General features: G+C 38.7%; 5 protein-coding genes and 1 pseudogene across 6 annotated transcripts; 4 read left to right on the top strand and 2 right to left on the bottom strand.

Moving 5' to 3' along the window:
• The first annotated feature begins 3,690 nt into the window (after nucleotides 1–3,690).
• On the top strand, nucleotides 3,691–8,768 carry LOC149839088 (large ribosomal subunit protein eL18y). Its single transcript, XM_090002257.1, has 5 exons — nucleotides 3,691–3,790; nucleotides 3,892–3,981; nucleotides 4,148–4,276; nucleotides 4,382–4,564; nucleotides 8,398–8,768. Exons 1-5 carry the CDS (start codon nucleotides 3,788–3,790, stop codon nucleotides 8,554–8,556), a joined length of 564 nt encoding a protein of 187 aa, XP_089858383.1. The 5' UTR covers nucleotides 3,691–3,787; the 3' UTR covers nucleotides 8,557–8,768.
• Nucleotides 8,769–11,999: 3,231 nt separating this feature from the next.
• On the top strand, nucleotides 12,000–17,571 carry LOC149839087 (oxaloacetate tautomerase FAHD1, mitochondrial-like). The gene is made up of 7 exons (XM_090003998.1): nucleotides 12,000–12,222; nucleotides 13,004–13,169; nucleotides 14,494–14,546; nucleotides 16,539–16,601; nucleotides 16,808–16,858; nucleotides 16,988–17,105; nucleotides 17,224–17,571. Exons 1-7 carry the CDS (start codon nucleotides 12,118–12,120, stop codon nucleotides 17,337–17,339), a joined length of 672 nt encoding a protein of 223 aa, XP_089860124.1. The 5' UTR covers nucleotides 12,000–12,117; the 3' UTR covers nucleotides 17,340–17,571.
• Nucleotides 17,572–18,261: 690 nt separating this feature from the next.
• On the bottom strand, nucleotides 18,262–20,799 carry LOC149839086 (subtilisin-like protease SBT1.5 pseudogene; annotated as a pseudogene).
• A 3,475-nt stretch (nucleotides 20,800–24,274) lies between these two features.
• On the top strand, nucleotides 24,275–30,052 carry LOC149839085 (peptidyl-tRNA hydrolase, mitochondrial-like). Its single transcript, XM_090003928.1, has 9 exons — nucleotides 24,275–24,287; nucleotides 24,650–24,731; nucleotides 26,084–26,291; nucleotides 26,372–26,456; nucleotides 26,564–26,631; nucleotides 28,299–28,349; nucleotides 28,846–28,919; nucleotides 29,668–29,726; nucleotides 29,838–30,052. Exons 1-9 carry the CDS (start codon nucleotides 24,275–24,277, stop codon nucleotides 30,050–30,052), a joined length of 855 nt encoding a protein of 284 aa, XP_089860054.1.
• A 6,118-nt stretch (nucleotides 30,053–36,170) lies between these two features.
• Nucleotides 36,171–40,698, top strand: LOC149839084 (enolase (DUF1399)). 2 transcript variants are annotated; one of them, XM_090002254.1, is made up of 8 exons: nucleotides 36,171–36,449; nucleotides 36,840–36,948; nucleotides 37,037–37,423; nucleotides 37,541–37,783; nucleotides 38,172–38,716; nucleotides 39,176–39,300; nucleotides 39,626–39,777; nucleotides 39,860–40,698. In XM_090002254.1, exons 1-8 carry the CDS (start codon nucleotides 36,268–36,270, stop codon nucleotides 39,923–39,925), a joined length of 1,809 nt encoding a protein of 602 aa, XP_089858380.1. In that variant the 5' UTR covers nucleotides 36,171–36,267; the 3' UTR covers nucleotides 39,926–40,698. The 2 variants fall into 2 exon arrangements, with proteins under 2 accessions (XP_089858380.1, XP_089858379.1); XM_090002253.1 differs by having other exon boundaries at nucleotides 39,855–40,698.
• A 9,415-nt stretch (nucleotides 40,699–50,113) lies between these two features.
• LOC149839083 (ethylene-responsive transcription factor ERF071-like) lies at nucleotides 50,114–51,273 on the bottom strand. The gene is made up of 2 exons (XM_090003997.1): nucleotides 50,922–51,273; nucleotides 50,114–50,832 (listed from the first exon to the last, which is right to left on the bottom strand). Exons 1-2 carry the CDS (start codon nucleotides 51,079–51,081, stop codon nucleotides 50,261–50,263), a joined length of 732 nt encoding a protein of 243 aa, XP_089860123.1. The 5' UTR covers nucleotides 51,082–51,273; the 3' UTR covers nucleotides 50,114–50,260.
• Between the last annotated feature and the right edge of the window lie 9,675 nt (nucleotides 51,274–60,948).

Genomic DNA, 60,948 nt, shown 5'->3' with positions numbered 1-60,948 from the left:
TAATTTGGCACTTTACTTTAAAATAGCCTAATTGGTTAAGGGATTGGGGTGGGACACCCCACTCTCTCTCTTAAGAACATTTATATATTCAAATGATACTTTTTTTAGTGGTTAAATTACTTATATTATCAATATATATATATATATATATATATATATATATATATATATATATATATATATATTATTGACTTGCCTAGGTGGCAAGGCTTAGTTTTGTTAGTTTTATGGGCTCTCCCTCTTCACACATTTTTTGTGAAAAGAGAGAGACCTAACCAAATTCTAGATTTAATGTGGGGATGCCATTTGGCACTCTCTCACACTTAGGAAATAAAATAAAAGTAAAGAAATAAGGAAAGAAAAAAAATTAAAATAAAAGAGAAATCCATAAAGAATTGAAAAGTGGCACAGACTAGGACTCTTCTCCTCCCACGCATTTTTAGAGAGGAGACTTTCGATTCTTTTAGAAACCTAACAAAAGAAGGAAACTAAGGAGAGAGGGCTATATAAACCCCCTCTCACACGCTCTAGGAGATCTGGTGTGTGACTCGAGAAACCATTAACTTTGCATATTACATCAAGGTGGTGGTGGTGAGACTGCCAAATAACCTATTTTTTTTTTGTTCATCGATCTATCGATTCTTTCAGATAAGATTTACGTAGTTTATGTTGTGTACATACACTACGCATGCATTATATTACTTTAGAGGTATATTTTCATTACCAGATCAGTTTATACACGTTTTTGTCGAGAGATGTTGCTTATTGGGAATTTCAAAAACATGAATCATGGGTTTTTCATAAAAACATATTTGAAAAAAGCATCTAAAATATTGAAGTTTTAAAGATTTCTTTGGGTTCAGGATAGTGTTTTGCAAAAACATTTTCTAAGAAACTTTTTTTAGCTGACTATTATGTTTTCCTAACCAGTTTAAAAAATAATAATGTATCTCTAAGAATATTAGTCTAAAAGATTCAAATAAAAATATATAAATAATCTACACATCTAGGGTTTAATTTTAAATCTTGTTTTGCTCGATTTGGATCAGTTTTGAGGGAGAAACATCCATCATAATAGAACTCAATTTTTATGCCCTGGTTGCAGGACTGTTTTGATCTGTTCTTTTGAAAAGTATAAAAGCCTAAGTAAAACTATTCAAAATAAATTATGAAAAATCTGAGTGAAACCCAACAGATAGTAGAAGACTTTGTAAAACGGGTTTTGTGAAAAACAACTTTTGTAAATCCCAAGAAAATCTCCAAATTGATTTTTTTTTTCAGTTTACACAATCTGGTTTATAATTCTTTCAGAACAAGGTTTAGTAGCAAAATTCTTATAATATATATATATATATATATGATTTTGAAAATCTGTTTGTTGGGTTGTGTTCCTGACATGTGACTTAGTAAAAATATGGTTACATTTGTGTTCTATACTTTATGGTGAATTTTGCAAAATTATGTCAATAGAGATATGAATTTTCCTAATTACTTATGTATATGTTCAAGCAATAGCGTGTATGAATTTAGTTGCTTTATTATTTTTCTTTCATGTATCAGAAATAAGATACTTGATTGGACCATGAACATAGACCCAAGTTTTGAAAAAGATCTGATTTCGAATTATGCAGGTCATGTTTGATAAATATTGCAAAAATTTAGATGTTTATGCGATTTAAGTGTTTTGGTTGATTCTAAAGAATTGTATTTCCATATGTATGAATTCGGCTCATCATGTGTAGCTTGTTAAATAACTGAAAATCATGTTTGATGGAAAGAAAATTAAATGACTTGTGTTGAAGAAATCAAAACGCTGATTTCTTATAAATCATTTTTGGGTGTTGTGTTCTTTTCTTAGAATTTGATTGTTATAAATCTACATGCTATTGTGGTTTATTTTTTGGATCATGTCCAATATGAACTGAATTAAATTATGTAGATTTACTTTGTATAAGATTAGTTACAACTGAAACATAATTAAAAACATATGAGTTTCGATTTGAGCTTATGAGAGCCTTTGTCGAAAAACCAACTTGTATGTTTTTTGTTATGGGTTAGTTATAATAAACCCATTGATTCAATTTGATATCATTAAAATTTTAATTAGGTCTGATATAATTTAATGTATTAAAAATCAATATATTAATCGAGGTCATACAAATTTATTTGGTTAGGGTTTATAGGAACTCTTATCGAGAAAGTCGGGTTTCATGACTCTAATTATATTTTGATGTTTCTTTAAATTTTTATAAATCTAGTTTTGAATTATATTAGATCTAATGCAAATATTTATGATTGAGATGATGGTGAGTTAAATCATAATTGATACATTACATTTTTTTTTTGTATATGGATGCCCTATTTCAGAGAAATAGGCTCATATGTGATTTGCAATTTATGTTAATGATTAAATCCACTTATGATACCATAACAAAATTCATTTTTATGTCAACCAGAGTATAATACCATGACAAAATTTCTGAAGATGGGTTCCAAATCTAGGCCTGTTGGTTAATATGATCCAACTCTATCCCAATCTTCAATTCTTACCCAACTAATGGCCAGGAAAAAAAAAAAAAAACTATCCCTAGTTGCTAACTAGTATTTTCATGACCACCAACCTCATAACCTGTATTTTTAATTCAATTGAAAGTTGGTCTTGGATTTTGATTGAGGGCTGGGCTGGTAGGAGTGTAGTGGTTTCCCCAACGCTCCCTTGCTGTCTTGGAGCAGTGCACTGTGGTTTTCCCAATACATTCTATTATTTGGAAGCATAAGCTTTGCTAATTTGATAAGATGAGGAAAAATTATAAATTATATGTACAGTACCTAAGGGATGCGATAAATTTAAAAATAAAATAAAGAATAACTCTTTTTCTTTAATTGATTCTTTGGTCACGTTGTCACATTTTAAAACATTGAGAGAACAATTGAATGATGAAAAAACTATAAGAGATTAGCCTTCTTTACTTTTATTAAGAAATGTAGAATATATTTCAACATCATTCACAAGAGGATGCTTTTGGCAATTCCACCCATGACGCCATATTTGCGACACTATATATATATATATATATATATGAAAGGCAAGCTGGGGTTAGGCAGACCCCTACCAAAACAACAGCCGCCCCATATGACAGAGGGATTCGATCCTGGGCCTTCAACTTGACACAAGACTCGCCTACCACATGAGATACCATGGAAACACCATACATTGTCAAAATCATGAAATTCCATGGAATGGAACTAAGACAAATTCCACTATATGTTTAAAGTTATGGAACCCAATTTACTAAATTCTATGAAAAGCTTGGATTGTCCAACCACAAAGAGAAATTTTTAATGGAAATTGGATTCCAATTCGATCTGAATTTCCTTAGTCCAACCAAACACACCTTTACGGGACCCAAAACTTTGATTGTTGGCTCAAGAGTTGCAAGCAAAAAACAGCCTAAACCGAAGTGATCTTTGCAGATTCGTGTATCTTCACGTTTTCATTGCATTCGGGGTTTGAAAACCACGGTAGATCCAGTCCTTTGCAGACCCGAATATAAACGGGTTCGGTTCCACTGGTTATCCAAACCAAACCCATACCGCAGAAATCCCTAGCAGTCTACTCGGCGAGACTGCGATTAATCGGCGATTTTTTATATCGCTCTCCTCAAACAAAAACCCTAACACTAGGTTAGGGTGTTTTTTAGGCGAGCCCGAATAGCCTCTCTTCTTCTTCTTCTTCTTCTTATCTCTCTCTCTCTCTCTCTCTGCCGAAGTTCGCCGCTCGGGCGCCATGGTATTCCCTCTCAAACCCTAACGCTAATTTCTGATGGGATCTTTAATCTCTCTCTCTCTCTCTCTCATTCAATCTCCGTTGTTTCTGTGGGGGTGTGTTAGGGTATCGACTTGGTCGCAGGCGGAAAGAGCAAGAAGACGAAGCGCACGGCCCCCAAATCCGACGATGTCTACCTCAAACTCCTCGTCAAGGTTCTCTCTATCTCTCATTTGTTGCCTTTGTTTTTTGTTTCATTTTCACCTGTGCTTTCTATTTTGCGCTTTAGATTGAGCTGTCCGATTCCTTGCTTCTTCGTCTTCTTCATTTCATTTGATATTGACGACTTTCTTTTGCATTCATCTCTCTCGTGCTCCACAGTTGTACAGGTTTCTGGTGCGAAGAACGGGGAGCAGCTTCAACGAAATCATCCTGAAGCGCCTCTTCATGAGCAAGACCAACAGGCCGCCGCTCTCTCTCAGGAGGCTGATCCGTTTCATGGATGGAAAGGTCTGCCAGATTCTCTCTCTCTCTCTCATCTTCTGTTTCTTTTTTTTGGCGATTGTTGGATTCCATTGTTTTTTTAAGGGTTTTTGGTTGATTTCTTCTCGGTAGGAGGATAAGATCGCTGTGGTCGTAGGAACCATCACGGACGACACTAGGGCCTACGAGGTGCCTGCGTTGAAGGTCACGGCCCTGAGGTTCACTGAGACTGCCAGGGCGAGGATCGAGAAAGCCGGGGGAGAATGCCTGACCTTCGATCAGCTTGCTCTCAGAGCTCCGCTCGGCCAGAGCACGGTAACATTAATGCCTTTTTAGACGCTGTCCTCTTTTTATGGTTATCTTTCTTTCTTGTTTCTGGTTGGGACGCATTATTGAGATTTTGCACCATTGCCTTTCCTTTCCTTACTATGGTCATCTTGGAAAGCGGTTTTCTGTTTAGTTTTTGAAGGCATACTGATTTGATTAGAATGTGCAATTTCACTATGTAAAGGTGAAATGAAGCATTGTATAATACTTTGTTTGATTTATCTTAAGTTCAAGACCCGTGTGTTCTAGTTAGTGGTCTCTGATATTTCTTTTGTCCTAAAGGAGACAAATTTTCTTATAGAATTGTAATCTACAAGTTATAATAAGCAATATGTCCAAGTTGTATTCGACACAAAAACTTTAGTTTCCATGAGTAAGATGAGTGGCAAGGTTTCCTGCTTAAGTGAAGACAAAAGGGAAATTTCTAGTTGGTGGAAAACATTGTGCTCATTTCTGATTTTTTTTCATCGTTATATCAAAGGCTTGGTAACATTGAAGGCTATTTCCAAAAAAATGGTTTTAACTGTCTCTGCCCATAGTAGTTGTGTATGGATCTATCTCATGTGATTCGAAATCACATGGACATTGTGATTTCGAGTCATATGAGAAGTGAGTAAAATGTCCCCTAATGTGATTTCAGATCTCACTGCCCCATTTTCTCATGTTTTATTGCACATGAAAAATGGGTTAAATGTGAATCACTTTCTAATTATTGTGAGCTATGTCACATAGGTGCAGGTACGGGTGCGGATGCAGCACTTTAAAAAAAACTTGTGTGCGGAGGTGCGGGGATGATATATATATATATAAATTTTTTAACAGTTTTAAGTTAACACTGTGTATTTGTGTGCATTTATGTATTTATATATATAATATAGATAAAAATGGACTTGATTAGGGTTAACTGAATCTACTTTTGGATAGAAATGGACCTCTGTTTGGTTGACTTCACCTAACATAAAGGAAGCTGTGTCCAAGTGTCGCATCCGCCTGGGTGCGACGCGGGTGTGGTGCCCTGTTAGAAGAGTCCGTGTGACATAGATTGTGAGAGAATGATTCTCATTTGGGGCCAAGAAAACGTGCACTTTACCTGCTGTTTATTTATCATGATAAAATTACAATAAATTGAATACCACCTATGCCTGTGATGTAGGTAGGGGTGCACTCAGATATTGCAATATTTTGCAAATTGCAAAAATGGGTAGTACCATGTTGTTACAATATTCTCTTTTTGAGATGTTTAGTTAATGTTTTTGCCTTGTATTTTTTTTAAAGTTTATTTTGGGATCGTGTGAAAGTTTCTCTGCTCACGTGAAAACAATAAGGAAAGAGAACAATCACGTATAATTGAGTTGAAGTTAACATGCACGTGATTATGCTAAACTATGCTTGTTCTTATTGTCTTTTTTTTTCAAATTTTTTGAATCCATTTGCTAGCGTGGGTCTGCTCTAGTTTGATTTGCTGGTGCCACCTGTCCGATACATTTTGTAAACTCAGGAAATTACTGATGTATATAATAATCTTCACGTTCCGGTTAAGAAATACCTAACAACATGAACATACTTATCAAATATGCTTTTTTTATCTTTTCTTGATTGCACCTTTATTGTCATGGCCTATTAGGTGTTGATTTCAGAATCTTTCCTCCTATAATATGGTGTCTTATGGTGTTGTAATAATTCACATATGTGGTCACATCCATAGTTACTGGAAGTGCCATATAAAGGTGGGAACCACGCCACTCCAGAAGCTTGATTCGAAGGTGTGGGATGTGCCTCGCTTCTGAACTGTGATGAAAGTCATGCTTCCCACTTGCTTCCTTCATACTCCCGCCTTGCTTCCTCCGTGCTTCTGTCATGCTTCCCCTTGCTTGCTATTGCTTCCTCAGCGCTTCTCGTGTGCTTCCTCTCACGTTTTTCTCTAAATTGGTGACCATGGTTCTTATATTTTAAGGTCTTGATTCATACACAAAAAGATCATAAATTTTAAGGATAAACCTTTTTGTTTTTAGCTTTTAAAAGAACATATTATTAAAAGAGAGTTAAAACTCAAAACTAGCAATGCGTAGTATGATTTAACATTCTTTTCCCTTTTTCCCTTGGCTTGTATTGGCATTCGGTCATTTTGTTGTTTCATTTTTTCATGTAAAACTCTATGACCTTCACGAGTGCTAATGGTTTACTTTGTTTGATGACTAAGTATTTTATGATTGACCTTGAACTCATCATGTGAAAAATGGAAAATAACATCATAGGCTCTTTTGTCATTTAAAGTCAAATACAAATGTCATATAATATCATTATTTAGTTTTACCTTTTAACTTTTAAGGTTGTAGCCATGTTAGTTTCATATCACCAGAACATGTAAAATATATTTTTAGTTAAATAATATTATATATGTATGATGTGTTTCTCATTTGATTTCAGTTCCTCTCTTGTTTCGTTTCTGATTCAATCCTTATTTCGTTTCCGATTCAGTTCCATATCGCTTCCAGTCTATTTTCATTTCATTTCCAGTTCAGTTCTCATTTTGTTTTTGGTTAGATCCTATTTAGCTTCTAAATTAATTCCTGCTTCTCGCTTCCCAGGAAATTTAAAGTGTCTCAGTTCTGCTTTCAATATCGTTTCCCGCTTCCACTTTCCTGTCTGGTAACCTTGGTCACATCTACAGTTTAGACATGCATTGGCTTAGGCATCTCACCTACACGAGAATTAGCAATAAAACATAATATTATAACAAAACGGGAATTAACAATGCGGTACTTTTTATGTATATATTTATGTATATTATATTCATATAATTTATTTACAAACTATTTTGTTAAAATTTGGTTTCTATGCATCACCTGTGCACTTAGGTGCTGTTGCCTAATATGTTTTTAGATTAGCCTTTGCAGTGAGTTTGATGACTAATGAGAAGTGAACGTTTAGTGAGACATGCACATTGGTTTAGGAGTTCGACTCAAGCGAACCATAAATCATTGTCTACAAATATAAAAAATTTTGCCCCCAGATTTCGTCAAGCCTGCAATGAGATGCCTTCAGAGAATCAGGTGGAGAGTGTTGGTGCTCTCAAGTGTATTTATCGTATTTGAAAGATGCCAGCGTGCCTCAAAGTTGAGAATTGGGTTTGAAGTAAAAAATTATGGTGTCATGTATCCTTAAATGACCTTGTCTACACACTTAGATCTCCAAACAGAATTTCAATAAAAACTACTCCCAAGCAATACATGGGTTCCTAGATTCTTGGATAGAAACTGTTGCAATAACTGTTGAACTTGATCTTTGATGTAGTTAATGATGTTTAATGATCCACTGGAGTGAAGACTCGATAATGTATCGTGTCACATTTTTTTGGTGTCCCATGGATGCTGGAAACTGTACGCTGTGGCACTCAATCTTGTACAAAGTTTTACAGTGGAATGTGTCAGACTTGACGAACAAATGAGATAGCCTGATGGTAAGGTCACACTATCATAACAAGGCTCTCAGGTTTGAAACACACCGATGCTATCCCCAGCTTTCCTGCTAAAAAAAAAATTACCTGCAGACTTGCTGTGTATTGAACACATAAATATTGATGTGGATTTACCAATTAGTTGTTGATTACCTTCTTAGCTTGGGTGACTGAATATACACATGGAAGTAACAGTTGGCCTAGTTTACCTGCTCACACTTTCTGAGATTTTGTGCATTTCAAGTTGCACTGTTATTGTGGATGATTGATCATTGAGTTTGCACATGTGTATCACCGTTGATTTATGAATTATTGGATGGTTCTATCAAACAATATGATAAAGCTGGAATCTATCCTTTTTCAGGTTCTGCTTAGAGGTCCTAAGAATGCCCGAGAGGCGCACAAGCACTTTGGAAAAGCTCCTGGTGTGCCTCACAGCCATACCAAACCTTATGTGCGGGCGAAGGGAAGGAAATTTGAGAAAGCTAGGGGGAGAAGGAACAGCAGGGGTTTCAAGGTGTGAGGGGGTTACTTCCTGTGTCATAGTGTTGTTGGTTTTGACTTAGGACATTGAATTGTCCAGAACTTTTCCTCGTGAAGTTTTGCTTTTGATTCTGCTTTTTTTGTGGGCCAAAACCCTATGAGAACAGGAAGAGCATATTTATCTGTTTTTTTTTAACTTGGAAGATTTTATACTTTGTCTTTAGATTAATGTTTAGTTTCATTGTACCGCCATATGTCTTGCAAAATCGTAATGGGTTCCCTCTCTCTCTGAGAATGCTTGTAGTTATTCCAGATTCGGCTTTCATAGGCTCAAGATGCTTATGGGCATGCGAAGGAAGCCAAATGATGTTGAAACTTGAATCTGTGACCTTTAAAATTTATGGTTGATGCTGGTCCTATACTCAGGGCTGTCAATGTGTTGGTTCTTGTTCCCAGCATTATATGTGGCTGTGTTATGAATTAGACCTGTGGCGGAGTGAGAGGCGGGGAGGTGAGGAGGTGCATAAGGTTATTTGGGTCGGGTCTGGGGGGATGTAGATCTGTTTCAACAGTTTCAGGTCCAGACTAGAAATTGTTGTTGCTTAAGCTTGGGACATTAATGACCACCTCCTTTTTTAGCATGAGAGAGAGAGAGAGAGAGAGAGAGAGAGAGAGAGAGAGGCTGTCTCCCGATTCTGTTGGGTTTTATTGGTGATTTATGAATAATTTGTTCACCAATTTGGTGAGTCGTTTGAAATCTACAGTCTCTCGCTTCTGTTGGGTTTTATTGGTGAGTTATTAATAATTGGTGCACCAATTAGGTGTGAACCATAGTAAAAATCTAATATCTTAGTAGAATCATGTTCAAGTCCTTTCATTCCTTCTCCCATACAAAACGCATTCTCATGGAAAGGTTTGAACTTGCAGTATTTTTAGAAATCTGTGCCATGTCTCGTGAAAGCCTTTCTCTTCCCTGGGAATGAAACAAACGGGCCCTTAGTTACAAGTGGGACGAATAATCACATCTGAGAAAGTTCAAGCTATGATTGTTGGTTAGAGTCGTTCTCTTGATGAACTTTCACAAGATTCAAGGCTGAAACAGTCACATATGACAATTACAATCACAACTGATACTTTCTCATGTTTCATTAACTTTGAGAAACTATTGTGATTGTGATTTATAATGACAGGATCTTGAGAAAATTTAAGAATCACAGGGTATTTCCAACGTTTTCATGTGGATCTGAGTATTCATGTTTATTTTGAAAATGCTTCTAACTGATAATCGATCCATTTCCTCCTCGTTTTCAGCCCTAAATTACATTTATCCTGAGACACTCGCATCACATGTTTGCATGTTACACCTATTGAGCAAGGTGCAGACATACATTATTTATGACTGAACAATGGTTATGCTTACCTAATGAGTTTTATCATTTTCAACTAGCTCGTGGACAAATCTTGCATAATATCAATAAAAAATGTGGTAGATGACTCCACTTTAGCTCTGGCCTCTTCTACCTTTGCCTTATCCCTGGACAGCATTTACGCTGGTAGAAAGGCTCATCATGCTCTCAATCCTGTAAAATGGAGGGCCTTAATACAACAGAGGACCACAACATTTTTTTTTGAAAGGCAAGCTGGGTTAGGCAGACCCCACCAGTTATTATTCAAGGTACCACTGGGTTTTGAACCTGTAACGTCCCACCACAAGGAGATGCGCACTGACAGCTCCTACCAACCACAATCAGTTCACTAGATGAATCAGTTTTTTAGAAAATAAAAAAATCTAATCAATCGAAACTGAATTGGTCAATCTTTCACCATCAATTGACACAATTCATTTGAAAATAAAAACTACTAAAATTATATTAAAAAATTTTAACCCCTTAAAAGAATATTGAAAACCCGAATTCAGTCGGCCCTGGGAGAATTGCTGTTGGGCCGAATCCCTCTGAGTCCGCCAATTCAAATCAATTTTAATAACACCCATAATGAATAACAAAACCAAAGATGATTACTACAATAGGAGATTAGGTCATATTGTATATAACTGATTGTTGGTTATATTCAATCCCCGCCGTGCATCTCACTTGCGATCTGGGTGCCTTGCTTGGGAAGTGTAAGAGTGGGGTCCACACACATCTCCATCAAGTCGTGCGGTGGGGATTGAACATAGCAGTAGCAGAAGGATGGTTGTAGCCAATGTGACCTGATGTGCTTTGGATGGAATGCTGTAAAAGTAATAAGATTTATGTCTCATGAGTTTTGTCCACCAAATGTAGTCCCTCTTGGTCAATATGTGTTGCCATATCAACGGGGCTCCTATTGTCTGGCAGGAGCAGTTAGTGCACGTCACCTTGTATTGGGAGGTTGCAAGTTCGAATCCCACTGGTATAACGGTATAACTGGTAAGGTCAGCCTAACCCCAGTTTTCTCTGTAAAAAAAAAATAGAAAAAATATGTGTTACCGTATCCTCCAGTGTAAACCACTTGTTTTTCAATATTTTCTTATTTTTTTGGTGGAACAAAGTTTGTGGATATGATCTACTTGGTTTATTTAGTCAAAATAAACATATTTTAGATCACCTAATTATATTGTGTGAACAGAAAACTTCAAGAGCATAAAAAATCGACCGTCCATGACGCACAGAAAATTTATAATTGAAGGAAAAAAATCATACTTTTACATTGAAAACACTCATTCAATGTCCGATGATGGAACCATACCAAACACATCCGTGGAGTCAGATTGATCAAATAAAGCTCGCAACCATATATTTCAAATAAAAAGTACTGTACAATCGAGTGCATGAAATACAAAGTAGAAGGTGAGTATCTTAATTTTCACGTTTAGTATCCGGGAGTTAAGTGGAAGGTTGCTTCGAACAGTGTATGAGAAGATCTTGATAGCATAATAGTGACAAATATTAGCAATGCTTTCAAGATATAAAATAATAAATTTTGGTTCCACTTTAAATAGCCAAAATATCACGATAACATCGTTTTAATGGAAATATATGATTTTATAAGATATTTAAGCTAAAGCTATTTTGCAAGAAAATTTTATTTTTATCTTTATTGTTTTTAACACATTTTGTTATATTTTTTTAATTTATTTACTTTTTACCGATATATCCAATGAAAAGCAAGAAAATAGAAAAATTCAACTGCCGTTATTTTACCGTTTTAAACTTTTGTCACTATGCTTGCTAGGTTAACCCTACGTCCTCTCAACAAACCCCGTTATTTAATCGTTTCTTTGTACACACTCTATGCACATAGCAATCAATACCGACCAGGAACACATGCAGAGACGCCCCAGATGATGCCAGCGTTGCCATGTGCATGCCCACGTGAACGGCCCTCTTTTTTTTTTTGTGAAGAAAGCCCACATGAACAGATCTCACAAAGGACAACCCACTTCACCTACTAAGTAGATCCCCAAAAATACAGTTTTTTTTTTCAGTTCTACTTCTACCTATAAGAAAGACATAAAGCAAGCACATGTTGTAGACATCCCCACTGTTTCTATTTTGCTAGACTAGACTATAGTTTCGATTGACAAAGTAGCTTGTTGGGTTGCTTGTGAGGGACTGTGATGGCTTCAGTGGGGAGCAAGATTTTGAGCCTAGGGACCAAGATCGTTGCTGTTGGCAGGAACTATGCTGCTCATGCCAAAGAGCTCGGCGCTGCCTTGTCAGAGGTATGTGATGTAATTCAATCCAACAACCTCCCAACTTCTCCCTTGTTCCTTTTTTCTCTCTCTGGTTATTGAGTTTGGTTTGAGAGGTGGGTGTGAGATGTGGTTACCCATTTGGGGGAATGCTCTGATCTGAATTTCTTTCCAACCATAGAGTTTGTAGTGTCTGATAGACAGAGGGGAACTTGTGTTTGAGTAGTTTTCCATGATTCATCATGTGGGCAATCGAAAAATAGGTTTAAAATGGTTGGGTAGATGAAAATTCACCGGTGGAAAAGTGCCGTTCAATTTACAGAGGTCTAACAAACTTGTTTCATCCCAACCCTTGAAGTCCCATTTGTTGGTACACACACACACACACAGAGAGAGAGAGAGAGAGAGAGAGAGAGAGAGAGAGAGAGAGAGAGAGAGAGAGAGAGAGAGAGAGAGAGAGAGATTTTAACCATAACCCAAGTTTTAGCCGTAGATAAACAAGAATGGAGAAAAAGGACTCGTAAAAACCGACCCCATGTAGTTGGAATAAGGCTTGATGATGAGAGAGAGAGAGAGAGAGAGAGAGAGAGAGAGAGAGAGAGAGAGAGAGAGAGTGGAAGCAGTTTCTTCTCACCTAAAGGTGTTAGTCTTCTTGGAAGCACTAGCTCCATGGATTTGAAATAGGAAAGTGTATGAAAACAGCTTTCAGTAATTATCGTGTTATAGTTATGATTACCAATTTTGCTAAGTTGAGATGCTAACTAGCGTGTTTCATTCCACATCTTTCTTTCATATGATTTTCATTCTTCAGGAACCAGTGTTGTTCTTGAAACCTACTTCATCGTATGTACGAAATGGAGGCACCATTGAAATCCCCCACTCTTTAGAGTCGTTAGTTTATGAAGCAGAGTTAGGAATTGTCATCGGAAAAAAGTCTCGTGACGTTTCCCAAGGATCAGCAATGGACTATGTAGCAGGTAATTGTGCTGTATTGACTCATTTTTACTACATAAAAAGGTCCATATTAAGGAACCATGTCAATTGTGTGTTAGTCTGTATGTTCTTCTCACCTATTTTAGTTTGTTGTGCATATAAGGCTATTAGTTACACATTTGTTGCATAAACACATAGACATGCACATAGGGTCACACATTGACTTGTTTCTTCATCATTATCAATACAAGCATATGCTTTAGTGTAGTTTTCACCATATTGGATTTGGAATTTTTAAGAGTGTTCTGATTTTTGTGTTTGGTTTAGCCCCACTGAGTGGCATTTAGTTGCTTGAATGCAAGGAGCATGAATAGGAGAGGCAGCATTTCATAGTGAGAGCATGATGTGTATCGATAGGAGAATCATGCTACTGATGTCCAACCCAAGTTTGCAGAAGCCTATTTTTTCATCATATATATATATATATATACAGCTGGAAGATCTGATATTTTGAACATGTTAAGGGACATGGGATTAGTTAGAAATATATTCTGAACAAAACAGGCAAGCCATATAACAGCATGTCATTATCCCTCTCAACAGTGTATGAGACAATTGTAAGTTCTTATGCTTGGAATTTGTAATCCCTGCTAGACTAAGCTCATTTAAAAATTTGAAACTGCATAAGCTCTTGTAACCAGGCCATAAGAAAATCTGATTCTGAGAAAGACCTAGGCCTAATTCCAATAGCACTTAGCTAACCCTCTAATTCACACTATTGTGTACGGAATGGGCAGATTCAATGGCCCAGAAAACTAGTGAAGGAAGCAGTGACCCTCTTTTCATGATGGCCATTTCAGTCCTTTTCCGGCAAAAGCATATGATTGCCACCTTTTTTTTTTGATAAAAAATGCCAACCACTTGAGGCCTGTGCCTTTTGTGTTTTTAATAATCTTTTCTCTTGCTTCTTTTGAAATTATAGTATTTATAATTTTTATTTTCGTTTGTGAATTTTGTATGTCTTTTTATCTTTGTTTCGTACCATATACTTAATGGATAATGGATGGTGGTGGATGCTTTTGAGTGGATGATTGATTCATGGTTTAAACATGATCACATCTGCAAAGCCCTGCTTGCCTATAAGTTTGTGGAAAAAGTTCTTTATTCCAATGTGATTTATGTTATATTGAATTATTGTTTGCAATTTTTTTTTCATGCTGAAATTGTAGGCTAGTCTACTTGATATGTAGTTGATCATATTTAATGCATTTGCTAGTTATGCCTGGTTAAGCTTTTCAAAATCTAACCAGTCACATAACTTTGCATGCTACAAGATCATGACTGCATGAAATCTTTTGAATGTTTCAGGTTATGCTCTTGGTTTAGACATGACGGCAAAGGAGATTCAAAATGCTGCCAAGGTATAATTGTTTCTGAAGAAAGAGCTTGAATGTGCCCTTTTTGTACATTTTTTAAGACCTGAATTATTTTATAGATTGATTATAACAGTTGGAAGTTTTGCTTCCCCTTTTTTGACCAGCTAAATGTGGTTTTCTTTTTTGTCTTTCTTGAGTGGCTGTCTTTGTATTGGGAGTATAAATGTTATCAAGTATAAGATTTGCTTTCTGATTGTTAATTTGCCTGTTGTCATATTGTTATAGTCCTTTATAATTACTTTAGCTGTTTCCTGGAATTGATTTCTAATGTTTTTTAACTCTTATAGGTGTGGTATTTTCTAAAAGGTCTTTGCATGGATAGTTTTCTGTTCTCACCAAGCCCCCAACATTTAAAAGTCAGCCTTGTACCGTGATCCTGCTGACCCTCTAAGATGTGGAGCATTAATAGGCTATCCATGGAAATAGTGAAAAGATCACTATGCAAGAGACTGCTGAATATGTGTATATATATACATGTCTCTTTGTTTCTGTGTTAATGAGTTTGCATCATTTGTAATCATTGAACCAAAATAGAAAGCACTTGTTAGGTCTTATTTTGTTGCACGAATTGAAGTAGGAAGTATCTGTATTTTATATATTCAGACTTTTTAACTCTCCTTAGTATCAATAGTGGTTTTTCTAACTTAAATCTTCAGTATAATTCTCTTTACTTTCATATTTCTCACCAACTCCTGCAGAATATTCTAGAATATCCTATTAACCATGGAACTTCTGTAACCCAAACAAATAAAAAAAAATTAATTCTAGGAATATGGCATAGAGATAAACTCAAGAACATGCAAAGCAGTCGAAGTTAAACTTTTAACAGTTTTTACTTATCATATGACATCTTGTTTGTGCTGTTGATCATGGTCTCCTTAGTATCAATAGTGTTTTTTCTAACTTGAATCTTCAGTATAATTCTCTTTACCTTCATATTTCTCTCCTGCTCCTTCATAATATTCTAGAATATCCTATTAACCATGGAACTTCTGTAACCCAAACAAATAAAAAAGAATTTAATTCTAGGAATATGGCATAGAGATAAACTCAAGAACATGCAAAGCAATCAAAGTTAAACTTTTAACAGTTTTTACTTATCATATGCCATCTTATTTGTGCTGTTGATCATGGTATCATCAGGGGCGGATCCAGGGGGGCGAAGAGGGGCTCAAGCCCCTCCTAAAGTTTTGAAAATTTTTATTATAAAAATTTATATTGCCCCCCTTTATATTTTATTTTATTATAAAATTCTTTTACTCCCCTTTAAGCAACCTAAAGTTTTGAAATTTTTCATTATTTTATTATAAAAAATTATATTGCCCTCCTTTATATTTTAGTTTTATATTTTATTTTATTATAAAAATTTTTGCCTCCCTCTAAGCAACCTAAAGTTTTGAAAATTTTCATTATTTTATTATAAAAATTTATATTGCCCCCTTTATATTTTATTATATTATAATTTCCCCCCCCTTTAAGCAAAATCCTGGATCCACCACTGGGTATCATATCTTCTTTGTGCTTTGATCAGGGATAGACGTCAACAGCCTAGGACCCTTTTTTATCAATAATTTCAATTTCCATTCTCATTTGATCACACTTTTAAGTATTATTTATATTGCCGATCTTATGCAACGTTTAGCAGTTTGCCTACATATTTGGATAGTCACTCTTATGCAATGTTTAGCAGTCTGCCTAGACTGACCGTTCTAGTTTTTTCGCTTCGTAGAGTGGAATATGTCACATGGATACGGCTGAGGATACAGGGATTCAACCATTTTTATGAAGTTTCCAATGTGACTTGTATGTAAGGGGATACCGAACGGGAGTCAAAATGTGGAATGCTTATGTTTGCGTTGTATATAAAACTGAGTTATTTCAGCCGAAGGGCTGCCAATAACAAAACTAAGTTTTTTCTTATGGGTAAGTTGGTTACAATCAACATTTTGGTATTCATTTTTCGTTTATCTTCAACAGGCTGCAGGTCTTCCATGGACAATTTCTAAGGGCCAGGACACTTTTACCCCAATTGGTGACTTTGTAAGAATCTAAACTTACTGCTTTCCCTCCACTCCTACGTTTATGTCTGCTGTGTTGGGGATGATTTCTTTTTAGTCCCTGCCGCAAAATGTTAATAAACAATAAAAAAGTATCCTCTAAACTACCTGTCATACTGGTAGTCCAAAGTAATTATGTTTTATTTCCTCTAATTTTAAATTTTTAATAGGTTCCCTTCTCTCCTTCAGGTACCCAAATCAGCGGTAGATGACCCTCACAATTTGGAGCTTTGGTTAAAGGTCTAAATTCCTACTTTAAAAATACTCAAGTTTGTTTCCTATCTTGTATCTGTGTACTTCTAGCAGTTCAGGATTTACACTTAACTTCTGCTTTTTGCTATATGGGCTGTTGTGTGGGTGCTTGTCCAGGTAGATGACATACTCAAACAGAAGGGTTCAACCAAAGATATGATCTTCAAGATCCCATATCTTGTAAGCCATATAAGTTCCTATATGACACTTTTTGAAGGAGATGTCATACTAACTGGTATGAGATATTTCTTTAACATGATGTTCATTCTTTCTTGCCTCCTTGTGTTGTTTCTCTGCATAACAAGAGCCTTCTGCACTGTGGACTGAAAATTAACACGTATCTGTAAATGCAGGCACTCCACAAGGTGCTGGTCCTGTGAAAGCAGGCCAGAGGATCACTGCTGGTATAACTGGCTTGACTGACATTCACTTTGATGTTCAGAAACGTGCCAAGCCAATCAGCAACTAGGTCCGTACTGTGGTACTCAGTTGAGAGAGAAACCAGAGAGGATACTGTGCCTGCTGCTGCAGCATGACTCTCTCTCTCTCTCTCTCTGCAAGACTTTTGCCTTCTTTTTCTCCATCTTTTGATAGGCCTGTATTGTGGCATTGAGTAATCTAGTGACTGAGGAGCTATTTGGTTCATGTAATTTGAATTATGGCCATGAATTTTCAAAGTCATGAAGTTTCTTGCTTTCATATCATGCTTACTTTGTTAGTGTGACCAATGTTGTCAGAATCGTATGTACCCTGAATCGATTTATCAGAAAATTGGCCGATTCTGATTCTGAACTGAATCGGTCAACTTTTAACCAGTTAAAATGACACGTGCCAAAAAACTAAAAATATTAAAAAATATTCTAAACCATTCTTAAACTTTGTTTAAAAATAAGCCGAATCAGCTCAGTTTCGTATTAATTTTTGGCTCACAAATCGGCTGATTCACAATGATTCAACACCGAGTGTGACAGAGCCCCAAGGGGTGGTTGGTGCAGTAGGGCGGGGCTTTGGCCAAAAATTAGTTTTTGGCAGGTGGTTAAGGTTTCATTCTGGTAGGCATCACCCCCCTTGCATAATGCCTAAGCATGGCGACTCCCTAGGTGCGAGGGGTGGGCTCTGGCTTTACACCGTAGGAGAAGCTACCGTAGGCTGACCAACACGGCCAGGTCTCTTACTGAGAGTGGTTTTCACCGGTTCTCAGGGAGAAAAAACAGTGTGTGCGACAGGCAAGACCAATGCCATTCATCTCAAAATGGGCTTTGTTACCAAGATCACCAATATTTTGATAATGAGTGATTTTAGTGCCATATTTTTAATGGCTCATATGATATTGAAGCAAAGGTGATATTTGTTAAAAATATGAGTACGAGAGATGTATAAATAATAAACAAATCTTTGTCTCCCTAACACCACTTTTTTTTTTTTACTCTGAGAAACTGTCCCAGGCGCAGAGACCTAGCAGCCCTGCCGTATTTATGGTCGCTGCCCATGTCCGCTTAAAACTCCAAAAGCCTACCTCTAGACCCCAGGGAGTCGCCGGCTTACGCAGGGGGTTGACGCCCATGGGTCTAACAACACTTTTGTGTCCACGTAACCAAGATGGGGCTGCTCACCGTGTGCCTGCCGTCCATCCAGGACAAGGAGCCCCACCCGTATTTGTAGATGCCCTCCGTGAAGGTCACACACTGGGCCTCCACCTTCACCCTATACCTCTTCCTCTCCTTCCACCCCTGCCCGCCGAACACCAACTCGGTGGGCTCCACCACCACGCTTGTGCTGTTGGGTGCGCTCACTTCGACCCTGTACCTCGAGCCACCCTCGCCCACGTTGGTCACGGTCCGCCAGAACTCGGCCACACCCAGCGACCCGTTCGCCTTCGGACCCTGATCGAACCCTACCGCGATGGACGGGTAGTTCAGGTCCACGGGCCGCCCTTTTCTCTTCCCGGAACACCCCCCGCCTTTTCCCGTGATTACCCTGATCTCCTTGTCCGTGTAGTTCGAGTCGCACAGGAACTGCACATAGTCCTCGGCATTTATGTCGTACACTAGACCCGGATCCACAGCCCGCTCCGGGTCCACGTGGCCTGATCCCATGTCGATGACTGTCGCCGGCTTCTGCGAGTTGCCGTTGAGGATCGGACTCCCGGTACGGTCCGTGGAGTACGCCGTGGTCATCATCGCGGACCGGATGGCGGCTGGCGACCACTCGGGGTGGGCCCCCTTGAGCAGCGCGGCAATCCCGGACACGTGAGGGCAGGACATCGACGTGCCCGAGTGGATGTTGAACTCAGTCCGGCGCTTGTCGTAGCGTAGACCTGTGGGCCCCACGCAATCGGGCCAGGCTGCGAGGATGCTGACGCCTGGCGCGATGAGGTCGGGCTTGAGGAGGTCGGGCAATCCCGGAACGGGCCCACGGGCGGAGAAGGACGCGACCATAGGCGCCGGCCGGGCGCCCAGGTGGGTCCCGCGGAAGACGAGCCTGGCGCTGGCGTTCGGGTGGGTCCGGACGTAGTACTCGATCTCCCCGTAGGCCCCCCACCCGACGGAGACCGCCGGAAGCAGGTGGGCGTCGGGGATCGGCTCCTCGCCGCCCTGGTAGAAGTTGTTGGCGATGATCGCCCCGGCGCCTCCGGCCCTCCGTACGACCTCCGACTTTGTGATCCGGTCGACGCTGCCCCGTTCGCAGATGACGATCTTTCCGGCGGCCGCCGCCGGGTCGAGCGAGTCCTCTATGCACAGCGGGGCCACGAATTGCTTCCCGGCGGCGGCCGTGTTCCTCGCCATGACGAGCGGGAGCGACCGGTTCCCGGCGATCCCGGGCCCGCGGTAGAGCGACTCTCCGGCGAAGACGCGGCCGTCGTCCAGCACGACGTCCGCCGGAAAGTTGCGGTCTATCGTCCCGGCACCGACCGTCGCGATCCACGGCGCGACGTTGTCGACGGTCATCTCGCCGGGGCCGTCGTTCCCGGCGGAGGCGGAGACGAAGACGCCGGCGGCCGCGGCCGCGAAGGCGCCGATAGCTATTGGATCGGTGTCGAATGGCGTGGAGTAGCCGCCCCCGACGGAGATCGAGATGACGTCGACGCCATCGACCACCGCCCGGTCGAAGGCCGCGAGGATGTCCGACTGATGGCACCGAGACCCGCTCCAGCAGATCTTGTAGACTGCGATCCGAGAGCTCGGCGCCATCCCGGAGGCGACGCCTCCGGCGAGACCGAGCAGCGACGCCCGCCGGACTCGCCTCCCGGCGGCCGTGGAAGCCGTGTGCGTGCCGTGGCCGTCGTCGTCTCGCGGAGAGAGCGCCTTCGATTCGTTCATCTTCTCAGGGTTTGCGGCCAGATAACCCGCCGGAAACATCCTCGCCCCGACCACTTTCCGGTTACACGTCGTCTTCGGGAAATCCTTTCCCTCCTCGCACACTCCCTTCCATTTAGCCGGAACAGGGCCGAGTTCTCGGTCGGAAAAGCTCCGTCGCTCAGGCCAGATCCCGGAGTCCATGACGCCGATCACGACGTCCGATCCGTAGCGCGAGAGGTTGAGAAGCCGGCCGGTTCTGGAAGCGAGGCCGAGGAACTCAGGGGAGCGGGTGGTGTGGAGTCGCAGAATCCTGTCTGGGATGACTGTGAGGACCGCCGGATTCTTCCTCAGCTCCTCCGCCTCGTCCGGCGTCATCCTCGCCGAGAACCCGTGGAAAACGGTGTCGTAGACGTGCAACATTCGGGCACCTCCGCCGTCCTCTTCCTTCGTGGGCTTCACGTTTCTGAGAGAGGACTCGTACCACCGGTGGTGAGTCGGAAAGGCGGAGGGCTTGAGGTCGCTCTGGACTCTCACGATGAACGTCCTCTCGTCTGGATCCCCGGCGGAGAGGACGAACCAGAGAGCCGAGAAAAGGAGCCACCAGAATCGACTCCGAGAGGTCCTCACCATCTTCGGTGGGGTTTCAGGGAGAAGAATGGGATCGGAGAGGGGGGAAAGAGCGGAGTGATAGGTGAAACTAGGCCGGTGGAGGGATTTATTCGCAGGTGGGGGAGCCAAATTGGGGAAGACGACGAGAGATAGAGAGCTCGCGGAAGGAAAAGGGAGCGGTGGGAAAGGCGGTGGCTAGCCGTTTTTTTCAAAATGGGTAAGCGGTGTTCGGCGGGAAATCGTGGACGTTCGACACACGTGCCAATCGCCACGGACACGCAATAACTCGCCTTTTGGACGCTTCCTAACCTCTTTCGTTAAGAAGTGATGAGCATGGCGCCAACGTAAGTCGCGTCGCGTCGCGTCGCGTCGGGTCGAGTCTGTGAAAGAGACCCGTCGAGCAGCGTTTCTAAGGTGGGAAACGAGATGAGTTGCACGTGGTTCGGTTTATGTCCGGCTTGTAAAGAGTTTGTTCCATCTCGTGCAATAGGCTTGACAAGCTTGATTCATTAATAATAATTAATATTTTTTTATATATTTTTATATTATAGATTGAAGATGGTTGAAGACTTTCTTTTGGCCTGCAAGCATTCAGTTTAGAGTTTATAAGTTTAAAACAATTATTAATTTTATAAATCAATTAAAGACAAAATTTTATTATTATTAACTTTTAAAAGCATATATATATATATGACAACTGAACATATTAGGCTCTATTTCTTGTTCTGCCTTTTAGGTTTTAAGCGTCTTATGATCTGAACCCTTAGATGTTTTTATGAGTAGAGAAAAACTGGTACCTTAATAGCCATTGATTTCAGATCACCAGAAAAACCTGTATACAAGCCAGATTTTGAAGATTCAAAAGTTGGTTCTCACTAACAAAACCTATAGATCACATCCTTGGTGTTAGACTTGAGAAAAAATACTTAAAACTATGATTTTTGAGAAGCCTAATGAGACCTAACGAAAAAGCCTAAGAAAGGCATTTCTCTCTCTCTTTATATATATATATATATATATATATGCTCGTGCTCAGCTGGTTTAGCTCGGGCTTTTCATGAGCTCAAGCTCGGCTGAGCTCAACACAAGAAACAAGCCAAGCTTAGTTCAGCTCATTTACCACCCTTAGGTGATTCAGTTTTACATGGAGTCTTGAGACAACCCACTCCACTTGACATGAGATATCGTCGCACAAGCTGACCTTAGTCAGAAGTGGACCAGCTAAGTTCGGGTCAAACCAGCTTGATTTGAGTTACCGGACTAGGACCTGGACTAGGTCAGGGTTAAGCCAAGACCCATGGTGATCAGGTTGGTGACGTGCCACCCAATACCCTCAGCTTGTCAAATGTATGCAGGTTCACAAAACATCTAAATCCAGATCTAAATATTGGGGAGCAAGTTCAGATCCATATCCAAACTAGATCAAAGATAGATAATAGAGTTGAATCCGAATTTGAATTTGAATTTCAAATGGCAATACTGGATCCCATAAAAAGGGGTTGCATGCAAAAGAGTGCAAAATGATCAGATTTGTTTTTGGATATGAATAGAGGAACATGTGAGTCCAATCCATTTGCACCCCCCCTAGTATGTCGTCTATCTCGTACTAAATTAACATGGGACTGTGCAATTGTTAGGTTTCATATAAGGGGGCGTTTGATTGCGAGGACAACACTGGACAAGTATACTGTTGAGTACTGTCAAGTAGTTGTGCAGTTGCAAGAGCAACAAATTAATTGATGCACTATAATATGATGTTGATCTCCTTGGGCTTCATCTCAACCACTTAACTTACTATTAGTGTTAATTTCCCATTGATTTAAATTCACTGAGGCAGAAGCTACTTTCATTATTGTAGAAGAAAGCAAGGGAATTGGTTCCATATCTTTATCACTAATTGTAAATATGGCAAGCAGCATCTACTTAAAATTTGATGACTATAGTTACACAATGCTTGAGGTTTAGATATCCTGATTATTTATAAGGTAACCAAAAGGGAGGTGTTTAGAATTAAGATGGTCGTCTTCTTAGTTTCAATTGATGACAAAATTGGCTTACCTGGATGTGTTTTTATCCCCATGCCCTAAAAATAGTTAAAGCATGGCTGGACACTAGGCTAGGTGCATGCAAAAGTAGCACTTGTGTTTGGATTGGGTTAAACTAGGTGCTTCATGGCTGGATGTATGGTGCCTGTTGTTATACTTGGCTCACGAAGAGAAACCGACACGGTTGAGGTTTTCTTTGTGGAGTTAAGCAACCTATATGTAACACTTGCCTAGGGAACCAGGTGGAGCACTATATATGGCTCTCTTATTAATATCTCGTAGTGATATGCATGCATGCATGCATTTTTTAAACACATACGACACGACTTAGTTTTGCACTTACCGAAGTCTGCACAAATAACAAACACTTGGTTAAACCCGAAGGGATTTTGGTGCGGACCAACTCTACTATAGTCATCAGCGTGTCACGTTGCACTTGCTGCTGTGGTGCTATGGTGACACGTACATTGTCAAGTGGAAAGCTCAGGCTGATGGTCATAGCATGCGGCGGTACCACTAGGCAATGTAAATGAACTGAAACAAAAACCAACTTGATGATGTTTTGGCTGCCTTTCATCACAAGGATGAATGGCCATCAGAGCTGTCTCTGACTTGAAGGAATAAAAAGAGAAGTTCAACCTTCTAGTAAGTGACTAGGGATGTAAAAGGTTCAGATTTGGATTGGATGTGGCCAATACCATATTGGCTAACCGGTTTCAAATTTGGATTCAGATTCTGATGATAAAAATATCATACCAGATCCACCTTTTTACATGTAAACTAATTTGGATATTTGTCATATTTGGTAGCAAAAGAAATCAAAACCATATCCACATCTGATTATATAATAAGGTATGGTTTCTGCTTACCAAATGCAACTAAACAAAATCTAACCTGACCCAACCAAATTTTGATAAAAACCCATCTTAAAAACAGGTCAATTTTTGGATAAGAGAAATGCAGGCCACTACCTGTTTGCATTTTGACCCATCTTTTATGCCCGACCCAAATGGCCCATGAAAAGAATGTCATTTTGCAAGGACAGTAGGGACATTTCCCACTTATTTTTCCATTAATAAGTAGAAATTGGTATCATGGTTCGAATTTCCTAAGAGGTTCCATGACAGTTGGACTGTGTAAAACTCTTTTCATTGCACAAGCATTACAGATTGGATATGGGGTGGTAAAATATATTGGAGAGTCGAATCTGGATCAGGTCGGAACAGACAAAATTTGAAAAACACAATTGAAAATTGTCACGTTTTTTTATCATGATATCAAACCCAATAAAAACAGCTTTACAATGTTTTACATTTCCCATAATTTATTATATTCTATTATTTTATTTTATATATTTGGTATTTTTGAGAATTTCCTGGGATTGTTTAAAATGTTCAAAGTATTGTGGAATTTCGCCTTGCAGATATTATTTGAGAACGAGATTTGTGACAATGGCAAAAGCAGGTTTAATTTGTACATGCAGAAAAATGCAAATGGAACGGTTGCTATCTGGATCCAATCATGTAAGTCCAAATCCAATCCATACATATTCCGCCCAATGTTGTCAATGTTGGCTTCAGACAGTGAATCCCCCAATTCAGAGTTGAACCGAATTGAGCTGAATTGGTCATTTTTTTTTAATTTTTAAAAATTCGTTACTAACCCTTTTCCATTCAACAAATTTTCTTTTTTCTTTTTTTTTTAAAGGCAAGTGGTATTTTTTTTTTACTCATAAATTATCGTGTTTTCCATGTTTTTCTTCAAGGTCTAGAGCGGCAGTCATTATTCAGGATTTTGGCTTTTCTTCTTTTATCTGGTTTCTGTAGGATTTATTGAGTATGGTGCTGATTTCACACTAGTGAAAGATGCACATAATCCATACAAGCCATGGTGGACAGCATTTTCTGTGTAAATTTGGTAACTCTTTGGGATCTGTTTGCTAGGTCACTATTTCAGATCTTCCATTTCCCCTCTTTTACAATAGGCCTTTTTTTTCTAACTTCAATTGTTTCCTCTCTAAAAAAAAAAAAAAACTTCAATTGTTGTCATTAATTTGTATTATTTGGAATTCAGTACTGTCTAATGACAGAATACTAAACAAAACTTAGGCCAGCTTACATCTATTGGCTTATGATTACGTGATGGGGTTTAGTCTCAAATTGTTGCTTTGGGTTATTCGACCCTTTATTTCTTTCTTTTTTCAATTATAATTTTAAATCTAGTTGTTTTATTCTAAAAATGTGAATGACGATTTTTTATTATACTTATCAACCACGTTTTTTTTGGGTTAGGCGGACCCCTACTAGAACAACAGCCGCCCATGTGGCAGAGGGATTCGATCCTGGGCCTTCAGCTTGACAGAGGACCGCGCTTACCTCCTGTGATGTGATACCACCTCTGTGGTGCCCATCCACCATGATTTGCAAGCCTATTAATCACGATTTGCCGAGGACGAGTTTCGCTACCATGAAGCCATTGTCACAATGTAGCGCGTCATGTGTCTACGGGGGACACGAATCAGAAACCTTCACACGAACATTATTTTGGTGTACTTTTCATGTTTTTATGATATTTGATACAAGTGTAATTTTATCTTTTACAATGGCATATATTTTTTGTTAATTTAAAAATAACATGTCCGTGTCATCGTGTCCTATCTTCTAAAAATTCACGTACTCCGCGTCTGTGTCACGCTTCGGGTCCTACTCGTATTCTTGTGACATGGGTCGAAGCACAAGCTGCTGCTCTCGTTTCCCGGCACATCATTCCTTCCCGCCCCCCACCCACCCCCTCTCTCTTTTCCTGCGAACCATGGTCGTCCTTGAGAAATACAATCGGCTTGTAGATTGAAGAACGATCTGGAGACGCCCTTCGAATTGCAAAACCTATCTCCATCCATACCCCAAAAATCCCTCTTCAACCCTAATTTCTTGGTTTTTATTTTTTATATTTAGGGACTATGCTTCCTCCACGAATTCGGAAATCCCCTTGAAGACTAGGAGCCTGAAGGATGGTTAATGCACTCATGAGGTTTAAATCTCACTTGTTCATAAGTAGAAACTCTAGATGCTAATGGTGAAGGACCTTTTAACCGAAACTATGGTGACCCAATTTTTTTTTTTTTGGGTTCTATGAGTGGTTTTTAGTTGATTCAGATTCACCAACTTCTTGTTTCTGCTTTTTCCTTGCTGTATCTCTTGGCCTTTGTTAGTTTACTTTTATCTTCATCAAGATTCTGGTGAGGATTAATGGGAATCTAGGGAATTGGTTTTGAGGATTATTGGTGATGATTCGTGTTCTTGGGCAGTAGCTGCAAGATTGTTGTTGGGTTGGAAATGTTGGGTCGAGCTTCGCGTCGTTGGTTTTTGCACTTCCTTCGCCGAGGATCCCTTCGTCGAGGGGCCGAGGCCGTGGCTTTTCGTCGGCTTGGGGAATTCGGGGCAGAAATACCAAGGAACCAGACACAATGTGGGTGATTTTTCTTCTTTCAAGATTGCCTAACATATGTATTGCATCTGTTGTTATTGATAGTTTTATTCTGAGTGTAGGTTGGTTTTCAGATGATTGATGCTTTTGCTCAATCGGAAGGAATTCCTATTGATACGGTTCACTGCAAGGCCTTGTTTGGAAAAGGTGCGTTGTTGTCTAATTTTTGCATTCTTCTTGTAGTAGCTTTGATGGATATTCTTGGGGATTATTGAATTATGATTATTTTTTTTTTTTTTGTATTTTCCATTCAGGTCTTATGGGGAACACACCGGTATTTCTGTCAAAGTCGCAGACATATATGAATTTGAGCGGTGAATCAGTTAGTAATCAACATTCTCCTTTGCCAATTTGTATTTTTTGTTGTTGTCTTCTTGTTTGTTTACTCTAGGCAGCGAGTCAGTTAGTAATCAATGCTCTCCTTTGCCAATTTGTATTTGTTGTTGGCGTTGTTGTCTTCTTATTTATTTCCTCTGGGGCTTTTGTATGCTTTCACTGAACTGTTGTGACCCTGCTGTTAGTTGCTTCTTGGTTTTCAAGTATGTATATTCTTTTGCCTTTATGTAGTTTGTTGAGGTTTTGGTGAATTAGGATCCAAAGAAAAGTGTTACGGGATAAGAGGTTACTAAGAAGTTGTCATCATGAACTTGATTCCTAAATAAAATACTAATTCTGGAGTTCATGACAAGGATGACCAGGATCCAGTAATTTCCTTACAAGTTGCAATTTGTGTTGTTTGGTCTGATTGAAGCCACATTTCAATTCATTCACTGGTATCCATGCAAAAGACAGGATTGCATATGGAGTTTTTGGAGCGAAAAACATGTGCCTGAATGTTTGTATTGTTAGTATAGTAACAGTCCCTTCATGATAAATTGTAGGAAATAAAGTTGCATCTTGACCTGTATATGGAGCAACATTCACAAGTGTTCAGTCATGGATGGTGGTCAAGGGCTTAAGATCTCTTTGATTCAAAATGGTTGTGGACTTGTGGGTAGTGGTGAACTCATGATGTCTACTGTCTGTGCAATCCTAGGAACCGATTCATTATTTTTATAGAAGGTCCTCTCATAAGAGCGTGTTTCCTCTCCATCACTTCTGACAGGAAAGGTACCTAATACCCTATGTCACATGGGTGCGGCACTTTCAAAAAACTTGGGTGCGGGGGTGCGGCAAAAATATAAAAAATTATATATATATATATATATATATATATATATATATATATATATATATATATATATATAAAGTCCAAAAGTTGGACATAAATGACCCTGGGTGCATTGACTGCACACCGGGTCAGGTTGACCGCATCGGGTGCGGCACCTAGTTGGAGAGTCCCTGTAGCAATCTTGCTTTTGCATCCTCTAGACACATCCTTGCCCATCTTCTGTTGTTAGACTTGGAAAGGCTCAGGAGAATATAGAGATCAGTGAAAGAATGCTAAGATAAAAACTTTTTAGTTTCGAATAGAATCCTAACACACATTTTCCAGAATTGCATCAGTAAAAACTGTAGGGTGACAAATGCTCCAAAAATGTTTTTTTAATCATTTTTTCCTCAAATCCAAGACACCTGTTCATTGTTGGTGTATTGGTGGACTATATATAGGTTGGGTGCTGTGGTATTTGTGTTGCATCTTAAGTGGGTTTAATGGGTTCTTTTGCTATCAAGGATTATGATCTAATGCTTGCACTTATTTGAGTCGAATAAATTTTTTTCCGGTGTGCATCAATACAAGCTTTTCAGATATATGATTTTCCTTCCATGTTGTGTCATCGTATAATCACCACCTCATGCATACACTTGGGGATTCCATGAATGGAAAATTCTCCACTTCAAGACAACTCCCTTTCATGAATTTTTCTGAATTGGACTCTTTAATCTAAAATGTGTTACAGTTACGTGATATTACTCACCATTTTTTTTGTTGATGGTTATTCTATGGAAGGAATCTGACCTATATCTGTTTTTCTGCATTCACTACAGAGTGGGCTACTTGCAGCATACTACAAGCTACCTCTTAGTCATGTCCTTCTAGTATGTTCCCTATTTCTATATAAGCTTGGTTTTACTGGGAGAAAAGTAGATATTGCTAGATTTGTTGTGAAACACAAGTTGGTCCCTATAAATTGGAAACAACTAGCTCTTGCACTTCATATTGAAATTGTGTGAGTTTTTTCCTTGTTTTTTCAGCCGGATTGTTTCTCAATTATTTTATGCAGTTGTTCCACTTACACCCCTTTATGGGTGGAGTAAACTGAGTACCAAAAAGTCTGTGGATGATGGTTTATTTTAATGCAGGAGCCACTGGTTTCCTGTGTATGAAAGCCTGCTTTCCAGATTCTTAGTAATGTGTTTTATGGCTATTTAAAGCTTTTAGGAAATTTGCTAAAAAACAAAAGTTGATTTTGATGATTACTTTTACAAGTTCTGCTGTGCCTTCTTGAGTTTGTGTGTTATTTTTTGTTCTTACAAAGAGTCCTGTTAAATCCAATGCGAAGAAGTTTATTCCTGATTTGTTTACTCTTTGCAGACTTTTGATGACATGGACTTGCCATGTGGAGTGCTTCGACTTCAGCCAAAAAGGGGACATGGAGGGCACAATGGGTATGAAATGCACAAGCTCTTGAACGTTACTACCTTTTGCCTCTTTACTTTCTTGAAAATTTCCTGTGCATTTGTCCATGAAAATCTGAATATTTATTTGCAAGTGAGTTATTGCTTCTTGGCTTATTCTGTCACAAATAGTATTCCCAAGTAGTTAATATGGTTTCATCAGAATGCATAGTTTGTGTCCACTGTCAATGCTGGATATTGTACTTATAGAAGCTGCATGCAAACCCAAAGCCAAACACCTCACACCCCATCCGCACACCAAAACACATGTATACATGCACACACATGCACATACACAAGCACACTATACATATGTAGCCTTACCTCCCTTACCTGCACTGTTTTTCTTAAAATCACCTGCAGTTTTCCAGCTATACTCATGGTTGCAATGCACATCTGAATACATATCCATGCCATGTAGCCTCTTAGTTCTGCAAGGAGGAAGCAATGAGATGTCTCAGTTGAATATGGCATGAGAAAGAGTAGAGCTTTTCCAATCAGTGAAACATCTAACACTCTATTCTTAGATTTCATGATTTATCTATTACCGTTGTTTGAACTAGTTCAAACGGCTGTTGGTGTTAAAAGAACTCGTGACAAGTTTTCAGAAGGTTATGGCAGTCGTTTTGAAATCCTTTAATCTCTGTTCTCTTACAATAAAGCTGAAACCTTGCTTCTTACCAAGTGCAAAACTTTGACCACCAATATGTGAGGCACTGATATCTTGCTAATGTGCTAGGTTAAAAAGTGTTATATATCATTGTCGAGGGAATTTAGAGTTTGCTCGCTTAAGAATTGGTAAGCCCTACATTTGTCCTTTCACTTAAGTTCTTTCCTCTTATATTCTATTTCCCATTTTCTCTCTCTCTCTCTCTCTCTCTCTCTCTCTCTCTCTCTCTGTGAGTTCAGGTGTTGGAAGACCATCAGGTCAGATGGATCCAAAAGCGTTTTTGCTACAGAAATTCAATGCAACAGCTAGGGAACGGGTAAGTTTGCTGTGGAAAGATGTCAAAAACATTCATCCACACTTAATGTTGCTAAGATGCCAACTATCTTCGAATGCAATGCACACGTATGGATTGCATGTGGGAGATCAGTACTTATTCCTTTCTAAGATTCATTAATCTTAGGAATAAAGAACTTACCTTTAGGGAGATTTTGAGGTGTTCCATGGGCATGCCAAAATGGTGAACTTGTTTAGGGATGTATGCGTAAGAGAACTATGATCTATACTAAGATGCTCATCATGGATGATAAACAATCATACTTCATAGATTGCATGGCCATGGATGATGGTATTGGTTTATGCAGTACAAAGTCTAACCACCTCACTGAGTGTTTAGTGATAGTTACATCAATGAATTCAAACTAGGTAGAACTAAGGGATTTCATGAAGAAAAGGATTTGCACTGGAACAAAGAGCCTAACCTGATGTATTCACTATGTTCATGCAAGGTTTGTTTTTGCTAAATATGGATGGCCCAACAGAGTGCCAGTGGGGCCGCTAAAACAAGATCCATCAGAGTAATTAATATCTTGCTTTAACTTTTCAGAAGAAGAAAAAAAGAAAAAGAAAGAATGCACTGACATGAAATGTGTCAAAAAGCAAGAAAAAATAGTACTAATTCTAAGGGGGAAGTAATCAATGTTGCCATTACCAATTATAATCTTTTTAACTAGCTTAGTGATGAACATTGCCTCGGTAATATCTAATAACAGTGCTAATCAGAGTTACTAAAAGCTTCTTAGATAGGTGAAACTCGATACTCCTCGCTTTTGAAACTTGATGAGAACCTTAATTCTCTCACGCTTCTCTTATGTTTTCTACACGATTCATTTATTCTTATATGTTTTCTTACTCAACTTTTCATGTTTTCATGTATTTTTTCTCACTCTTCTCACTCGCTTCCATGTGCTTTTTCTAAATTGGTAGTCATCAATTTTAGATTTTGTTAAAAAATTAATTCTTACACTAAAAAATCTGATGTGCCCTATTCGGATTTGGGTATGTATTAGAATGGATATTAATATATTAGGATATGATGTGCCCTAATTGCTCACATTTTTGCAGTTTTCCATGTGTGGGGTTTTTAGATGGGTCTGTGAACTGGTAAGGTATGACTCGATTTGGCCCAAATTTAATTGAATAAGATTTAAGTTCAGCAACAATGAAATGGATCCAATTAGCTGTGAGGGTCAGACTCATAGGATCTGAGTAATACATGGACCTGGACCAGGTGGGTGTGGTTTATGAAATTTGGTGTGAGACCCGAGTCTGACCTGTGTCTATTAAGATCCACAAATTTTCAATTAAAAAATATAGAAAACATTACTTTATTGGGTCTGGCTTATGTTATCCATATCCGAACTTGCGTTTGGTTCTGTCTATGCTAAGACATAAAAATTAAATACTTGGTCGGGTCTGGTTTATGAAATCCATACCCAAATCTATGTTTGGCTCTATCTATGCTAAATTCCAGTGGGATTGGAACCCAAACTCGGATAAAACAATTCCAGGGTTCCAATGGCAAGAGAATAAAAACCAGGCTTGCCACAACACCTTAGGTCAGATCTGGATTCGAACTCACGGGGTCTGCTGCAGGTCCAACCTGTTGACAGCCATGGTTCCAAATGTTACTTAGATCCAAATTTGGGTTTGGATGTAAGAATCTAAAACTGAAAGTGACCCGTTTAATTAATCGGATCTCAAATGCTTTGCGGTAGATATGTGTACCAAACCTGCAGAAAAGGACATCTCTAATAGAGAATATCGAGTGTATCAATTAGGGATGCACATCCAGCCGAGCTAGCTTGTGCCCGGGCTCGACCAGTTTAAGCTTGGCTCAAACTCATTAAAAAAAATAAATGAGTCAGTAGGCTTAAACAATGGTTGTGGCTCCGTACATGTAAACAAGTTAAAAGTTAAGCTTGAACAGCCCGACTCGCATAGTTATATAAAGAAATTGGACTTTATATAAGTATTATTTTGTTCATAATATAGTTATAAATAAAACTCATACTTTAATGAGTAGTTGTTGGTCTTACCTGCAAGTGGCGTGAGTTCAATCCTGTCTTTCAAAAATGTTTTGGACCTATTTTCAAGCCGATCTTGGGCAAAAGGTGTTGAAGCTCATCTCGGCTCGAACCGGGCTCATATGCCAAAATTTCTTTTCAAGCCGAGCTAACTCAAGCTCAGCTTGAACCCGGCTTGTGTGCATCCCTAGTATGAATCGATCAATCATGACTAGGGATGGCAGTGGACAAGGGCGGTGGTTGGGGACAAGATCTTCACCCCTCTCAAAATCCAGACTTCCATCTTCGTTTCATGTCCATTGCCATCCTTAGAAGGATTGGGGATGGGGATGGGGATGGGGATGGGGATGGGGTGGGGCGGGGCGGGACGGGGAAAAGTGTAAGTCCATCCCTGCCTCCAACCCTCATCCCTAATCATGACTCATAAATAGTGAAATGGATCCGCTTCAGCGAGTCTTTATTATGGAACAGAATCCGTTGAATAAACTAAGTCTGACTTTTGTCTGGGTTGGACAAGAATCAGATTTCCAGATCACTTTATGGATGACAATGCTATTAAAAATGGAGGCGGCATTTGATTCTTCCACCAAAAACAATCGCCATCTTACCTAACCAACCCAAAAGAAAAGAAAGTTTATACCAGAAAAGAGATAAAGAAGAGAAAGTTACAACCATAACATACCCAGATCCTGGCGTGTGCAGTGTGGCTGACGTGCTTGCTCAATCAGATCTGGAACCGGATAGATTATGCCCAGTTTAGGCTTTGATCCAACCCATCACACATCTGGGATCTAACTAATAACCCATGTTGAACAAAAAAGGAAGGAAACGAGTTGAACGAACTGAGTTTGTTTGTCCAGTAAGCTTGAAACGCCCTAGAGCCGGTAAACGAACCGAATGTTCAAGCTCAGCCCATTTAGGTTGAACCCCGTATCATCATGCTCGATATCAAACTCATGGTGAGGGGAATTTGGTCCGGGCTTGATGGAAATATTATATTTGTAAGGTTGATAATACTTGGAATCGACCACCCAATTTCATGCCACGTACTCCAACCAATTTTTCTACTCTCTCTCTAGTAGGTATAGCTGCGCAATCATTTAGAAGCGCAACAAAAAACCAGACGACGCTGGACGTTCATCAAGTGGCGAGATGGGCACTCAGCATGTTTTCTGCTGAAATACTTTTAGCGGCGATATTTGTCGCTGTTAAAATTTTAGCGGTGACAAAAGTCCCAGTGCGTCATCCCACCCGTACACGCGCACTTAAGGTTTGGGCAGCTACCACTTTATATATATATATATATATATATATATATATATATATATATATATATATATATATATATATATATATATATATATATATATATATATATATATATTCCTCACACTCGGGTAGCAAGGAATGTTCGGTTTTGATTTCTCAAAAAAAAAAATTTTACGTTCTTTTTTGCTAATTTGACCTTACAGGGATGTGATCTATATGGTTTATTTAGTAAGAATATAATTTTGAATCAGTATGACATGTGAGCAGGTTTTTATAAGGTTTCAAAAATCAACAACTCAAAAATTTCATAAATTTTAAGTCTCTTAAAATTAATATTTTATTGTGAAAAAAACACAATTGAAAAGTATGTACTCAACAAATAAAACATGTTGAACACATCTATGAGGTCTGATTTTCAAAATATGACTTACAATATTGAAAATCAGCACTATCTATACTGTATGGACGGTAAGAGGAACCAATTTTCCTATATATCTATTCCAATGCATTTACACTTTTTTACATGTAAAAAGTCTTGTTTCCTCTTTTTTTTCCTTTTAATTGGATCCAGTAATTCCAAATGAAATTCATTCTGAATTTGACTCGACTACACTTTATCTACTTCAGATTTGGATCTAATGTGATCCACCTGTATTCCAATCCTCCCTAATTGGTAATCACTTTAGCAAGGTCAAAGTAGCATGGTGCCTAGGGGTGGCAAAATCTGACCCGACCAGCCAACCTGTTTCTTAGTCGGGTTAGGGTTTGGCTTAAACAGGTTCATGTCATAAACGGGTCGACCCACCTAACCCGTTTATTAAATGGGTCATGTTCGTGTTAGGGGTATGTCAACCCGCCAACCCGTTTGACCCGTTTAATAAACGGGTTAGGCGGGTGGGTCAATCCGTTTACACGAACCCATCAACCCGCAATATATATATATATATATAACCCTAACTCCTAACTTTACACTTTAGTCACCCACCTAACTCCTTCCTACCCAGCCGCAACCGACCCCATTGCCACCCCTAGTTTTTACCCGATTTGCAGAAAAAAAGTATATGTATTTTTTTGTGTGTTTCTAATTGTGCTATTCGGTAGACAGGTTGTTCGGGTCCGTTATCATATCTATGTTATCGGGTTGACCCGTTTAATAAACGGGTCACCGTGTCGTGTAATCAACCCGACCTGACCCGTTTATTAAACGGGTTAACCGTGTCATGTCGGGTTACCCGTTTAATAAATAGGTCATGTTCGTGTTTGACACATCCGACCCGTTTAATAAACAGGTTGTGTTCATGTTGAGGTATTCTGACCAGCCAACCTGTTAACCCGACCTGCCAACCGGTTAACCCGACCCACCAACGCGCGCCGACCCTACAGGATTGCCACCCCTAATGGTGCATATCCAAAATATACAAAGATGATTTGGACACTGGATCTGTATTGAGGATAATAATTAAAAACAGGTTCCTTTGTCCTAGTAAACTATCACTGGCGTCAGGTATATGAAACTTCTCGAACAAGGACAGATTAGGCTCTGTAATCTGTTGTAAGCAGTGTACTGCTTATATCTAGAAATTGCACTCAAATCAAATATATATATATATATATATATATATATATATATATATATATATATATATATATATATATATATATATATATAGGTCAACTTACCAAAAACATGTTTAAGATATGCTAGAAGAATAAAGCTTTATCTTAACCTGCCAAGATGTTAAGCACAATATATGCTGATTTTCATCATTTAAAACTTCAAGAAAAGAAAAAGGAAATGTCATACATCCCCGCATTAAAATTTTGGTATTGAACAAGAAAAAGTTTACAAGTTCTTTGCCTATTTTTGCAAGGCCAACCATTGGTGTGGAGTTAGGACCCCTATCTCTCTCTCTATAATGCATAATATTCGGGTCCATTTTCTCCAAAAGGGGTGCACTATCCACTGGGTAAAGTACCCTGTGATCCCAAACCCACAGAAATCTTTGTCCAGCTAAAAAGTTACAAACTCAAGGGCGTTTCCCTTACGTTTGCAGACCTTATTCAAGTTGTTTTCCACCATGAGGGAATGTTCTTTCTTGTTATGCAATCCAACACAAACTAGGCCAAGAAGACGGGAAATTTTCCTGTTTCTTTATTATCATTTCTATGGTTGAGTAACCTCGGGTTTCAAATGTTGGATAGATACAAGCTTTTTAAATGTGGTGTAAGTAAAAATTTCAAGAAATAGGTAAGGAACTAATGAGCTAAAAATCATAGGTACAAATTGTATCTACTCAATCTAACCACATAGATGTGTTCAACATGGTTTATTTGTTAGAATGATGCTTTGGATCATGTTTTTTTATGTAAAAAGGTAGGGTTGTAAATGGGTCCGATCCAGAAAGAGTAATTTGCAAAATTTAGCTGTCCCGGTTCAGAACAGACCGGACTCCCCAATGTATTTTGGTATCCGAAATCGGACTCATTTGCTATAAAAAGTGATTTTTGAGTTATTAAAGTTTGGTACATTATTAAACATCTTTGAAAACCTAATTACTAATCATAATTACATTATTCAAAACAATTTTCTTACTAAAACAAACCATGTAAATTAGATCCTTAACATTCGATCCACAAAAAAATTGGAAATTTTTGAGAAAAAGTGATTTATATAGCCAATATTTACTATTTTTTTAAAAGCATGCATGGAACTGCAATATTTTGTATCAGATATAAAAAAAAATGAAGAGAACATTGAAAGGTACAGCTAGAGAAATGAAAGCGGAAGCTTTGTCTGATTATGGATGGAGTTGTTATCATTAACATTCTATTTGCTCAGAAATTGCAAGTGGCTATCAGGCAGGCCTGCCATTTGCCTTTCCCCATTTTCTCACTACCTCGCCCCGCCCCCCCCTCCACGTCTCCCTCTGGCCACTTTATCTCTCTAGAAAACCATGTTTGATTCCCCCATCATGTAGTTAATGGTGATCCTGGTACAGGGACAAGAGAGAAAAGCAAAGAGGACCACCATCAGAAAATGGTGCCTCAAACAAATGGGGAGCCTTCATTTTCAGAGAACTCTTCACCCCAATCAAAGCCGGGGATCCGGATGAATGTGGATTTGGTAGCAGCGGCCAGAAAGCTTCTCTCCTTTCTCAGAATAGTGCATCATTCTCCATGGCTGCATCAAACTGGTACCCTTGTGCAGGCCATAAGAAGGTTGTGCTCTTCTTCTCTGACTAAATTCAAGATTGGATTACCACGATTTGATTCTTAAGACCCACTTCTTATAGCAATATGGGATCATTGTTTTCCATTTTAATCTTGGGATTTAATTCTTAACACCCACGTCTGATAGCAAAGATGGGATGTTTCGTTTTCCACTTTAATCTTAGGATTTGATTCTTGACACACTCTTCTGATAGCAAAGATCGGATTTTTGGTTTCCATTTTAATCGTAGGATTTGATTCTTAACAGTTAACATCCACTTCTGATAGCAAAGATGGGATTTTTGTTTCCTATCTTAATCTTAGGATTTGGTTCTTCAAACCCACTTCTGATAGCAAAGATGGGATTTTTTATTTTCATTTCAATCTTCTTATTTTCAGGTACCACCAATTATGGATGCCTCTGTATGCCCAAATATTCGATACCTCTCCACTGGTTCTGCCTCCTCTGGATGTACAATACATCTGGTTCTGCCACACCTTGAATCCGGTATTCTTCATCACCAATCAGTCTTCTCCGCCATCAGAAATCACAGGAATTGATATGGTACTAACTCTTGCAGAATTCTGTTTTTCAGGTCGCTTTCCAACGGTATTGCTTGTCGAGATTCTCTAAAGTTATCGAGAAACCGGCCATCTTTGACGATGAAAACGAACAGTACGCGATGAACAGATGCAGGGATATTTGGAAACAGAGGTACCCATCCGAACCGATCAATCCGAAACCTGGTTCCGAGACTCCGATGGTCGATACCGATCTTGACGGGGTGGATTTGTTGGCAGTGGCGATCAAGCAATTGGGGTTCTATGAGTTGGTGTGCGAGCCACTCTGGAGGGAGAGTTCCTTCCTGATATCTGCAAAGCACAGATACAGAGGGTTCATCTATCTGCTGCAGAAGTTTGGGGATTGCCATTCTGTGTTGGTACCCACAATTGATATCCTTCTGATATGGATGACCCATCTGGTAGGTCAGAGGCTGGTTTATTCATCTGTTTGTTGATTCTTTTGTTGTGGGTGTCGATAGATATGAAATGGTTGTGTAGGGAAATTGACGTTGTTGGTGGTATTTTGGTGGTGGCAGAGTTTTCCGGCGAGTTACGGCCGGGCTGTTGGGGAGATGGAGATGGAGATGATTGCAGATTGGGATTGTGTGAAAGAGGAAGACTTGAAGGCTACGTCCAGATTATGGGAGGCCACCTTCGATCATCCGTACGAGAGAGCAGGGGTGACTTTCAATAGAACTAGATCGCCGGTTTATTGGGAGGTGTCGGTTGAAGATGTGAATCGGAGGTTCAAATCGCTTGAACCGAGACTTGTTACAGAGGTAAAATGAAAACAGCAAAAAATTTAAGTGGGTAGTCTGATGCACGAGAGTATCCAGAAAATGGAATACTGTGTAGCAATATCCCAACTTATCCCATTTTGCTGTATAAGTTTTCAATTCCAAATATGTTGATAATTTTCGTACTTTTCTCACGCACTACCAACAGCAAAATATTGTCTTTCCTCTTGCCTCATAAAAGATACATGCCTCTTGTCATTCAACACCAACAGCAAATTATTGTATTTATCTTTGTGTCTAACATCTTTTATGATTGAAAGTTTTTGTACTGCTCCTTGATCAAGATATGAATTTGTACTGTTTATATCATCTAAACATGGTTACAAGTTTATCTTTAAAAGTAATTTCCTTCATGTTTTTATTAGCACAGCTTTGTATATTCATGAAAGGAAGTGTAGAGGAAGGGGATATTAAGAACACCTTGTTGAGACTAAAGACTCTTAGACGCCACAAACAGTTCAAAATGGACAGACACGTCTCTACTATCTTGCCATGCTCATCAGAGATGGTTTTTTGGCGAAAAGAATTCCAATTGTGGTGTGAATTTGGAACCAGGGGAGTCATTCTCGAGCTCCGGCAGTTGGGAAGGAGTTGTTTTCATTCAGATGAAGTGAAGGAAAGTATTGTTTTTGCATGGAAGGAGATGATGAGGGCACCATCTCTCACAGTTGGCCGAGAGGTAACAGTAGCAGAAAAGCAAGGGAAGGCAAGGATAAGAGTGGTGGCATCAATAACACCACCAGTTCAAGCACCATATCTGCTCAAGTGTGTACCTGATAGGGTGACAGATGATGCTGGTGCAATGATTTCTGATGTTGTTCTCCGGATGAACAAGTATCGGCCTCAGGAGGGTAGATGGTTGTCTCGGACAGTTCTTGACCACACTGGAAAAGAGTGCTTTGTTGTAAGAATCAGGTAAAGCCCTTTTGTTTATTTTGAATGTGGGCTATGAACTTGTGCAAGAGACGTGATAGTGTTGTAAACTACTGATTTGAAAACTATAGCTAATTTATTTGATGACCGAAAACTATACAGTGTATCCTTAGAAATGATTGCTAGGTTTTGCGAAAACAAGTCTTGACAGTCTTACTGATGCCATGTGCAACAAGATGAAACTCTTCTCCGAGAATACCTCCAACTTCTCCGTTAATTGCAAAATTTCTTCTAGATTTTGTAATCGGCATCAAATGATGGAGATGTAATGTTTCGTTTCATTCTGGCTCATGTATCGATGCTCTTCTTGTTGGGGATTATATGATCTTGCTACTAGATTAGATTGAGTTCACTAGGTTTTCAGATACAGCAGGCTAGCCGCATTGAGTTGTTCCAAATACAACTTGTTTCAGTTTGTTAACACCTTGCTTTCAAGTATAGGGTGGCTCAAGGAGTTTGGAGAAGAGGAGGAGATAATCCAAAACCAGTGAAGCGGGAGGAGCGAATCATCCAAGTATGCGATGGTCCGTGGTCATATGTTGCTGACTCCATAGGGGTGGCCCCAGGTAATATATACCTTCATGCTCTGTATTTACCACGCGGATAATGAGTTGATTTCAGTAAACCGAGTTAGAATTTTCGCATAATAGTAAGTATGTCAATAATGACTTGATTTCAGTAAGTGGAGTTAGAATGGTGATTAATTTCTGGATTCACTGATCAATGTTATTTGGATGGTAGTCTACAGCCAGCCTCTTGTTCAAAATATACCTGAATAGTCTTGGGGGAGATGATCCATCCACTTTACAATGCATTCAAGATAGTTGGGTATACTAATTTGGGAAACAAAATTTGACTCAAGATGTTTGATGTTTATGATTGAATTTGCAGAAAAGGTTGTGGGAACAGCCACACCAAAAGAGGAATTTAGAGAAGCTTTGCACGAGAAGAAGGTTGTATGGTCTCTATCAACTGGCCATGATCTGACAATACAATGGGAAAAAGGATTAGATCTCTGTCTAGAAAACAGTTCTGGTGAACCTGTAAGTTTTTGGGCAATCCGACTATTCCAGTTGCATGTCAAATTCTGTTATATTTAGAAAAAAGGCAACATTTGCAGGTTAGGCTACTGAAGGGGAGGAAACTACAGTATCAGGTAGCAGAACCACATTTAGGGGAAGGTCATGTTGAGGAGGGGTTTGTGACATTGGTTCGATATTCATCGGAAGATCCAGTTGGAAGGGCGACAGCTCTATTGAATTGGAATTTCTTTGCTGTTGAGTTCTTGCCAGAAGAAGATGCAGCTATGGTGTTGCTAGTGTGCACTGCGATAGTTCGGACAGTTTCAGAGGTAAAGAGAGAAGACGTGGGGAATTTGTTGGTGAGAAGAAGGCTGAAGCAAGCGAAAGCAGGAAGCAGAGACTGGGGGTCTGTAACACTGGATGACGATGCATTTTCTCGCTTGAAAGGTGAGATTTCATCTGACGTGCACCTTCGGCCTTGGCATTGGAATCCTAATGCGGTTATGGTGTTGCCGGAGGTCAGTTACAGTGGCCAAACTGGGCTTAGTCATTATTCAAATGCTGATGGTGGAGAGCAATTGTATAGGGGAGGAATTTAGAGAGAAGCTCTCTTTTAGGCTTTAACAAGTTGGTTGGATAGTGAACTCTCAGTGCAAAGACGTGATGAGACCTGTTCAACCATGAAGATTGTGGCTCTGTACGCTGATAAGAACAGGATCAGCCAATCTTCAAGTGACTTGAATATGAGACCACCGCCAACATGCATCAACTTTTGAGAATCCATATTTGCATCTGAAATGTAGCTTCATTCTTATTGCTGAACAATTTCAAGAATGAAGTATAGGGGGCTCTGGGCATGACAGTTGCAGCTGAGTCAGATTAATGCTGAAGACCTTGTATGACAGAATTCAGACTTAATGCTTAATACTTCTATGTGCCAAAGTATGGGTCATTCAAGTCTGGTTTTGACAGTATTTAAGAAACCGATTCACCTAGTGAACCGATTTTAACAGCATCGGTCCTCACTTGAGAAATGTCCATTTCCCATGCCCACAAGTAGGGGTGGGGAAAGTGCAGGGCCGCCCAATGGGCCAAGCCGACCCGGCCCACCATGGGCCGGGTTTGGGCCAAGGTTTTAGGCCCTGGCCGTTAGGTACCGAGCCGAAACCCAGCCCGTTATGTACGTGGGCCCGTGGGCTACCCGGCGGTTATTTATTATTTTTAATAATATAAAATTTTAAAAAATTAACTATTGCATAATAACTTGCAATATAAAAAAATAATAATAATAATAATATATAACCGAGTTATGCAGATTCATGGGACTAAACCGATAACAGATCAGACCTTAACCCAGTCCATAGTGGGTCAGACCAGTCCCCATTGGGACTGGGTCTAAAGGGTTCAACAGTATCACATTGCTTTTGTAAAAAAAAAAAAATGGTTTGCAAACTCGTCTAGCTTCATTTTAGCGCAATCAAGTTGTGACGTTAATGCACTGTTGGAACCTTTTTGGGTGATAGTAAAATAAATGGTATTATTATTTATTTATGCAAATTATGTGTTGTGTTTCAACGAGTTGCATACGTGAATAAAAGTCTTGCCTATTCGCCTAACCGGGTCTCCAACCAAATACAAGCCAATTAAGTTATGTGTAGTATACACTTTTAATGGTGATGCTTGGTTGCAAATGATAACTTAACATGTGGATATACTATAGAGTATCACATAAAAACATGTTTTAAGTTTTAAATAAGCATGATACTCACCTAATTGAACCCTAACAGAGCATGGGCCGGTTAATTATGTGAAGCATGTTTTTTTATATTGTTTTTATGAATGTGTTGACATGGTAACGTGCATAGGTAAAATTGATGTGTTTAAATGTATGCATTGAAATTTTATGAAACATGTCATTGAACCTATTATTATTTTATGCCACTTTGCTATAGAATTGCAAATGCATGTGCATTGAAGTGTGTGGCATGTGACTACGTGTAGATACGATGCTTAAAATAAATATGTAAATAATATTGAATCATGCATTAAAGCGCCCAAGATGAAGGCACAAATCCTTGCGATAGATTTGTTATGTGTGTGTATGAAAGATTCATTGTTCTGCATTGATAGGTGTATGCATTTTTATTTGATCATTATTATTGGCTTTTAAAATTTAGTTTTGTTTTGCAACTGTGATATCATGTATATATGAAATGGATAATTTTTTTAAATGATGTTTAAACTTATTTGAAGTATGTTTCATGTATATTGGTTTTAGTTTACCTGTGTTGGTTTAGTATCTTTTACTGGGGCTTGATGAGTCTGACCCTCAAAATAAGGAGGCCTAGCGACAACGAGATGTTGCGGCGAGTTGAGAGCCCATCTTTTTTCTTTTTCGAGAATTTTTTGATTGACATTAAATTTAATTTTAATGTTATTTAAAATTCATAGGAGTAAGTTATTTATGTGATTGATAAATTGAGTTTAATTCAGTGTATTGTTTGATAGATCTATAACCTGTCTAATCTTTTTAATTGATCTTTTTAATAAATTATTTTCGCTGCTAATTTTAAAAGTATTAAAACAAAATAGTGGTTTCATGTTAAAATTTTGAGGCGTTACAATTTACCTAATTAGTTACATGAAAAGTTGAAAACTTGTTAATTTACCATTTACAAATGGATTTGGGTCAAGTTGGGCCAAAACCTACATGCTTCACATTAGCCCATTGGGCCGGGCCATGGGGTGATCTTCAAACCTGAGCAAGTTAAGAATCGGGTCGAAACCCAATCCGTTATTAATGGGCTGGGCCCGGACCACACTTACGGCCCGATGCCCACTCCTACCCATAAGGGCTCCTCTCTTCTGGTAGGGGTAATTTGTGAACATAGTGCATAAGCTGGGTGCACTGTTTGATGAGAAAGGGAGACCAGGGCTTTTTACACAAATGAGTTTGTGAACGAGTGGTCTACTAAATAAAATCAGATTTCCCAAAGTGGTTCTTTAAAACGGTATTTGCTACACAGGACAAATGTTTGCCCGGACAAGCCGGGCCGTGTTTGTCCACAACTCGTGTCTCGCCAAAGTGAGATGCACAGCGTATCAAATGCAGGATGCCCCACCGCATGCCACTTGTCCTCAGGCAGGAGGCGTCCTATGTGTCAAACACGCCCTAAAATTTGATTTCCCAGATGGACTAATGAATGAGCCATTAGGCTGAACAGATTGGTTGAACTGTGGTCCAACCGATTGTTTGTTCTGGTTTGAACTTTGAACCAATGTTGTCAGTATCGGAATCGGACATGTAAAGTTTGGCCAACGATTCAGGTGTATCTGCCAATACTGATACTCAAGTGTATCATTCTGAATCAGCCAAAAAAATAAAAAAATATTACATGTCAATCAGAACGTGACACATGTTAAAACCATTAAAATAGTTTTAAAAAAATATTAAAAAATTAAGTTTAAGCTATTTTATATTTATTAAAAAATAGCTGATTCAGGTCAGTATATTTTTTTTGGCGATATTGACAACATTGCTTTGAGCCAATGCCACAAATCTAGGCATAAGGAAAACCTAGATGACGAAAAATCTAAATAAATTAGATTTTTTTTTCCTTGTCTCCGGAAAATGTAGGCATATATAGACATTAAAATAAAGAAAAACGTGCAAATATAAATAGTGTAAAGTATAAAAAACTAAAAGATTGTTTGTTATCATCTCAATATCAAGATTACATCATGAAAATTTTAAATTAAGAAATATTTTGGAAATATCATATTTTTTTTTAGATCATATCAGCATTTAAAAATATTGTCACAAAATCATAACATTCTTAAAAACATTGCTAATATTTGCTCCTGTGGTCTGAACCATGAATTGCATATTGCAAATAAAGTCTTCAATGCAACCCTTGGGCATCCCTGCTGAGTGAGGTGGGCATCGGCCGAGCTCGGCCTGCTAATGGACCGGGCCAGCCCGTTTACTAATGGGTTGGGTTTTTGCTCGGTTATTAACGGCTCAGGTTTGAAAAGAAGCCCATGACCCAGCTGATTGGCCCAACGGGCCAATGTAAAGCGAGCTGGGTCCGGCCTCAATCTTAAAATGCATAAATGCTTGACTGAAATTATGGGTTAAAGAGAGAATAGTAAGTTTTCATGCAACTAATTCTTAATTAGTGTAACTAATTAGACAAGTTTTCATGGAACTAAATAAATAAATAATAATAATTATTCAAGTTACTATGTAATAGTTAATTTTTAAAATTTTTATATTATTAAAAATTTTAATAAATAACTCAAGCTCATCAGGACGGCCCGAGCCCGAGCCCGGCCCACGTATATAACGGACCGGGTTTCGGCCTGATAGCTAATGAGCCCGGGCCTAAAATCATGGCCCATGATGGACTGGGTCGGCTTGGCTCATCGGGCGGCCGGGCCGGTTGCACAACCCTACTGCTGAGGCATGTTCATCACACAGGGGAGGATAGAATATGGTGGGATAATTTCCGGAATCTCTGATTTGTACTCAAATGTTTATCAACAAATTAGGGCTCGTCAGTCCGTCAGCTCATTCATATAAAAAAAAATAGTCATGCATATGTAGATTTTGCATGAAAACATAAATGAAATAAACAATTCTTTTAACATTAAAAAACATTAAGAAAACACATTTCCATTATCAAAGAAATTCATTTGACGTTGAGATAAGCAACTTTATATTTTTGGGAAGCCAACCTCTCATAAAGCTTGGGAAGAAGCTTCCGTTGGCTGTCACAGGGATACGCCATTTTAGGTACATGTCCCTGGTGACACGAGCTGACACGTTGACATGGATATTGATACATACGAACATTATTTTAATATTTTTAGTATATTTCAATAAAAGTGCATTTTTGTTATTAAAATATCAAAAAATAGTTTTTATTAATTAGAAAATAAAAAAATTCCTGTGTACACTCGTCTTATTTGCCTAAAAAATTTCGTACATATGAGTCGAACTTGCATCACGTGTCCTCGGGTAGACGTATCTTTGTGACATATACAGTGGCTATTAGCAGAACCTGAGAGAAGGGTTTGTTTGTCTCTTAGATACAGTTCCATATATTAAAAAAAGGTGAACCCATTACCCATGCTGCCTGGGTATTATTGCCTTCACTTCATATGATCAGCACTTGATCACATGGCCAGCCCCCGATTTTTTTTTTTTTAGATAAAATAAAAAATGGCTACAATTATTAATAAAAATCTATTTCATATCGACAAATCAAACTATCTATCGTCATCACGAGACCCTCCAATCCACAAAACGAATAGTCACAATTAAATAGAAATAGAGGCATCAATTCCCAATCAATCAACATTTTAACTGGATCAAACTCTCGATTACAGAAGAAAAACATATTATTCTTCAAAAAAAAAATCAAAGAAGACCAATATCATAAATCCCATAAGAAACGCAGAGGCGAGACCAAAACTTCTAAATAGGTGAAAAAATCCAACACCAACAATAAATAAATATACGAAACACACAACCGACTCAATAACTTGCATACCCAATAAGGAACCTAGACAGAATCAAGAGAAAACAACTCGAAAAAATGAAAACTCAATTAAGAATTCCACAAAAATTGAATCACAAAGGCATTGAAATAAGAAAGCTAGAAAAATGAAAGGGGAACAATCGGTAGAAGCATTACCCGCCAACGAGGGCAATCATAAATCGGTATCAACGAAATCCGAGGCTCCGGAGAATGAATAGATCTTCAGATTGGCAACAAGATTTTGGGGCACTCGATCGATGGGAATCACATTGTGGCACTGAGGCATTGATGGTCATACTGCATAAGAGCAAAAAATGATTGAAAAAACAATTGCATAAAAAGAAAATAACTATGTAGAGGAACATAATTAACGTAACTCAGTGTAAAAAGATACAGGTAAGTTATACCTTGTAAGACACCAAGACTAGGTAAAAAATATGCAAAGCATGTAACTATCATTGAAGGCAGACTCAAATACCATCTCATCATTTAGGTTATATGATACCATCAAGCTTCTAATGATGGCCACGAAAACACCAATCAAGCTTAAAAAAGTTCAAATGTGACTGATAACAATTCCTCACCTCAAAATATTAACAATAATCAAGTTGTTGGGTATGCATATTATATAAGTTATCATGTTACTTATAACCACCACCACTATCACTAACATCATTTCCCAAATCAGGTGGATACGCAAACAAAACAACATATCACAAAATATAGCGTTTTGGCAACGTAGATGAGCAAAAGCACAAGAACTCTCAGAAAGTCAGAAGCAATTGGGAAAATAAGCAAAACAAAAACAACTTTGCTAGCTAAATCAATTATCGTAACCAATGTCATCGTCGATGACAAATGACAATCATCAAGAAGCAGAAGCGAATAAAACATGCACATATATTGGTAGCAGGGCAGGGCAGGACAGGGCAGGGCCTGTGTTTGGGTGATGCCATGATGAGAGAGAGAGAGAGAGAGAGAGAGAGAGAGAGAGTACCTGGGGGTTGAGGTTCCACCGGGGTCGAGCAGGGCCTCCGACGAAGGGAGCTCAGGTCTTGCATTACACAAAGGAGCTATGCATTTCTTTAAAAGAACCCCCTATTTAAAACCCTATCGGGTTTCGGATCTGGGTCGGGTCTGACCTGGCTTCCGAGGCAGGACTAGGCTAGAGCTCAGTCCTGCCCCCCCAGCTCCGCCCCTATATATATATATATATATGATCACCAAAATTTGTTAATTGGAGTATCAACAGAGTTTTTTTATGGTTTTTTATTGTTTTTTTTTAATTATATTAGATGGATGTGATCTAGATGCCTCGTTTTATAAAAAAACCAACTCTTGGATCATCCGAATATAATGCATAAGAATGATCTTTTAAGGCTTGAAAATCAATGATTCAAATTTTTTGTAAACATTAAAAAATTCATGATGAAACAGTCAATTCTCAGCAAATGGACCACGCCAAATGCATCTGCAAGGTTGGATTTAAAAAAAAAATGTTGGCATACTCCGGTTCACATATTTTCAGTTAACATATTCTAGCGACTATATATATATATATATATATATATATATATATATATATATATATATATATATATATATATATATATATATCAAAGCCCAAATGAGCAACTGTTTTACGGTTGAAAATATGCATTAGATAATCTGACCCGATGTACGTTTTACTGTAAACAAACAATGATAAAAGACACTTATAGGTCCAGATTTACAAAAAATGGGTTCAGGTATTGCTGCTAAAATCGGTCATTTAAGTGGTTATATATATATAGAGAGAGAGTCCTGTATGCTTTACCCACTTTTGGATATGGTGAGGATGGAAAGCTGTGGGTTGGATCTTTGATTAGAAATCAGTGGATGGAAACCTGTGGGTTAGATGTCTCAACCACTAGTGTCCAACCTTATTGCAGCCCAAAAAATGGCAAAGACAGTTTGCCTTTGTCATTTGCCCTTAAACAAAGGTGCATAAAATCAGCTTTATTCTCCTTTGGACAGATTTATGTCAACCTTTTGACATCAGACTTCTCAGATCTCTCTCTCTCTCTCTCTATATATATATATATATATATATATATTGCAAGAAATATGACAACTAATATATGAACCGTTATTTTAATAGATCTTTTGTTCTTTTGTCTTTAATCTAACTGTAAGAATGTGATCTTTATAAGAACCTGCTCTCGAATCATCCAATTTTGATGCATAAACATGAATTTTTAAGGTTTTAAAAATCAATAACTCATAATCTTCATAAATATTCAAACATTCAAAAATCACATTTTTCATTTAAAATACATGATCCAATGATTGATTCCAATCAAATTCACCATACTAAGCACAACCACACGGTTGAATTTAAAAAAAAAAGATTGAAAATGCCCATATTTCTAGTTCTCATATTCTATATATACATAGAGAGTGATGCGTAACTGCTCACTTGTTAGGTGCTCAAACCGAGTTCACTCACGCTGAGTGTCCATCACGTGATGGACACTTAGCATCCTTTTTGTGCAAAAATGTTTGGTGCACTAAAAGCGCCAGTAAAAGTCTAAAAGTGTCCTTTTGAGACCTTTACTGGTGCTATTCTAGCGCCCACAAAAGTATTTTGGCCCAAAATGACGCTGAGCGTTTATCATGCCGCACGATGAACGTTGGTGGGTGGTCACGTTTTGCCTTGAAGGGAGATGGTGAGGATTTTCCTTCGTCATAAAAAAAAAAAATGGCATTTTCAAAAGAAGCAGTTTAAAATTTTTAATTATAGAAAACATCCAGTTGTCCGTTGAAAATATCTTCGTTTCTGATGTTTTTAAAATATCAGCGATATTTTTTTTACGACGCATCGAAGTGGATTTGTCAAGTTGTTGGGACCGAAAGTCTGGGCCCATGGAAGCAAAACCGAGTTGTAGCGGATCAGAAGCGTCTAAACGGGTCTGATTCGATTTGTAAGTAGTCCATACAACGGGTCAGGTTTGGTTCGGACCCAGGTGGAACCAGACCTGGACCTAGTTTTTGAGTATGATATCTGGTTCAGATCCGAGTTTAATTGGACTTACTATAAGAAAAACCGTACCCATACCCTATATAAGAACTGCATGAACCATACCCGGTAAAAACCATTTTTACATTGAAAAATTGCGGGTCTAAATCGAAACTCTGGTCAGGCACGGGTCTGATATAAATTTTCACAAACTAAATCAGGGTCCATGTATTAATCGTACCGTCGAATCCAGACCCGGATCTTAATCGAATATTTTTATTTATCACCTGGACTCAATAGCGTTTGGTTTGGGTCGGGTCCGGATAAACTCGACCCGTTGGCACTCGTAGTCCATACTAGTCCGACTAATCAGAATCGGAACCGGATACTATATCGAATAGCATCCGATCCGTTGACATCAATGGGTCCCACTTTTACCCTAAGCTACCGTAGCAGGCTGTCAGGAGTAAGCCCTACCTAGGGCCCCTACTCCTTTTCTATATGTATATATATATTTTTTGCCTTGGCGACCAAGAAAGAGTCACATGGCCAACCACATAATGGTGGGAAAAAGAGGAGAACACGGTTTTGGGAGCAAACCCAATGGGCCCGACCCACAGGAATGTTCGACTCGCGTCCCAATCTCCGTTTCAGCCCCCACGACGTCACCCTCCCTCTCTCTGCATCTTTTTTTTAACCCATTTGTGGGGTTTGAACGAGGGAGGTGAGCATGGGCTCTGTCTGATCAGAGCATCGTTTTCGGAGAAGGCAGGCGCCCGCCACTCGTGACCGAACCGGTTCAGACTCCTCGATACGCATCGATCTCCATCTCAGCGACTGGGTATTGAAACCGGCGATTATACGAATCGGACTTGTGAAAAAACAAAAGTTGGATTCTCTCCATGCTGAATAAGGCTATGTTTGGGAGTAGGGTGTCAACGGGTCGAATTTGCCCAGACTCGACCCGGATCAAACCCTATAAGGTTCAAAACCCAATGGTATATACTGGTAGGGGGGGTCTGCCTTAACCCAGCTTGCCTTTCAAAAAATGGATGAACAAGGCAGAGATAGAAAACACACCAAGCCTCTGATCTGGATTCAAGTAGCCAGGGATGCTAATGGCTTAGATCGAAGATGAAGGTTTTAAAATTTTTGGCTGTTTCCAATACGATCTCGATCCGATTGTCCATGTATTTAACTGTTTCGAATCCGACCCATTTGCATATACATAGGTTAAAGCCCCGGTTTATGAACCAATTAGATAATTGGACAGATTCATAAATCAAAATATAGTTCCGAGATGCAAAATTAAACAAAACCGAAACCAACATCCATTCATTAACCGATTAGGTTGCTGACATTAAATTGAATAAGAGAATGTATTCGGTGAAGGTCTCATGATCCAAATCCGAAACTAAGATACAAATTCAATTTCCATTCACTCCTACAACAATTCCGAACCGTCCACAAAATCCTCGGCCAAACCACCTCAGCGTCTCGATCGATCCGATTCGTTCCGTGCAACAGAACCGGATATTAATGTTGGGGCGGGGATGAAGGCGATTTTCTAGTCATTATTTATTGAAAGATTTCAATATTTGGGTCAGAATTGATTTTTTATTTTTTTCAGTCTGTAGAACTTTGTACACATCTTCTACCCATAAAGAAGAAGAAGAAGCTGAGAAGTTTGATGGGTAGAAGAACGAGAGTGGAAGGAAGAAGAAAGACGAGAGAAGAAAGGTAACATAACGACGTTTTGCATTGAATCAACGAAAAAAAAAAAACACCCTAACGACAACTAAGAAACAGCAGGAACTAAAAGAGAGAAAAACCAGAACTTGTTCACGATTAAGTTCACCCTATTCACAAAAAATGTAGCCCAAAAAGAAAGAAAATGCATGAAAAAAAAGACACATAAGAGAGCGAGATCTGCGCAAGAGGGAATCATCGATCCGGTTCGCTATCACACGGCGGGCGTGGTGACGGCGGAGGAGGAGGAGCAGCTCATGGGGACGTCGTCGAAGCTCCAGAGCTCCATCGACGTAGCCACGCCGTTCTCCTGGTTCGGCTGAGCCACCGGCGGCTGCTCGTACCCGCCGTCGAACCCCTGCAAGAACTCGATGTAGTTGTCAAAGGTAGAGAGCTCCTCCGCCAGCTTCATGGCGCTCTTCTTCTCCTCCTCCCCGCCGCCGCCAGCCTTCTCCGGCATGGCCGGTTCGGCATCGAACCCGAGAAAGACGGGTGCTTCCTGCCGGAACTGGTGGTGGGTGGCGGTGGGGCGAGGGGAAGGGATCTCGTTGGGGAAGTTGACCTTGGCCTTGCTGCCCCTGATCTTGCGAGCCTCGGCGTCGTAGGCTCGCGCGGCCTCCTCGGCTGTGTTGAAGGTGCCGAGCCACACCCTCACCCCCTTCCTCGGGTCTCGGATCTCCGCCGCCCACTTCCCCCACGGCCTCTGCCGGATCCCTCTGTAGAGGTTCTTCCTCTTCCGCTTCGGCTTCGGCTCCTCCTCCTCCTCCTCCTCACATTCCAACCCTTCTGTTCATCACAACCACAAACCGTTAGAGCGGCAAAAGGGATAGAAGAGTGGAAAAAGGAAGGATTTTTTTTGTTGGTGAGTTGAGCACCAGAGGGAAGGCGACGCTTAGGGATGACGAGGAAGGGCTTGAGCGGCTCTTTCTCGACGTGGGGATTCGTGAAGAAGTCGTTCCACGAGTCGGGAATGGCAGCCGCGCCTTTGGCTTGGCTCTTCCTGATCAAATCGAAGATGATCGCGCCTCCACACATTCTCTCTTTAGTTTTCTTCCTTTGTTTCTTCTTCTGGAGAGTCTGATGGACGAAGAGAGAGAGAGAGAGGAAGGAAAAATGGGCACTCGGACGAGATCGAGAGATACAGAGAGAAGGAAGAAGATGAAGAGTTTGTTGAGGATGGCGAGAAACGAAGAGACCTCAGACCTCTAAACTTTTCTCTTTTCTGATATCTATATTTTTTTACAGAGGGAAGACGTATTTATAAGTTTACAGAGGAACGTTTTTCTTTCTTGTTTTGGATTGTGAGGTTTCTCCGTTGACAGGGCCGAAGCGGCTTTACGGCTCCCCCTCCCTTTTTCTTTATTCTTCGTTGCATGTCTCGCATTTATTTCATTTTTTTTTCTCCGTTTCGGTTTCGGGGAGGATGGAGGATCGAGGATGAATCGCTCCCCTTTGCCGAATGACCAAACTACTCCCACCCAGATCTCGTAATCCCTTGAACATCCTCACCCTGCAACTTGCAGCTCTGCAGTGATGATGATCGTCAGATTCCCTTTTTCTTTTTTTTCCTTTCAGCGGAGTTGTAAAAACGTAAAATTAATTATTATTAACGGCGTTACTTTTAACAAACAGTCTCTCTCTCTCTCTCTCTCTCTCTCTCTCTAGAGAGAGAGAGAGAGAGAGAGAGTAACCGATGTTGTTTGGCCAATACCAAATATTAAAATAATATTAAAAATAATTGTAAGTATTTTTTTATATTTATTAAAAATAGCCATATCAGGAGTGAAGTGTATCAATTTTATGCCATGTATCGAATGATACAGGATGACACGCATCGATACTGATAATATTGGAAGGAACTAATGAGCTAGAACTCATAGGTACAAGTTGTATAGACTCAATCTAACAACGTAGATGTGTTCAACGTGGTTTGTTTCGCTGACGATGAAGTCTTGGATTCTGCTTATCTGATGTAAAATTGTGATCTTTTGAGTTATGAAATTTTAGCTCATTGTGGGTGTTGATTTTTGGACCTTTTAAAAACTTAAAAACTTGCCATGATTATATGATTCAAATTCTTATTAAATAAACAATCCAAGTAACATTTGATCTATAAAAAATTTAATTTTTTTGAAAAATAAAGTGATTTCTACTCATTAGTTCCTTAACTTCATTAGTAGACAATATTTATCCATATATATATATATATATATAGACTTTAACTGAGATGACAAAAAACCCTTGAAAACAAAGACTTTTTTAGAAATACATGATTATTTTTTGTAGGTAAATAAAAAGTCTTTATAGGTAAGCTCATCAACCTCTCCAATGTATCTAAATTATTTATTTTGCCACTCATTCAAGGGGGAAGAGGGTGGAATTGAAGGTAGAGTACCGGATCTGATCACTTTTTGTTTACCTTAGAAAGCTCGTTGATCTATCTCTGGATCATATTTTCATTTTCAATTTCTCACTTTTCCTTTTTAGTGCCATGAAAATGAATCTCACCAAAAAGCCAAGACATGCGCTGTCTATTGCACGGATAGATGACTCTATATATATATATATATAAAGATCCTTTGCAATAGATTTCTGGATATTTGTGATTTTAGCTTTTCATTGAAGACTTAGTATGTTATCAGCATCGGTGCTTATGGTAGAATTTTGATATGTAGCAGGCCTGAATCAGTTATTTTTTAATAAATGCAAAAAGATATTAAAAAATATTTTTAAAAAATTATTGTAATGATTTCAACACTAGGTCACATTATGATTGACACAATAATTTTTTATAATTTTTGGGCCGATACAAAAACGATTCAATTGAGTATCGGTATTGGCCCAACACAAACAACGGTAACAATGACACTTTCCATTCCATATACATATACGATAGCTGGAGTGTTTTCCCACCACGGAAGACATTGACAATGACACTCTTTTTGTGACGGTATTCGTTCATCATTAGTGAAGGTCATTGTCGTTGGACATTTGGCAAAGCGTTTATATTAACAATACAATATTTTTAAAAAAAATGAATGATATTTTTAAACAATTGCATTTTTTTTGGGGGTATAATTTTGCCCTTTCAAAATATCATGATTTTATAATAATATTTTTTAAAAAAATTGACGATATTTGTGACTATGTTTCTCACTCTTGGCTAAGGGAGTAGAGTAGTTGTTTAATCTTGGAGTAAATTCACTTTGCTTCAGCCATGCAGACTGCAGTTTATAATGGTTAATCATGTACGTAGTGTGTTTATTAGCTTAACGATGCATTTTATGGGGGATGGGAGTGTGGGACTGGATTGGACTCGGACCATTTGTGTAAGTTCATAGGAACTGATGACATTGATTAAGCAATTAGGTGTTAATTAGATGTAGTCTCCCACCTGACCCATTGAATAATTGAGGGTTGATTCTTGAACATGGCTTGGGTCTTCAAAGTATATATATGGGCTCAAGCCAAGCAGTTTCCTCGCACTTTCATCCTTAATTTACCTCCCCACTTTACATCTTACAGTCAAACGCTTGACCGGTTGATGTGCAGCCGCAAATTTGGCCGTCTAAGCCTTAAAAAAAACCCTAAATGTTGACCCGGGAAGCCCGAGCGTTGTAGCTCTACACAATGACAAAAGATAAAAACGGCAAAATACCGGCCACCAAAAACTCACGAGAAATTGAAAATATTTTAAAATTCATGAATTGTTTTGTCCAAACCTCGGACAATAAAAAAGAAATCAAATATAAAAAATTAATTTAATTGTATAATGAAATATAAATATAAATATTTAAAATAAAATCAATAAAAACATAAATATCATGTTTTAAAATACGATACTTAAGTTTTGACGTAAAACTTAGAGGAATTAAAAATATCGTGAGAAATTATCATTTTTAAACTTTTGAGTAATTAATTTCTTGAGATATTTTCATAAATCCAGCAAGATTTGTCAATATATATGGCTCTAATTTCTTCAACCTAATTATTAATTAATGTATGCCAAAAAGATGTCAAGCATGTCATTATCATCCTTACAAGTTCTAATTCAGCATCTAGAACAAGCTTGTGCTAAAAGAATATCATATATATATAAATTGGAATTACTATTCATTGACTCAAGACTTTATCTTGTAGTTAACATATGTTGGATTATAACATAGGGATATGGAATTGAATTCTTTTTCTTTATCTTGGACTCAAGACTTTATCTTATTCTTTTTCTTGAAAGTTGTACAAGATTTGAAGGGTGGTAGTTGGTGTTGGGAGCATTATTGTTGAAGTTTGACACTTTTGTGTGCGTGCGTGCGTATAGAGAGGAGAGGACCCATGGGATTTGCCCCAAAACCAGGGTCTCCTTTTGGTGGAATGTGCGTTTCAAAATTGAACACTCTGTTTTTTTGAGTTTTGAGGCAGGTACGGTCCCTATAAATTAAATTAAAGATATTTGAGAGGAAAGTTGGTGTCACTACGTCATCATCATTTATTGATTTTGTTAGAGAGAGAGAGAGAGAGAGAGGGGATGCTTGTGCTTAGCAGCTTAGAAGTGTCAACGGGCCTGGTTTACCCGGACCCGATCGGAACCAAACCGTATAAGGTGATATGGTGATAAATAAGATGACCCGATTAAGACCCAGGTCCAGACCCGAAACTCCAATCAATACATGGACCCAGGTATAGTTTGTGAAATTTTATACCAGACCCGGACTTGACCTGAGTTCTCATTAAGACCCACAATTTTTCAATATAAAAATGATAAAAAAATAGGTATGGTTCGGGTTTGGTTCATGTAGTTTTTATCAGATCCGGGTATGATTATTCTTATAACGGACCTGATTAGACTTGAGTCCAGACTCGATACCATTCCTAAGGATGACAGTGGACCGAGGTGGGTGCGGGGCACAAGGTCTCCGCCCCTGCCTCTGCCTCTGCCTCTTCTCAAAATTTTGCCTTCATCCTTACACGGGTTTTGATTTTTTTAATCCTAACATAAAACCATTTCTCGAATCTTTGTCCTCTCCTTCCTCTAACAATGGAAATGGTTTTATGTTAGACCATTGTTAGAGGGTTCCTCTAACAATGGCAATGCCACTCCAGCTCTCATATATATTTTCTCTAACAATGGAAACACCAGAGAAACGAGGTCCCACCCCGTTTGGACCGAAGATGAAAGAATATACCCGTATCTAGATCTGACTCAGTGTCTCATAATATGTTTCGGTTCCTATGACACAAGATCCAGTGAAATGCATATCTTTTTTTCATTTTTATTTAAAAATTAATCAAAACTATGGACTATCTGTATTTGATGATGTGGGTCGGATCAGGTTCTGACCTGACCCGCTTATGCCCACAGCTATCTTATACAAAACGTCTGAGTTTAGTGATCCGTTTAGGTACATTTTGGCATCAATCACCAATATGCCAATGGATCTGGTCCAACTCACATATGCTTAACTTGGATCTGCACACGGGATCGTTCGTCAGCAACAGATTCAGCCCGTTTGCTCAGTGGATATATATATATATGTATTGGACTGTTTTTCTGGACCTGAGCAAAATTTTCTTCACTGGGTAGTAATATAAACAGTCTAGTCCTGGATCCTGGTGGCGGCTCAAATTAACAGCCCCCCGTGGCCATGAGCCTACCATGGACCTTAATGTGACCCAAATACCACATAGAATAATGTGGACCTCGAAAGAAAGGTCATGAACTGAAAACGATGTATCTTTCAAGTATAACAGTCCAGATCAATGTTTCGTCCATTATAGATGAGCTAAAATATAGGCATTAATGTTACTTTACAAAATTAATTTTATTATTTCAAGTTAATTTGAACTGAAGGAGTTCGACTTATCAAGTAACTTTGCAAGCCGATAATTTGTTTTTTTTTTCTTCATGAATCAATTTATCGTAAGCTACATGAAATTGACCTTTGATTTTGTCCGGTGGCATTTCACATCATACGAGAAAACTTCGCCTGTCCATTTCCACGAGCCCTTACACCGTCGGATATTGAGATCTGAGGTATCTGCTTAGATAATTTTTTTTTTTTTGAGGATCTGAGGTCTAACCTCCTCGATCGGTTTGGATGTCGGATCTTCTCGCCTCTCCATATTGTCTCACAAAATAACAATCTCAGATCCAAGGCTACCTCGGATCTAGAATCCAGTAGTTCACAAACTTTGGATCTTGGATCTTGCCATGAGAACCACGCCACATCAGAACCAAGGATCCGAGGTCAGAGAGAGATCAGGGGTTTATACAAGAAATGTGATTGGTTCTCCGAGACATTAAAACGAGTTTGGTTACACTCATCGCCCAATTTTGTGATGCAAGTTGTTTTACTCAAGCCCTAAGGGGTTTGGAGCAATGGAAGAGGCCTGGGGGGGGGGGGGGGGGGTGAGCACAATTGCAATATAAAAAAAAAATAATTACTAATAAATGAAGCTCCAATTATGAAATATAATCCAATGTTTACATTGCAAAATATATTTGAATAGTCAAACTACTTCAATAAAATATAGATATACCAAATACTAAAACAAATCAATAAAAACTATTTGAAAAACACAAACAAACCCCTTATCCTAATAGAAATAAAAACATAGAATACTGATTATTACTAATTAAAATGCTAACAAAATAAAAAAACACAAAAGTCCCTAAAGCCCTAATTTAATTATTCATGTCATTTGAAATAATGCAAATAAAAAATCTAAATCCTAACAAAAATCATAGATGTCACATCTATGATAATTGATAAAATAACAAAAAAAAACTTAATATTTTAAGTTCTAAGTTATAACCAAAGTCAAGTATTCATTCTTTATGGATTAACCGTTGATGATAATTAAAAAAAATCATAAATTATGCATTTATGCTAATTGATAAAAAAATAAAACCCTTAACAATTTAACTAAAATCAAGCATTCATTATTAAATATTTCAAGGATTAATGCCTAATGATAATTGAAAAAATGAAAAACCCTAAAACCATAACTAAACATTCATGCCATTTTACAAAAAAATCAAATCAGAACCTTAAATCCTAACAAACATCATTCACATATAGCCTAATTAACAAAAAAACTTTAAAAATTCTAACTAAAACCAATCATGTGGAATCAGGTTTAATGTTGATTAAAACATACAAAATTACCTAATTAAATATTCACCTCATTTGAAAAATCAAAATAAAAAATCTAAATAATAATTAAAAGAAAACACACAAAAAACTTAAAATTTAATTAAATATTTTATGCTATTTAAAAAACTAAATAAAAAAACCTCAATCCTAGCAAACATCATTTATATAGAAGATAATTGGGAAAAAATAAAACAAAAACCCGAAAGTTTTAAATAAAATTAAGTATGTAAAATCATCATGTTTAATGTTGAAAAACACCTAAATACCTAATTAAATAATCAACTCATTTAAAAACCAAAATAAAAAACTAAATGCTAATTGAAAATAAATCCAAAAAATCCAAAATCCTAATTAAATATTTGTACTATTTAGAAAACAAAACATAAAACCTCAATCTTAACAAACATCATTGATATAGAGACTAATTGAAAAAAATTGAATCCTCAAAATTATAACTAAAATCAAGCATGTGGAATCATGTTTAATGTTGATTAAAAAAAGTAGAAATACCTAATGAAATATTGATCTTATTAAAAAATCAAAAGAAAAGGCCTAAATGCTAATTGAAAAAAGCATACAAAACCCTAAACCTAATTAATTATTCATGCTATTTAAAAAAAAAAGCAAATAAAAACCCTAAATCCTTATTCCTAACAAACTTCATTTCATATATATGCTAATTAAAAAGAAAAAACCAAAACCCTTAAAATTTTAAGTTTCTAATTAAAATCATTCATGCAAAATTATGATTAATGTTGATTGAAAAAAAAAAGAAACACTTAAATACCTAATTAAACATTCATCTCATTTGAAAAACCAAAATCAAAACTTAAATATTAATTAAAAAATACAAAAAAACCCTAAACCTTAAAAAAAGCCAAGAAGAAGAAGACCTACAGTGGCATGCCATCTTGTCGGGAAAGTCGTCCAACATCTAGATGCCTGGTGTAAGCAGTAATCCTGAGACCCTAATACACTAAAAGAAAAACCTTAATTAGCGGCAAAAATTTGCGATGGATTATTTCTGCCGCAAATTTGCCACAGATTAGCTAGAGAAAACAAGCCGTCCTAAAATTAGAATTAGCGACAAAAAAAAACTGTCGCAAAACCCATCGCTAATTAGGGACAGATTAGCGATGAAAACATTCCGTCTCAAAATCCATCGCAACTTCGCGACAGATGAGAGGCAAAATCGCTAATTAGTGATGGATTTTGAATCAGAATGTTTTAGTCGCGAATCCGTCACTACTTTTCGATTTAAATAGGGGTGTAATTTTTTTTTTTTTACTTTCGCACTTTTCCCCCTTTCACTGTACGCAGCCGCCCCCGAGCCTTCTCTTCTTCTCCTTTCTCTTCCTCGTCTGCCCCCCAAACCCACAAGTTACTACGTCAGAACGGGCATGCGGTAAAGTGCGTGACAAATGGAACTGCAGCGCTGCAGAGACGACCTGGTGGTCGGCAATGACGCACGCGATGCTGAAGCGCGCAGGGCTTGCGGCGTGTTAAAGGAAACTGCCACACGCAAAGCGCGCTCATCGAGCTGCGGTGCGTGCGGGCGTCGACTGCAGCAAGAGAGGAAGGTCGTGCGTTGAGAAGCACGGCGCTGAGGGAATGTCAAATTCTTTGCATTTTTTGCTTTAGGGTTTCGAGGAAAAGCCCTGCCTCTCTCTCATTCTTTTTCCCCCTTCTTCCCGCTAGGGTTTTGGTTTTTCATATCGATGCGCCGATGAACGTGGTGAAGGAAGAAGCGCAGGGCTAGAGCTACAACGTCTGCCAGTCCATCGGTGAGCGATGGCTCCACGATGTCTGCCATTGTGGGATCTATCGTCGCCTCTACGCTGCTTGCGTCCTTAGGCTTCACTCCAGCTTCTTCTTCCCTATCTGTCTGGAGGTTTGTGCTGACGGGTTCCCACCGGAAATAGCATCAAATGCCCTAATTGCCCTTTGTCCGTGCGTGTTGCTTGCATTGCCCCAGAATTCATCCCGAACTACGTCTGCCTCTTTTGCGCAAAGGGGTTCTTGTTCCTCCACCCAGTTTCTTTGAAGAGCAAGAATGTGCCAAGGGAGGAGGAAGGGAAGCTTGTTGTTATTGATCTCCCGGTTGCTAAGATCATTCTGGCAGTTGCTCAGATTGTCGCCATCTCGATGACTCGTGTGGCTTCGACTGCTTGGGTGGAGGCGGATAGGAAGGTTAGGGATTCCGCCATTGCGAGGAAGAGGGCAAAGGAAGTTTTCCTCTTGGATTCTCAGAGAGTGGAGTGCCAGAAGGTCCAAAACTCATTTAGGGTTGGTGATCACAAGAAAAGTTTTGATGGGAAAACTGGTATCGTTAAGAAGAGGAGTTGGAGAAACCATCAAGGAAGACACTGAACACAAGTTCAACAAAGAAGCGAATGGTTAACAGTGATGAGTATGATAAGTTGAAGTCTTTTATGAATTCTTTATTGTCGCAGCACCGAAATGTTCAGAATAAAGCTAATCCAGAAAGAAGTAGGTCGAAACCAGATGAGGATCCCGTTGCTTCAACTAAGACTCTTCAGCGTCATTTGGTTGATGCAGTGAATATGGATAAGCAAGATGGTGTGAATGTTTCCAAATCTGAAGAAGGTAATGATCTATTTATTGAGTTACCGTTTGGCGACAAACTTGAATTCTTTTACTGTCATTCTTTATATTGCTTCTCTGATTTAGAAACGATAGCACCGGTGACAAAATCTTTGCTAGTCTATGTGTAACATGATAGATTGCTCTGGAGAGTAGCAAAAAGGTTGTGATGCAAGGCAGCATGGATCTCCTACTGGTACCTTTTTTTCCTCTATTTTGATTTTCCCCCTCCTAGTTAGTTATCTGAAATAAGAGGTTGAACTATTAATGCCTTTTGTCAACTTGATTTTATTGTGCGACACTTTGATCTTCTTTCTCCACTGAATTCAATTTCTGTTGTAACAAACTAATCTTTTTGAAGGAACACCATTTAATGTTTCTCTTTGAACACCAATATTGAACTATAGGCAGGAAATGGCTTAGAAAAATGAGTACCAATGACTAACTGGCCATTACTTTGATGAGTAGTTTAGCTAGTCACTCACTGATGATTCTATGTCAAAGCTAATTGCATAATCACTTTTTATAGCTTTTCTTGGCTGTTGACTTGTATCTTTGTTCTACATGTTCTAATGACAAGTGAATATTTTATTTATTTTATGGAATTTTTTCTGAACATTGTTCATCTTTCCCTTCACCTTCACAATTTGGAGATTACTCGTTTGCAGGACTTTTGCCAGCTCCTGGATGAGAACCTTGGCAAAGCTAAGAGACTCTATCATTGATTGGGTGCAAGAAGGATTTTAGGACTTCTTTAAATCACTTCATGACCGTATCATTCTGTTCTTTGGTGGCAATATACCAGCAAAACATATGGATCAGAATCTACCTGATGTTATACAAGGAGACAAAGTGCTTACTGGACTAGTTCTTGTACTAGCCCAACTCTCAATTTTCATAGAACAAAGTGCAATTCCTAGAATCATTGAGGCTTGATTATGTTGCATTGATATGATCTCGTATGAGTGCATGACTAAATGCTTGCTTTCTGTAACAATTTGCTTTTGTGCTTTTGTTCTTTGAGCATCAGTACTTTTTCCTGCATTTTCTTGCATCATCATTTTCTCCTTGGTTCAAATCTTGTGGATAATCATGCATGTTTGCTTAAATTACTTGGATGTCATAGCGTTCGGGGCCCGTCGTT

This window comes from Nuphar pumila, chromosome 4 (assembly GCF_984573655.1).
Source record: "Nuphar pumila chromosome 4, dmNupPumi1.hap1.1, whole genome shotgun sequence".
NCBI classification, from domain to species: Eukaryota; Viridiplantae; Streptophyta; class Magnoliopsida; order Nymphaeales; family Nymphaeaceae; genus Nuphar; species Nuphar pumila.
This window is presented reverse-complemented; position numbering and strand designations above follow the sequence as displayed.

Excerpts from the sequence above, each read along its gene's own strand:
- LOC149839087 (XM_090003998.1), top strand. The coding sequence starts at position 12,118 with ATGGCTTCAGTGGGGAGCAAGATTTTGAGCCTAGGGACCAAGATCGTT. Across the intron at positions 13,170-14,493 it reads AGCAATGGACTATGTAGCAG|GTTATGCTCTTGGTTTAGAC; the intron begins GTAATTGTGCTG and ends TGAATGTTTCAG. Across the intron at positions 14,547-16,538 it reads AGATTCAAAATGCTGCCAAG|GCTGCAGGTCTTCCATGGAC; the intron begins GTATAATTGTTT and ends TATCTTCAACAG.
- LOC149839083 (XM_090003997.1), bottom strand. The coding sequence starts at position 51,081 with ATGTGTGGAGGCGCGATCATCTTCGATTTGATCAGGAAGAGCCAAGCC. Across the intron at positions 50,833-50,921 it reads TAAGCGTCGCCTTCCCTCTG|AAGGGTTGGAATGTGAGGAG; the intron begins GTGCTCAACTCA and ends TGTGATGAACAG.
- LOC149839085 (XM_090003928.1), top strand. Across the intron at positions 26,457-26,563 it reads CAAGGCCTTGTTTGGAAAAG|GTCTTATGGGGAACACACCG; the intron begins GTGCGTTGTTGT and ends TTTTCCATTCAG. Across the intron at positions 28,920-29,667 it reads GGACATGGAGGGCACAATGG|GTTAAAAAGTGTTATATATC; the intron begins GTATGAAATGCA and ends CTAATGTGCTAG.
- LOC149839088 (XM_090002257.1), top strand. Across the intron at positions 3,982-4,147 it reads ACCTCAAACTCCTCGTCAAG|TTGTACAGGTTTCTGGTGCG; the intron begins GTTCTCTCTATC and ends CGTGCTCCACAG. Across the intron at positions 4,277-4,381 it reads TCCGTTTCATGGATGGAAAG|GAGGATAAGATCGCTGTGGT; the intron begins GTCTGCCAGATT and ends TCTTCTCGGTAG.
- LOC149839084 (XM_090002253.1), top strand. The coding sequence starts at position 36,268 with ATGGTGCCTCAAACAAATGGGGAGCCTTCATTTTCAGAGAACTCTTCA. Across the intron at positions 37,784-38,171 it reads AACCGAGACTTGTTACAGAG|CTTTGTATATTCATGAAAGG; the intron begins GTAAAATGAAAA and ends TTATTAGCACAG. Across the intron at positions 39,778-39,854 it reads AAAACAGTTCTGGTGAACCT|GTTAGGCTACTGAAGGGGAG; the intron begins GTAAGTTTTTGG and ends CAACATTTGCAG.